General features: G+C 43.8%; 1 protein-coding gene across 1 annotated transcript; it reads left to right on the top strand.

Annotated features, from left to right (window-relative positions):
* The first annotated feature begins 14360 nt into the window (after positions 1-14360).
* Positions 14361-60157, top strand: MMP14 (matrix metallopeptidase 14). Its single transcript, XM_070767108.1, has 10 exons — positions 14361-14647; positions 36581-36729; positions 43902-44024; positions 45028-45335; positions 45812-45973; positions 48444-48607; positions 50188-50326; positions 52561-52711; positions 53383-53498; positions 57711-60157. Exons 1-10 carry the CDS (start codon positions 14558-14560, stop codon positions 58025-58027), a joined length of 1719 nt encoding a protein of 572 aa, XP_070623209.1. The 5' UTR covers positions 14361-14557; the 3' UTR covers positions 58028-60157.
* Positions 60158-60578: the final 421 nt, after the last annotated feature.

Raw genomic sequence — 60578 nt, 5'->3', positions numbered from 1 at the left:
AGCATTCTGGGCGTTGAAGTCCTGGCTTCTTCAAATGCCCGAAGCTGGCGGGGGGGAGGGGCGAGGGGAGAGGGAAACAAAACAAAACACTCGGCTTTCTTCCGTCACCTGCCTGACCTCTAGCGGTCTCCCGAGGCACTGCTGCCTCCAAAGTGTAACGTGGTCAATAACGTCTTTTGGGTTCTGAGTTTTTGGAATAGAATAGGATAGAATAGAATAATATTAATAATAAAGTATAATAAGAATAGAATAGAAAATAGAATAGAATAGAAAATATGGAATGGAATAGACTGGACTAAACTGGACTAGAGTAGACTAGACTAAAATATGAAATGGAATAGAAGATATAGAATAGAATAGACTGGACTAAACTAGACTAGAAAATATGAAATGGAATAGAATATATGGATTGGAATAGAATAGAAGATATGGAATAGAATAGACTTGACAAAACTGGACTAGACTAAACTAGAAAATATGAAATGGAATATATGGAATGGAATAGAAGGTATGGAATGGAATAGAATAAAATAGAATTTTATTGGCCAAGGTTTTTCTTTTTTTCTCTTTTACGTATAATACTTGAGTACTTTTTAAAGTTAGTAAAATATCAAAACAAAAAAATGAGATGAAGAATATAATGGAGAATATAAGGAAAATTAAGAATAAAAGGGTTAGAGAAATGAGAAGGAAAATACTACATAAGTGGCATCACACACCTGTTCAACTTGCATACTTTCAGCAGAATGTTAAGAATATTTGTTGACACGGATGTTTATGCATATGATATGCGAATGCCTGGTGGTGCAGAAATTTTGGTAAGAAGTGCAAGAGGATATTAATAGAATGTTAAATATACATGGTCAATTACAAAGTAAATGGCGGTTATTAGTAAAAAGGAATGAGATGGGAGAATTTAGAGAAATAAAAGAAACAGTTATAGAAAGTGCTCAAGCAGTAATATTCCTAGGCTGGAAGGATGCGACAAAATGGACAATATAAAATTAGCATCGGTACATGGTGGATCATATTCAGTTTGAGATTTTGGATAAAAGGATGAATTTGGCCAATGAAACTAATCTGCGGGAACTGATGGGATGATGGATCAAGGTAATTGGTGCAGTGGTTAGAGTGCTGCACTGCAGGCGACTTCAGCCAGCTGCAGTTCAGCAGTTCAAATCTCACCACCGGCTCAAGGTTGACTCAGCCTTCCCTCCTTCTGAAGTGGGTAAAATAAGGACCCAGATTGTTGGGAGCAAGAGGCTGATTCTGTAAACCGCTTAGAGAGGGCTGTAAAAGCACTATGAAGTGGTATATAAGTCTAGATCCCTGGTTCCCATTGAGGGGCCCACACCCCACAGGGGGCCAATTTGATTTTTAATAGGGGCAATTGGAACTTTGTTTAAACCAAGTTAATGGCCTTTTTAGGCTTCCTCCACATGAATAGGACATCACTTTTTGAATGGAAAAACTTATTTTAGAGATGCTTAGGTATGACATGGGCAAAAAAAGGTTGGGAACCACTGGTCTAGATGTTATTGCTATTTCTACAAGCAGGAAGAGGGAGATTGTGATCCCCTTATAGAGAGCGCTGGTGTGACCACATTTGGAATACTACTGTGTTCAGTTTTGGAGACCTCACCTACAAAAAGATATTGACAAAATTGAACGGGTCCAAAGACAGGCTACAAGAATGGTGGAAGGTCTTAAGCATAAAACGTATCAGGAAAGACTTCATGAGCTCAATCTGTATAGTCTGGAGGACAGAAGGAAAAGCGGGGACATGATCGAAAGATTTAAATATGTTAAAGGGTTAAATAAGGTTCAGGAGGGAAGTGTTTTTAATAGGAAAGGGAACACAAGAACAAGGGGACACAATCTGAGGTTAGTTGGGGGAAAGATCAGAAGCAACGTGAGAAAATATTATTTCACTGAAAGAGTAGTAGATGCTTGGAACAAACTTCCAGCAGACGTGGTTGGTAAATCCACAGTAACTGAATTTAAACATGCCTGGGATAAACATATATCCATCCTAAGATAAAATACAGGAAATAGTATAAGGGCAGACTAGATGGACCACGAGGTCTTTTTCTGCCGTCATCTTCTATGTTTCTATGTTTCTCATTCCTCTTCTTCCTCCTCTTCCAACTTCTTCTGCTTCTTTTTTCTCTTCTTCTTCTTCCTTCTTTTTTCCTCATTTTCCTCATACCTCCTCCTCCTCTTTTTCTCCTCCTTCTCCTCCTCTTCCTCCTCCTTCCTCCATCTTTTCTTATCCTCGTTATTCTTCTAAATCCAACTGGATAAATTGCAGGAGGAGAAAGAAAACGGGTCAACTTAGAAACATAGAAACATAGAAGACTGACGGCAGAAAAAGACCCCATGGTCCATCTAGTGTCTGCCCTTTTACTATTTCCTGTATTTTATCTTACAATGGATATATGTTTATCCCAGGCACGGTTACTGTGGATTTACCAACCACGTCTGCTGGAAGTTTGTTCCAAGGATCTACTACTCTTTCAGTAAAATAATACTTTCTCATGTTGCCTTTGATCTTTCCCCCAACTAACTTCAGATTGTGTCCCCTTGTTCTTGTGTTCACTTTCCTATTAAAAACACTTCCCTCCTGGACCTTATTTAACCCTTGAACATATTTAAATGTTTCGATCACGTCCCCCCTTTTCCTTCTGTCCTCCAGACTATACAGATTGAGTTCATGAAGTCTTTCCTGATACGTTTTATACTTCAGACCTTCCACCATTCTTGTAGCCCGTCTTTTAAAACTTCCCCTGTGCTGAGATCAAAATTCCTGGAAAATAAAGGTTATGAACGGCAGGAAACCACCAACTCTGCAGCCTTCTGTTGATCCGCAACCAGAAGTGTCTTTTGCCTTTCTTCCTCCCCTCACCCCTTCATTCCACAGATTGGGGTTTTTTTTTTTAATGTTTTATTTTTTGCTCTCCAGCTCTCCAGACGTGGTTTCTGGCATTTGCAATTTGCTGATTCCAGAATTTTTTTTTTAAAAGCTTTCCCACGTCCGCTTTTTCTCTGCCCCTTTCTCCTTTTCTGTTTTTTTGAGGGGGATGGCTGGATTCCAGGAAGAATGATCTAGAATGATCTAGACATCGCACTGATTTTTACTTACCTGAGTTTTTACTTACCTGAGGGGAGAAAAAATATATATTTAGGGAGAGATTATGGAAGAGCCTCGATTCCCTCCCCCCAAAAAGGGATCTAGGGATCTTGTGGCTTTCAGAAGAAGCAAAGTCCCTTTTAATGACGGTTTCCGGGAAGGCGGATAGGCAAGAACTAGGAGGTTTCGAACTCAGCAAAATCGGAGAGCTGAGTCAACTGGGCAACCCAGTATCCCCAGATGGCTGACGGTGGGTGGGTGAATGGGGAAGCAGGCGAGGATTATAAAGGCAAAAATGGGAGAGGATAACAGACGGCGGGGTAGGGATGGGGAAGAATCTGCTGAGAGACCAAAAAACCCACAACTTTTGGAGAGCAACAAAAGCATTTGGCTTTAATGGGGATTTTTTCCCCCTCACTCCTGGCAGGCTCCAGATTTACTTCTGACAGGATGCTTTTTTTAAGCTTCTTCAGCAGTGTTTCTGAATTTTAGTGGCTTTAAGGAGGGGTGGGCTTCAGCTCCCAGAATTCCCCAACCAGCAATGGGGGAATTCTGGGAGTTGAAGTCCACCCCTCTTAACCGAATCCGCCGAAAGTCAGAAACACCGAGATCTCCAAGGCAGCATGGATATTTATCAGGCAGGGGAGGTCAATTCAAAATGAACTCCGCCGCCAACCCTGAGCACTTCGTTCTGCCCGGGCTGCCTTGAAGAGCTGTCGGAGGAGATCTGGCCAGAGATCAATTATTGATTAACTGATGGATTTATATCCTGCCCTTATTATTGTTTTCATAAATAACAAGAAGATGAACATATTAACAGTCTTTCCTCCTCCTATTCTCCTCACAAGGACAACCCCTGTATGGGGGAGCTGATATGAGAAGGACAGGCCCAAAGTCACCCAGCTGGCCTTCAGGTCACAAAGCAGGCAGGAATATCTTTATGGGAAAAGATCTAGAAGGTGATATCTCTATGAAAGAAAGTCTAGACTAGTGATGGCGAACCTATGGCACAGGTGCCACAAGTGGCACGCGAAGCCATATTTTCTGGAACATGAGCCATTGCCCTCGCTCAGCTCCAACATGCATGTGTGTGCCGGCCAGCTGATTTTTGGCTCACACAGAGGCTCTGGGAGGGCATGTTTGGCTTCCAGAGAACCTCTGAGGGGATGGGGGAAGGCGTTTTTACCCTCCCCCGGCTCCAGGGAAGCATTTGGAGTCTGGGGAGAACGAAACACAAGCCTACTGGGCCTACCAGAAGTTGGGAAACAGGCCGTTTCTGGCCTCCAGAGGGCCTTCTTAGAGGGTAGGGGAAGCTGTTTTTGCCCTCCCCAGGCATTGAATTATGGGTGTGGGTAGTCATGCATGCATGATAGCATGTACACACGCTCTTTCGGCACCTGGGGGGGGGGGATGTTCGCCATCACTGATCTAGACAGTGTATATATCTAGGAAACAGTTGACCTCACCAGTATATGTGAGGATTTATTCAATTCAATTCAATTCAGTTTATTAGATTTGTATGCCGCCCCTCTCCGAAGACTTGGGGCGGCTCACAACAGTAATAAAAACAGTATAACAATGGAACAAATCTAATAATAAAATATATAAAAACATCAACAATTAAAAGCCATACAGCACATACACATCAAACATGAAATATAATAAGCCTGGGGGAGATGTCTTAGTTCCCCCATGCCTGGCGATATAGGTGGGTCTTAAGTAACTTGTGAAAGACAAGGAGGGTGGGGGCCGTTCTAATCTCAGGAGGAAGTTGATTCCAGAGGGCCAGGGCCACCACAGAGAAGGCTCTTCCACCAAACGACATTGTTTAGTCGACAGGACGCGGAGAAGGCCAACTCTGTGGGACCTTATTGGCCACTGAGATTCATGCGGTAGAAGGTGGTTCCAGTTCTGATTAATAATAATTTATGGGTAAAGAGGTTTGGAGTTTCAACGTTTATAATGGAGAAGGTTTTAGATCAGGGGTTCCAGAAACACCTTGCTGGCAAAATGCGGTTATCCCTTTAAATTCATCGTGTGGAGATGCAGCTTTTTGAGGAACATTTGAAGAGTGTGTGTGTTTAAAAACAAACATTAGATCATTGAAGAATGTCGAAATTGGCTTTGGCTCTCCGTTTGTTATCTATTAGGCAATTTGAACAGGAACGCTGCCAACATGGAATAAGAGACTGACCTTGTTTGTACAAATCATTTTTTTAAAAATACATGCATTTGATTTTAAATCTTTGTGAGTGAGTTCTCCTTTGTCCCGATCCGGTTAGTCCCAAAGCAGAACAGAAATAAAACTAGATCAATTCTTCTCTTTAATCAAACTTCAACTCCCGCCATTCCAGAATCAGCCATCCTGGCTCATGACTGGAAACATAGAAACATAGAATATTGATGGCAGAAAAAGACCTCATGGTCCATCTAGTCTGCCCTTATACTATTTCCTGTATTTTATCTTAGGATGGATCTATGTTTATCCCAGGCACGTTTAAATTCAGTACCTGTGGATTTACCAACCACGTCTGCTGGAAGTTTGTTCCAAGCATCTACTACTCTTTCAGCAAAATAATATTTTCTCATGTTGCTTTTGATCGTTCCCCCAACTATTCTGGGAGTTGTATTCACAAGTCATGAAGGGGTCGTAGTTTCCCATCTCTGCTTTACATTTCAGTTTTCTGATGCCCAAAGGGGAATTGTGGAAACGAAATACAAATAATCTTTGACTTACAGCCTTTCATTTAATGACTGATGGATGTTATGACAACACCTGAAAAAAGGCCCATTTTTCACACTTAAGGACACTTAAGGACAGTTATTATTATTAGAAACATAGAAACATAGAAGACTGACGGCAGAAAAAGACCTCATGGTCCATCTAGTCTGCCCTTATACTATTTCCTGTGTTTTATCTTAGGATGGATATATGTTTAACCCAGGCATGTTTAAATTCAGTTACTGTGGATTTACCAATCACGTCTGCTGGAAGTTTGTTCCAAGTACTGTATCTGCTATTCTTTCAGTGAAATAATATTTCCTCACGTTGCTTTTGATCTTTCCCCCATCTAACTTCAGATTGTGTCCCCTTGTTCTTGTGTTCATTTTCCTATTAAAAACACTTCCCTCCTAAACCTTATTTAACCCTTTAACATATTTAAATGTTTCGATCATGTCCCCCCTTTTCCTTCTGTCCTCCAGACTATAATAATAATAATAATAATAATAATAATAATAATAATAATAATAATAATTATTATTATTATTATTATTATTATTATTATTATTATTATTATTATGATATATTAGATTTGTATTCCTCCCCTCTCCGTAGACTCGTTGCTGCCTCTCTAGGATCATCCAATTAAAATTCAGATGCTTGGTTGGCAACCAATTCCTATTTATGATACTTGCAGTATCCCCGGGGGTCATGTGTTTCCCTTTTGTGCCCTTTCGACAAGCAATGTCATTGGGCGTGGGGGGAGTCAGATTCACTCAACAACCGGGTGACTAACTTTTAACAACCTCGGGGATTCGCTGAATGACGGTGGCGTTTATTGCAGCTGTAAAATTAAGGCCAAGCTCCCTCACTGAGCAATGGATGTTTTGGGCCTAGTTGTGGCCGTTAAAGTCAAGGACTACCTGTAGGAACAAAATGAGATCCATTCTTCTCTTTAATCGAAAAGTCGGTTTCGCCACTTCAGAAAGCTTTCGCCGTTCCATAAAACAGACATTTTGATTTTGGGCTACGATTCCTCCTTCTCCTCTTTCTTCTATCATGTTTCACACAGGGTGCGCGAATGCAAACTAATACCTCTGGAATGCGTTTCCTCCAGGTGGGGATTTCTTAACAGACAACTGTTGTTGTGATCACCTTTGCAGGTAGCTGGTTCATTAGATCCCGGCCTGGCTGTTTCAGCCGCACCCCTTTGGCAGAGATTAACTTTGGCCTCGCTCTTTGTCTAAGGAACAGCTAAAATCATAGGCGTGCATACCCACGTCGCATGCCTAGAATATAAATTACAGTGATACCTCGTCTTACAAACGCCTCTTCTTACAAACTATTTTCATCTTACAAACCCAACACCTTCCATTGCCAGCGAAGCACCCGTTTTTGCGTTGCTGGGATTCCCCTGAGGCTCCCCTCCATGGGGAACCCCATCTCTGGACTTCCGTGTTTTTGTGATGCTGCAGGAGAATCCCAGCAGCGCAAAAACAGGCACTTCACTGGCAACGGAAGTTCGGAGGTGGGGTTTCCCAGCAAGGGGAGCCTCTGTGAAATCGCAGCATCGCAAAAACACAGAGGTCCAGAGGTGGGGTTTCCCATGGAGGGGAGCCTCAGGGTAAACCCAGCAGTGCAAAAACGGGTGCTTCGGCTGGCAAAAGGGGTGAATTTTGGGCTTGCATGCATTAATCGCTTTTCCATTGATTCCTGTGGGAAACATTGTTTCGTCTTACAAACTTTTCACCTTAAGAACCGCGTCCCAGAACCAAATAAGTTTGTAAGACAAGGTATCACTGTATATTTATTTATTTAGATTAGATTAACAGGGTTGGAGGGGACTCGGGTTTTTTAAAAAAAAAAAATTAATTGATTTTTATAATAACAATATATCAGTAAAACATTCACACAACACATTATTATTATTATTATTATTATTATTATTATTATTATTATTATTAATTGGATTTGTATGCCGCCCCTCTCCGCAGACTCGGGGTGGCTAACAACAATGATAAAAAACAACATGTAACAATCCAATTTAATAAAACAACTAAAAACCCTTATTATAAAAACCAAACACACACAAACATGCCATAAGTTGTAATGGTCTAGGGGAAGGAATATCCTAACTCCCCCATGCCTGGCGACAAAGGTGGGTCTTGAGTAATTTGCGAAAGACAAGGAGGGTGGGGGCCGTTCTAATCTCTGGGGGGAGTTGATTCCAGAGGGCCGGGGCTGCCACAGAGAAGGCTCTTCCCCTGGGGCCCGCCAAACGACATTGTTTGGTCGACGGGACCCGGAGAAGGCCAACTCTGGGACCTTATCGGCCGCTGGGATTCGTGCGGTAGAAGGCGGTTCTGGATGTATTCTGGCCCAATGCCATGTAGGGCTTTAAAGGTCATTACCAGCACTTTGAATTGTGACCGGAAACTGATCGGCAGCCAGTAATAATAATAATAATGTGCTCGATGCTCAAAGTGCCCACCACCAAACAACATTCATACCCCTTCACCAAAAATGGGGGCATATTTTCTTTATACCATTTTAACCCAAGAGCAATATATCTATTTACATATTATAAAGTAATTCTAATTTATTTTTTCTACCTTGGTCTCAAATTCTACTAACCTTGTCCCGTCGTCCCATCAGTTGCCGCTGATTAGTTTCATGGGCCGAATTCATCCGCTTATCCATAATCTCAAACTGAATATGATCCATCATGTACTGATATCAATTTTGTATTGGGTTGGAGGGGAGCCTGTATTGGCTCGGGTGCCATAAGGGTGTGCGCACATGAGATAGCATGCGTGCATGTGCCTATACTCATAATGTAATGGCCTCCCCCGCGCATGCAACAACCCCCGCACTATCCTCATGTATGGGCACAACTGGGGCGGATTCCACTTAGGGCCGTTACCAGTGCGCTTCCTGCAGAGCTCCGCAACCCCAGATAGCATGCCCGCGTGCATCCGAGCGAGATTTTGCTTCTGCGCATGCGCAGGAAGCAAAATCTAGTGAGGGTACAAGTGCATGAGTGAGATTTCGGTGATATTTTTTTCATTTGTGCATGCTCCAAAGCAAAAAATCACCAAATGAGGTTGTGAGGTAGGGGTCTGATTCACTGAACGACGGAAGTTTCAATTCCAGTTCTGATTAATAATAATTAATTTATTAGATTTGTGTGCCGCCCCTCTCCGAAGACTCGGAGCGGCTACCCTTTGTTTCTTATTTTACATTTAAAAAATAATAATAATAATTACAAAAAATTAGGAGCAGTGGGAAGCCTGCTGTTGTCCGCAATTTCTTTCTTCTACTTCTCTTTATTTTTTTCCCTTGTCCCATTCCAAATCTTTATGTTTTTGGCCACGAGGAAAAAGGTTTTGCTTTCAGACTGAAGCTGCACCTTTAATGTTTTCCAGCCTGTTTGACTTTCAGTCTCTCTTTTTTCCTCCTTCTCGCTCTCTTCGTCTTTCTCTCTTCCTGTTCCTCTCTCTCACTCACTGTCTCTCCCTTCTTCTCTGTCTCTATCTTCCTCTTCCTCCTCACTCTCTTCCTCTTTCGCTCTTCCTCTTTTTCTCTATTCTCCTTTCCTCTGTTTCTTTCTCTCTTTCTCTCTTCCTGTCCCTCTCTCTCTCTCTTTCTTCTTTCTTCCTCTGTCTTCTTCTTTCTCTCTTCTCTCTTCCTCTCTCTCACTTTCTCTTCCTCTCTCGTCTTTGTCTCTTCTCTGTCTCCCTCTTTCTCTCTTCCTGTTTCATTCTTCCTCAGTCTTTCTCTTCCTCTCTCATTCTTTCATTCTCTTCCTCTCACTTTCTCTCTCTTCTTCTTTCCTTTGTCTCTTCCCCCCTCTTTCTTCCTGTTTCACTCTTCCTCTCTCACTCTTCCTCTCTGTTCCTCTGTCTCTTTCTTTCTCTTTTTTCTTTCTCTCTTCCTGTTCCTCTCTTTCTCTCTTCCTCTCCCCCATTCTTCTTTCTCTCTCCTTCTTTCTCTCTTTCTGTTCCTCCCTCTCTCTTTATCTCTTTCCCCCTCTCTCTTCTCTCTATCTCTGTTTCTCTTTTTTAAACTGTTGCAGCTGATACTTTGTAAGTCAAGTGTGAAAGATATGGTAAAATACTCAGTCCTGAAAATTGCAGTGAACATAATTTTCCTGCTGGGGATCTGTTCCTACTTGTTCCTGTTTTAATCACAGGCTAAAAGGCTGGTCTGTGAACTGAGCATTTTTCTTCTTACTGGAAATCCTCGATTTACGACCGTTCATTTAGTGACTGTTCAAGGTTGCAACGGCACTAGGGAAAAAAAGTAATGTCAATTTTTTTCTACTGGGACTCCTCCCCTTGCAACCACAATCGAGCCCAAGATTGAGGTCGCTAGGTGAGACATTGTTTAAGTGAGTTTTGCCTCACTTTACGACCTTCCTTGCCACATTTGTTAACTGCAGTTGTTAAATTAGCAGCATGGTTGTTAAGTGAATCTGGCTGCAAATGGGGTTCATGTGACCCCGGGACACAGTGCGACTGTCATAACTGTGAGTCAGTTTATTAAAAGGATATAAATTGATATAATTAATTATTTTAGTAAAATATATATATGCAGTTAAAAAAAAGATTGATCATAATTAAAATACAGTAATATCTTGTCTTACGAACTTAATTGGTTCCAGGAGGAGGTTCGTAAGGTGAAAAGTTCGTAAGATGAAACAACGTTTCCCATAGGAAACAATGTAAAATAAATTAATGCGTGCAAGCAAAGAACAAAATGTTTCGGCTGGCCAGGAAGGATGTCTTCGTGACGTCAAAGCTCCACCCATGGAATTCCCTATTGGGATTCCCCACCTCCGTTTGAGCCTCCCGACCAGCCGACAGCTCCGCGGCTTTTCTGGCAACGTGACAGCCGGGCGGTAGGGCTTCTCGGTGGCCTTACGAACCCGAACGCCGAACCCGAATTTTTGCCGAACTTCCGAGTTTGGCATTCAGGGGAACACCAAGAAGCCCCCCGGCTGTTTCAAAAGGTGACAGCTGGGCTTCTCAGCGGCCTCCCGAAACTGAACCCAGAAGTTTGGCAAAAGTTTGGCGTTTGGGTGGCGGGTTCATAAAGCGAAAAAAGTTCGTAAGAAGAGACAAAAATTTTGAAAAGTTCGTATGACGAAGGGTTCGTATCACGAGGTACTACTGTATAGGCAAATTAGAAACACAGAAACATAGAAGATTGAGGGCAGAAAAAGACCTCATTGTCCATCTAGTCTGCCCTTATACTATTTCCTATATTTTATCTTTGGATGGATATATGATTATCCCAGGCATGTTTAAATTCAGTTACTGTTGATTTACCAACCATGTCTGCTGGAAGTTTGTTCCAAGCATCTACTACTCTTTCAGTAAAATAATATTTTCTCATGTTGCTTTTGATCGTTCCCCCAACTAACCTCAGATTATGCCCCCTTGTTCTTGTGTTCATTTTCCTATTAAAAACACCCCTCCTGAACCTTATTTAACCCTTTAACATATTTAAATGTTTCAACCATGCCCTCCCCTTTCCCTTCTGTCCTCCAGACTATACAGATTGAGTTCATGAAGTCTTTCCTGCTACGTTTTAGGCTTAAGACCTTCCACCATTCTTGTAGCCTGTCTTTGGACCCGTTCAATTTTATCAATCTCTTTTTGTAGGTGAGGTCTCCAGAAATGAACACAGTATTCCAAGTGTGGTCTCACCAGCGCTCTATACAGCGGGATCACAATCTCCCTCTTCCTGCTTGTTACACCTCTAGCTATGCAGCCAAGCATTCTACTTGCTTTCCCTACTGCCTGAGCACACTGTTTGCCCATTTTGAGACTGTCAGAAATCAGTAATTGAACTGAGATTGGACTAAAATTTAAAATTTAGGAAATTTAGACTTAGTGAATATATATATGGGACTATCAAGAGGGAGAAGGAAAAAAATTCGAAGGGAATTTTTTTTAAAAAAACAAACAGATAAGTCTTATTAGGGTTTTTAGTTTTTTAGAAAAATGAAAAGAGATGAAGGAGGCACTATCACCTACTATTAAGAAGTTAGAGATACTGCTTTAAATACATGAAGGAATATCAATGGTGAATTTAATTGGAAGATAATTGGGTTATCTGGATGACAAAATTAGAAAAAAAGGAGGCAGCGGTAGTTAAGGCATATATACCTAGGATTAAGAGATAATCGAATTGATATGTGATTTTTTTTTCTTTTTTAACATTGTACTTAAGATGTCTAAATTTTATCAAAGGTGTTGTAAGCACATTTTACGGTGCAGAAAAATAAAACACCTTTTTTTTTTTAAAAAAAAAGGATAAATTGTGTCAGTTTCCAAACTTCTGAATATAAATTACGGGGACGCTGCAACGGTCATAAGCGTGAAACATGGTCAGAAGTCACTTTTTTCAATGTAGTCCTAACTTCGGTCAGTACATGAACTTTTTGTAAGTCGAAGACTACCCGTGCTTATGACCAGGCAGTATCATGGTCATGTGACCAATATTCAAATGACTCGTATTTATGACGGTCGCAGCATCTCCGGAGGTCCTACGGTCCCCTTTGGCCACCTCCTGCCAAGCCAAGTCCAGGAGGGAACCAAATTCACTTAACAACCAGGTGATGAATTTAACATCTGCAGCGACTCACATAATGACTGTGGCAAGAAAGGTCATAAAATGGGGCAAAACTCACAAATGCCCTTGCTTAGCATTGGAAATATTGGTTGTAAGTCGGGGACTCCCCAGATTCATCATTTTTCACTTTTTTAAAAAGTTGATTTTTTGTGTGTATGTGCACGCACAGAAATGTGGGCGAAATGGGTTATTTAAAAATGGTTAGTATTCCCCCCCCCCAAAAAAATCACCTAGCCCTGCGTCTTACTTTACAGGTAGTCCTTGACTTAGGACCATTTGTTTAAGGACCGTTTGAAATAACGACCACCCAGAAATGAGGGAGCTGTCCCTTAGTTTCCCCCCTGGCTTTCTATGAGCAAAATCACAAATTTGGATTCGCTTAACGACTACATGATCTGCTGAAAGCCGGCGCGGTTCACTTCACGGTGGCAGCAAAAGAGGAGCAGCACCAGCTTCCTCCTTATCTCTTATCCTCTTTTTCTTCCAGTCTTTCTCTTCCTCCTCCTCCTCTTCTTCTTCTCCTCCTCCTCCTCCTCCTCCTCCTCCACCACCCACCCCTCCTCCTCCTCCTCCTTTTCCTTCTCCTCTTCCTCCTCCCCCTTCCTTCCCCCTCCCGTCTGCTTCCTCTTTCTTTCTTTCTCCCTCTTTCCTTCTGCCTTTCCTTCTCTCTCTTTTCTTCCTCCCTGTTAGGACTCTCTGTCCATTAACTCTTAGGTTGGCAATATATTGACTGCAGATGTTGCAGACTGCCACGAGAGGGAGCTAGAGTTTATAGCTTATTTCTCTGAGTCACCCTCTCTGTTTCTCTTTGTCTGGCTACTCACTGCTAATGGCTCCTCGCTGTTAGATTTGCTCTGCAATTCTCTGCAAACTCTGCATTATAGTTATGTATATAATCTGAAATGTGTTTAGGCTTAATATCCTTGTTTGCTGATTATAACAAAGACAACTGGAAACAAAGACTACGTACTGTACTTGGTAATATTTGGATTGTTATTCTTACTTATTATGTGTATGGCTTTAGACTGTTTGTCTGATTATGTTACTTCTCAAAGTAAACTTTAATTCAAGTTAGTATATCTGTGTGTGGTGAGTAGTTATTCACAACTAATCTCAATCTAAACATTTCTGTGTGTGCACAACCTTGGTATACAAGGATTACTCTGCCCATACAATAACACTCCCTCCCTCTGTTCTTTTTTTCTTTCTCCCCTTCTTTTTCTTTTTCTCCCTTCCCTCCCTCTGTCCTCCCTTTACTTCTGCTTTGTCTTCTTTCTTCCCCTCTTGACCCGCCTGGCTTTGTCCTCCCTCATTCTTTTCCTTCCTTCCCCCTCTCTCCTTCCCCTCTTTTTCTCCATTCCCTCCCTTCTACTTCCCCTTTCTCTCCTTCCTCCTCTCCAGACCCCCTCCTCCTCCTTTTTTTCTCTTCCTCCCTCCCTTTCTTTTTCTCCTTTCCTCCTTCTCTCTTCCTCTCCTTCCTTCCCTCCCTCCTTCTTCTCCTTCCTGCCCCTCTATTTCTTTTCCTCCCTTCCCCTTTCTCTCATCCCTCCCCCTCTTTCCTTCCCTCTTTTTCTTCCTTTCCCTTTTTCTCCCTCTCTCTTTCCTCTCCTTTTCCCTTTTCTCCCTCCCTTCTTTCTTTCCTTGCTCCCCTCCCTTCCTCTCCCTTCCTATCCCTCTCTCCTTCCCTCTTTTTCTCCCTCTTGCCCCTCCCTCCTTCTTTCTTTCCTTCCTCCCCTCCCTTCCCCTCCCTCTCTCCTTCCCCTCCTTCCCTCTCCCCACCCTTCTCCCTCCCCCTGGCCTCGCCCTCCTTCCCTCCTTCTTTCCCTCCTCCTCCTCCTCCCACCCCCTAACTGGAACCAGATCCCAAGGCGAATCCGGCTCCAGAAGGGCCGGCTCAGCGATCCGAGCGAGGCGGGAGCAGCGGGGCCAAGAGGCGGTGCGGGCCAGAGAGAGAGACGCACACACAGAAAGAACCCCTTTCAACAGCAGCAGCAGCAACTCCTCCGCTCTCCTTTTCTTCCTTCCCTCCTTCCTTTCCTTCCTTCGGGACCGAAAGCAAGCGCGCGATGTGGCCGGCGCTCCTCCGGTTGCTGCTGCCTTTCGTCTGGGCGTCCTGCGCCTTGCCCGACGCCGCCGCCCAGCAGTTCAGCCCCGAGGTGAGTCCCGGGCCCCGCTTTGGGCTCCTGGCCAGACGGTGCCCGGCCGATGGGGCGCCGGAGGGAGGGAGAGGGAAGGGTTGCTCTTTCTCCGGGCTCCCGGGTTGGTTTTAGGGTTGTTGTTTTTTTGCATCCCCTCCCCCGACTTCATTCTTTCTTTCCTTTCTTCTTCTTTTGTCTTTTCCATTCTTCCTTCCCTTTCTCCTCCCCTCGTCCTCTTCCCTTCCTCCCTTATCTGCCTTTCCTTTCTTCTTTTCCGTCCACACATCCCTACTCTTCTCTTCCTTTCCTCTGTTTATTTTTCCTTTCTTCTTTTCTGTCTTCCCTTCCCACCTTCCTTTCTTTTCCCTTCTTCCTTTCTTCTATTTACTTTTCCTTTCTTCTTATCTATCTTTCTTCCCCCTCTATCTTCTGTTCTTTTCCATTCTTCTTCCTTTTCTTTTACTTTTTCTTAGCTTCCTTTCCTTTCTTCTATTTACTTTTGCTTTCTTCTTTTCTATTTTTCCTTCCTTCTTTCTTTTCTTCCATTCTCCTTCGCTTCCCCGTCTGCTTTTCCTTTCTTTTCTTCTTTTCTATCTTCCTTCCCATTCTCTTCCTTTCTCTCCCTCCCCTCTTTTCCTTCTATTTTCTTTTCCTTTCTTCTTTTCTATATTCTTTCCCCTTCTTTCTTATCTTACTTTCCTTACTTTTTCTTCTTCCTCTGTTGTCTTCTTTTCTATCCCCTTCTCTTCCCCTCTCTGCTTTTCTTTTCTTTTTCTTTCTTTTTTCGACCTTCCCTTCCATCCTTTTCTTTCCACTTCCTTCCCCTTTTTTCTCCTCCCCTTTCTTCTGTTTTCTTTTCCTTTCTTCTTTTCTACCTTCCCTTCCATCCTCTTCTTTTCCCTTCCTTTTCCTTCCTTCTCCTTTCCTCTCTTCTATTTTTCTTCTTTTCTTTTCTGTCTTCTCTCTTCCTGATTTGCCTGCCCCCTTTCTTTAAGCAGTGGGGTGCACAGTTGGCATTCCTCTCCCCATCTTCTTCCTGCCTGGCTTCTCTGCCAAGCTTCCCCTCACCTTTGCGCCCCTGCTTTCTCTTTACAGCTGGTTTGCTCGTTTCCTTCCTCCCTTCATCTTTTTTTTTTTTTTTTTTACTATCCTTTGTTCCTCCCTCTTCTTGGATGAGTTCTGCAGCTGGACGGAGCAGGGCCGTTTCCAGGCCAAAGCATGCGCCTGTCTCTTGCACTCCTTCTGCGGCCAACCTCATTTGCACGGACCAGCTCCAAGATTGGATTCGCACCGCCTGGATTTCTTTCTCTTTTCAAGGGTTTTCCCCCTTTCCAGCCCCCCTTCCCCTCCCCATCTCTGTCTAAACATGATGTCAATTGATTTTTCCTTTTTTCCTTTCCTCTCTCTATCTCCCTTTCCTTTCCTTTTTCTATATTCCTTCTATCTTCCTTTTCTTCTTTCCTTTCCTTTTCCTATCTTTGTTTTCTTTTCTTCCTTTTCCTTTTCCTTTCCTTCCCCTTCCTTTCTCTGTCTTCCTGTCCTGTTCTATCCTGCCCTGTTCCATCCCACGTTTATGGGTGTAACCTATTCTCCTGGATTGTAGGACATTAGGGGATGTTGAGTGACTTACTTACTTACTTTTTTTCTTTCTCTCTCTCTCTTTCTCTTACTTTCTTCCCTCCTCTTTCCTCTTTCTTTTCTCTCTCTTTCTCTCTCTCTTTTACTTCCTTCTCTTCTCTTTCCTTTCTTTCTCTCTCTCTGTCTCTCTTTCTTTTACTTTCTTCCCTTCTCTTGTAGGACATTAGGGGATGTTGAGTGACTTTCTTTCTTTCTCTCTCTTTCTTTTACTTTCTTCCCTCCTCTTTCCTCTTTCTTTCTTTCTTTCTTTTCTCTCTCTCTCTTTTACTTCCTTCTCTTCTCTTTCCTCTTTCTTTCTCTCTCTCTCTCTCTTTCTTTTACTTTCTTCCCTTCTCTTGTAGGACATTAGGGGATGTTGAGTGACTCTTTCTTTCTTTCTCTTCTTCTTTCCTTTGCTTCTTCCTTCTTCTCTCCCTCTCTTCCTTCCTTCCTTCCTTTTCTCTTCTTCCTTCCTTCCCTCCCTCACTCCCCATTCATAAGATGGCAATATAGAGTCTCTTTCCGTCTAATCCGAGGAACAAATATCCATTGGGGGGATGGATGGAAATGAGTAATAGCGAGGAAACTCTTTAGTTTTCTGGTGTGAGAACTACAATTGAGGACAAAGAGAGAATAGGAAACCATTTAGCCAATTTAAATCAAGTCCAGGCCTCCTCCTCTATCCACCTATCCACATGCCACATTTCTGTCCCCCAACCTTTTTCTAGCCTACTCCTAAGGCACAGGTGGGTTCCAATTTACCTTGCTACCGGTTTGCTTCCTCCCACGCTGTGTGGCCACACTCGTGGGCACGCGCATGCATGCACAGTGCCATTTTTTTTTTAAAAAAATCCCCAAGCAAGATGGCAATGCATGCGCAGGGGGGGAGACTCGGCTTCTACGCAAGCACGGAAAAAAACAGTGAAAAAGTCCCCCTTCCAAAAAATTCTAAAAAATCCCTCCCAAAAAAGATGGCGGCATCCAAAAATCCCTCCCAAAAAAGATGGCGGCATCCAAAAATCCCTCCCAAAAAAGATGGCGGCATCCAAAAATCCCTCCCCAAAAAGATGGCGGCATCCAAAAATCCCTCCAAAAAAAAGATGGCAGCATCCAAAAATCCCTCCGAAAAAAAGATGGCGGCATCCAAAAATCCCTCCAAAAAAAAGATGGCGGCATCCAAAAATCCCTCCGAAAAAAGATGGCAGCACTGACAGAATCGGTTCCGTGACATCATTATGATGTCATCAACAGTTGACTACCGGTTCGGGCAAACTGGGCTTGAACTGGGAGTAACCCACAGACTGAGGTATCAATCATTTCCTGTGAATTGCATTTAGTGGCTTTTGTGAACCAGTCATTGTGGTTTGTCAGTTTCAGTTTATGATGGAGGTGAGGGGCAACCAATCAGGGTTTCTTTTTTTAACATGGTGGGAAGAAGTTGGGATGGCTTATGTACGATACAATCTTGTATTGGGGAGCGGCCCGGGGTGTGTTTCCATTTAACCATTTTAAACTTGGGTGAGAACTTTGCAATCCGCGCCTCACAACTGCCAGCAAGCCAGAGTCAAAAGGAATTCTCATAAACAACACATCTCTAAATCACAATCCACCAAATGGGCCTAGGATGACGGCTTGTCATTATTGTCTGGATGGTTTGTTCAATAAACCAAGTTAATTAAGGGGCAAAAGCAGCGTGTGAAATTATATTTTGAGGTAACAACTGTATCAGTGATGAAATCTATCTATCTATCATCTATCTATCTATCTATCTATCTATCTATCTATCTATCTATCTATCTATCTATCTATCTATCTATCTATCTATCTATCTATCTATCTATCTATCCTATCCAATCCATCCATCCATCCATCCATCCATCCATCCATCTATTGGATTTGATTTGTTTGTATTTCTATCCCACTCTTCTCTTTAGACTCAGGGTGGCTCACAACAAAGATTAGCACAAAACATGTAAGAAATCTAAATTAAAATATGCTCTAAAAACCATTCGTCATGCACCATACATTCAGTCATGACCGGGGCTAGATATTAAGTCTCAATGACCCCAAGCCTATCAGCAGAGGTGGAGTTTTTAAGTCCTACGTGAAAAAGGAGAGTGTGGGGACAATGCGAATCTCTGGAGGGAATTTGTTCCAAAGGGCCGGGGCCGCTACAGAGAAGGCTCTTCCCCTAAGCCCCATCAATGGAATGCTACCGCTTCAGCCAGGTTAAGGATACAGAAACTGGTGGCTGTCAGTAGTTTGGAAAACTGGTAGCGGCAGCATTGTGAGGCTCCACCCACCCACCCGTCGCCATTTTCTTTTCTTAAACCCACTGCGCATGTGCGAAGCGTTCTGCGCATGCGCAGGGGGTGAAAAAGCGCATCTAACAGTGACATGCAGAAAACGCATGCTTCCAAACTGGAAGTTAAGTAGATTTCAGCACTGAACTGTAGGTTTTTACCCTTTTCTGGCTTAAATCATTTCTCTGCATTGTTTTTTAACGGGGTAGAAGATGTCTTCTGGGTCTCATTAGCGCGAGAGGCAGCTACATAGATCTCCAGAGACCTTGTAGGTCATCTAGTCCACCCCACTGCCTTTATCTTGTTATTCTATCCCGGACAAACGCTTGTCAAATCTTTTCTTTTGAAAACCTTCGGTTGGATCTAGCAAATAAATCACTGAGTAAATAATACCTCATTCCCCTCACTTAGTCATAAATATCCTTGTTTCCCTCTGTCCTTGTCTCAAATCAACATTTCTCTTGATTACACAACAGTTCCTTGAAAGACTTAAAGCTGTTTGGGTGATTTCCCTGAGGATTGTTTGTTATTTTACTTTAAAAAAAAAAGAATTAAAAAAAATCGGGGGGGGGCAGTGGGAAACTTGCAGTTGTCTGCAGTTTCTCTCTTCCACTTCTCTTTATTTTTTTTCCCCTTTGTCCCGTTCCAAATTTTTCATGTTTTTGGCTACTGGAGAAAAGTTTTGCTGTCCAGTTGAAGCTGCAGCTTGAAAGAATTAAAAGTGAGCCCAGTTGGTCAGTCTTCCTGCCTGTCTATCTATCTGTGTCTCTTTCTCCTTCTTTCTCTTTCTCTCTCCCCCTCTCTTTCTTTCTCTCTCTTCCTCTCTTCCTGTTATTCTCTCTCTTTCTCTCTCTCCCATCTCCCTCTTTCTCCCCATTCTTTTCTCTCTCTTCCTCTATCTCTCTTCCTCCCTCTTCCTCTCCTCTCTCTCTTCTTCTCTCTTCCTCTCCTCTCTCTCTTCTTCTCTTCCTCTCCCTCTCTTTTTCCCTGTTCTTTTCTCTCTCTTCCTCTCTCTCTTCCTCTCTCTCTCTTTTCCTCTTTCTGTTCTTCTCTTTCTCTCCCTCTCTCTTTCTTCCAGTTCTTTTCTCTCTCTTCCTCTCTTTTCCTCTCTTCCTCTCTTTCTGTTCCTCTCTCCCTCCCTCTTACTCTCCCTCTCTCCCTCTCTCTTCCTCTTTCTTCCTGTTCTCCTCTCTCTGTGTTCATCTCTCTTTTCCTCTCTCTCTCCATCTCTCTTTTCCTCTTTCTGTTCTTCTCTTTATCTCCCTCTTTCTCTTTCTTCCCGTTCTTTTCTCTCTCTTCCTCTCTCTCTTTTCCTCTTTCCCTTTCTTCCTGTTCCTCTCTTCCTCCCTCTTACTCTCCCTCTCTCTTCCTCTTTTTTCCTGTTCTCCTCTCTCTGTGTTCATCTCTCTTTTCCTCTCTCTCTCCATCTCTTTCTCTTTCTGCTCTTCTCCCTTTCTCCCTCTCGCCCTTTCTTTCGCTTCCTGTTCTTATCTCTCATCCTCTCTCTTTCCCTATTCCTCTCTGCCATCCTGTTTTTCTTATCCTGTACCTCTCTCTTTCTCTCCCTCTCCATCCCTCTCTTTCTTTCTCTCTTTTTTCCTCTCTCTGTCTGGCTCTCTTCTTTGGTCTCCCTCTCCTTCTCTTCCTGTCCCTTTCTCTCTTTCTTTCTCCCTCTCTCTCCCCCTCCCTCTCTCTCTCTCTTTTTAAGGGAGGAGATTGGAGAAAAGCCAGACAGTCCCCCCCCCTTCTTCTTTTTGCCTGCCCTTGGAGAAACAAAGACATGGGAAGAGAGCTGAGTGGGTGGTTTTGGCCGAAAGATCAAAGGCATCGAGGGGGGGGGGAAAGGAAAGAAACGTAGTCACCCCCTTATAAGAGCTGAGATGACTTCGGGAAGAAGTAATAACTCGATGCAACTTTTGGAAACCAGCGGTGGGTGCAACGGAAAGAGAAAAACCAAGCGAGCAAAAAAGGAATTAGGATTAAGATTACATTTTTGGGTGGTGGTGGGGTTAGGGGTGTTGCCAGCGAATTTTCACAACCGATCTGGGGGAGGAGGAGAAAAAGAGAGGCCGGAAGTGGTTCCCAAGGAGGCCTGGAGCCAAGCAAGAAAGGAAAGGGGCCACATCCCACAGCAGAGGAAAAAAGGGGGCTTGGGGTGGTGACCTCCGCCAAAGCCCAGCGCGGATGAAAAGGAAAGGCCCTCATGAGTCAACCATCAGAAGTTAGGCCAGGAAGGAGGCTATTTGGGAGAGGGGAGAGAAAGAGAGAGAGAGAGACAAAGCAGGGCCTTGTGGAGAAGGGATCCCGGAAGGAGGGGTCAGCAGGAAAAGAACGAGAGAGCCGGAAGACTGGGAACTTTGGAGGTCATCTAGTCTAGTCCAAATACACGGGTTAACAGACTAATCACAAAAAACCATCAGCCAAAGTAATATGCCTGTTTTATAGTGTTTGAGGCGCTGATTCCAAAAATATGCTTAGTTTTGCTCTACCCCATAAGGTTTCTAATATAGAAGCACTTTTGGGATTACGTTATTTCTGATAGGTAGATTACTGTTTTCTTCCTGTCGCCGGTATATTTCCCACACCTTATAATAACGATGCTGCTCCGTGGAAACTATAGCTGATACAGAAAAAAACACCTATATAAATTTAAAAAATCAGAACAAAGAAATGATTCAGAAAAGTAGAAGGTTAACAGCGACTATTACACACACACAAACCCCAGGCCTAGTGTGGGCGAAAGTCCTTGTTTGCATTCTCTTTTCTTTCCCAGAGGATATTTTTGGGGATTCCTCTCTCTGTGTGTATGTTGTGTGTGTGTGTGTGTGTGTGTGTGTGATGACACACAGGGCGATCTTATTTTAGGGTTTCCGCCAGGGACCCAGGTGGGTGGCCGGCTGGCTGGCTGGAGGGGGGCAAGAGCTTTTTTTAAGACCCGACGTTGGCGAGATGGCCGGAGCACATAAAAACGGAAGAATGATGTCATTGTGTGACCAACACACACACACACACACAGAGGATGCTGAAACCCTGCAGGCAGCAGTGAAATCTACTTATCTCCCGTATGCTTTTCCTGCCTGTGCAGAGCTGTAGCAGTGGGTATCGTACCGGTAGCAAAAATGGAGTTGTGCACACAACTCTGCGTCTCCAATGTGCCCATGTGTGCGCCCGAGTGAGATTTTGCTTCTGTGCATGCGCAGGAAATGTGAAATCTTGCTAGGGGACACATGCACATGGAAGATTTCGGCGATTTTTGGGGAGGTTTCCCGCATACATGGAAGCAAAAAATATAATGGCCGAAATCTCACACACATACACCTCTCCCAATGAGATTTTCCTTCCTACGCATGCGCAGAAGCAAAATCTTGCTCGGATACACACACACACACACACACATGCTGGAGAGGTGGAGCTGTATGCGCAGCGTTTTTGTAGTGGCAATAGTGGAAACTCCTGCCTGGTGCAGAGTTTTAAAAAAAGAAAAGAAAATGGCGATCTGCGGGATGGGTAGGTGGAGCCTCGCTCTGCCGCCACTACTGGTTCTTCCGAACCCCTGGCAGCCAACGCTGCTGGTATGCCGAAACCGGGCCGAACCAATAGCATTTCACCCCCTGCCTGAAGACCTCTTGAGGTTGTTTGAATCCTTTGTTTCTTCTGCATTGATGCCATACAATGCAGGCAGTCCTTGACTTATGGCCACAGACAAACCCGACGTTCCTTGTGGCCGAGCGAGGCAGTTGCTGAGCGAGCTTGCCTCCCCCTCCCGCGTTACGGCCTTCTCCTGCCGCCATTCTTAAGTGAATCGCGGCAGTTGTCGAGTCGGGAACCCAATTGTTTAGTGAATCCAGTTTTTCCCGTTGACATAGCTCGACAAAAGGTCGTGAAAGGGGACATGGTAACCGTCATAAGTACAAGGCCAAGTTGCCAAGCGTCCGGATTGTCATCATGTGACTGTGGGGATGTGGCAACGGTTGCTAAGTGTGAAAAACCGGTCGTAAGTCACTTTTTTCCAGTGCTCTGAACGGTCACTAAATGAACTGTCGTAAGTCAAGGACTCCATGTAGATGCCATCCGATACAGGGAATCCTCAAATTATGGATGCAACTGAGCTCAAAGATTTTTGTTGCTAAGCAAGACAGTCGTTAAGGGAATTCCGCCCCATTTTATGACTTTTCTTGTCACCGTTCTTAAGTGAGTTGCATGAGTTACTAGGATAGGAACGCGGTCATGATGGCCACCAAAGTGGATCCCACGACCCGCTGGACACTGTCACCATCAAAAATATGAGTCACTTGCTTAGCAATCGAAATTACAATCAACGGTCATCAGTGTGAAAAACAGACACACGTCCCTTTTACCAGGGTCATTGTAAATTGGGACAGTCGCTAAAATGAATCGGTTGTAAGTTGAGGACTACTGTACTACAAGGTGCCTTTGGAAGCCACACAACGTCAATTTATTCCGTGTAAAAAAAGTGAAGATGTTTGCTGCAGATTTTGGAAAATCTGCCTTGTGTTTTGGTGCCGTAGCTGGGAACAGGAAACAGATACAGAAAAAGAACCACGGACTTTTGAAAGGGACCTTGGAGGCCTTCTAGTCCAACCCTCTTCCCAAGCAGGAGATCCTATATACCAGTGATGACAAACCTTTCGGACACCAGATGCCCAAACCGCCCGTGTGCGCATAACCCAAATTAAAATGTGTGGATGCGCGAACATGTACTTGCGGGTCTGCGGACATGCATGAATGTTGCCACAGAGACCCAAAAAACAGCTGGCTGACTCTCACAAAAGAAACGCCGCACAGATCTTACCTGGGGCGATGGTGTGCGTGCCAGTAGAGAGGGCTCCGCATACCACCATGCGTGCCATAGATTCACCATCATTGCCCTAGACCATTTCAGACATTTGTATGTCCAATTTCTTCTTTAAAACCTCCAGTGATAGAGCATTCAGAGGTTCTGGTGGCAGATTGTTCCACTGGTTAATTGTTCTCACCTCAAGAAGGATATAATAGAACTGGAACAGGTGCAAAAAAGAGCAAGTATGATGAAGGAAATGGAGCACCTCCCTTAGGATACCAGGTTGCAACGGCTTGGTCTCTTCAGCCTTGAAAGACGGCGTTGAAGGGGTGACTTGATCGAAGGGTATAAAATCATACACGGGATAGAAAAGGTGGATAGAGAAAAATTCTTTTCTCTATCGCACAACAATAGGACGAGGGGGCCCTCCCTAAAGCTCATATGTAAGAAAGCGAGGACAAATAAAGGGAAATATTTCTTCACCCAGAGGGTCCTTGGTTTATGGAATTCACTTCCAGAAGAGGTCGTGACAGCTGTCAGCCTTGATAGCTTCAAGGCAGGATTAGACAGATTCATGGATGCCAAGTAATATCGGTGGTTATTGAAACAGATGTCCATGTGCCGCCTCTATGTTGGTTGAGGCAGGCAGGATTCCCTTGGGTCCCATTTGTTGAGAGTCAGGGGAAAGGGAGGGTTTTGCCTTCTCTTTCTACTCAAGATCCCCATATACAATTGGTGGGCCACTGTGTGACACAGAATGCTGGACTCGATGGGCTTTGGCCTGATTCAGCAGGGCTCTTCTTAGGTTCTTATGTTCTTACGTTCTCATTGTCAGGGAATTTCTCCTTAGTTCTAGTTTGCTTCTCTCCTTGTTTAGATTCCATCCATTGCTTCTTGTTCCACCCTCAAGTGCTTTGGAGAATAGCTTGACTCCCTCTTCTTTGTGGCAGCCCCTGAGATACTGGAACATTGCTATGATGTCTCCTCTGGTCCTTCTTTTCATTAAACTAGATATACCCAGTTCCTGCAACCGTTCTTCGTACGTTTTAGCTTCCAGTCCCCTAGTCATGTTTGTTGCTCTTCTCTGCACACATTCCAGAACACCACAAAGGGGAGTTTTTCCTTTAAAAGAACTCCCCGACCCCCACAAATATATCTTGGCTTTTAATAAACCCACAGAATTACAGCTTGTTGCTGACCTAAAAATATTGATTGATCAGAAATAGAGCTGGAAGGTTGAGATTTAGAGCCACAATTGAACTCAAAGTTTCTATTGCTAAATGCGACAATTGTTACGGGAGTTTGCCCCATTTTGCGACTTCCTCTCTCTTTCTCATCTCTCTCATCTCTCTTGCTCTCCCTTTCTTTCTCCTCTTTTTATCTCTTCCTCTTTCTCTCCCTCTCTTTCTTTCTCATCTATCTCTTGCTCTTTCTTTCTTTCCTCTCCCTCTCCTCCCTCTCCCTCTCTTTTCTTTCTCTCTCTTTCTCATCTTTTTCATCTCTCTTGCTCTCCCTTTCTTTCTCCTCTTTTTATCTCTTCCTCTTTCTCTCCCTCTCTTTCTTTCTCATCTATCTCTTGCTCTTTCTTTCTTTCCTCTCCCTCTCCTCCCTCTCCCTCTCTTTTCTTTCTCTCTCTTTCTCATCTTTCTCATCTCTCTTGCTCTCCCGTTCTTTCTTCTCTTTTTATCTCTTCCTCTTTCTCTCCCTCTCTTTTCTTCCTCTCTTTTTCTCATCTTTCTCATCTCTCTTGCTCTCCCTTTCTTTCTCCTCTTTTTATCTCTTCCTCTTTCTCTCCCTCTCTTTCTCATCTATCTCTTGCTCTTTCTTTCTTTCGTCTTCCTCTCCTTCTCCCTCTCTCTTTTCTTTCTCTCTTTTTCTCATCTTTCTCATCTCTCTTGCTCTCCCTTTCTCCTTTTTATCTCTTCCTCTTTCTCTCCCTCTCTTTCTCTTTCTCATTTATCTCTTTCTCTTTCTTTCTCTTTCCTCTTTCACTCCTTCTCCCTCTCTCTTTTCTTTCTCTCTTTCTCATCTTTCTCTCTTCTCTCCCTCTTTCTCATCATTCTCTCTCTTCCTCCATTTCTCTTTCTCTCTCTTTCTCTCCCTCTCTCTCTTTCTCATCTTCCTCTCTATCAGAGACGTCCAATCCAGCCGCTTGCTGAAGCAAGAGACCTTTCACCATTTCAGACTGATGAGTGTCCAGTCTCTTCTTAAAAGCCTCCAGTGATAGAGCCCCCACGGTTTCTGGTGGCAGGCTGTCCCACCGGTTAATCCAGTGGACCTATTGATAAATTGATTTTTGGTCCATGAAAGACAACAGAGTCCATTTATCTGCTGGGATGTAACACTCCCCCCCCTTCCCCGTCATCTAGACGAGGCCAAGATTAACCCTACTTAAAAATCTGGATAATTGTAAATGCATCGCTCCTCCCCTCCCTTCTAGGCGAGGCCAAGATTAAGCTTGCTTAAAAATTCGGATAATTGCCCATACATCCTGCCGACAGAAAGCCATGTCGGCAAAGCCAGAAAGCCGAGAAGGGTACGGAAGAAGAACTGGCCAGGATTAAAACCCGAAAGATGAATCCCAGTTAGCGTCTGTCCGGCTCCCTTTCAAAGCCCAGGAAGAAATGGGGGAGGGGGAGGGGCTGTGGGCTGGCTCGGCTTTGAAATTCAGAAGCTTACAGGTTTTGGAAGCTGGGCCTCTATTTAACTTTGGTTATTTGGCAGCGCCCACGCAACTGAGAAAATGCCGCTGGCCAGGAATTCTTGGCGCTTCCCGTTACGTTCCCTCCCCCCCCCTGCCAGGTGGAGAAACCAAAGCGCGGCTGAATAATCTGGGATGGGACCCTGCTGTTTGGACTTATGACCCTCTTTTTACCGATAGTCCTCAGCTTGCGACCGTGACCGTTTGTGACGTTAGGATGGAGTTCAGAAAAAGTGACTTGCAATTGGCGGCCCATCCTTGAAGTTATAGCTCTCACTGACTCTTTTTCTTCCTCATTCTCTTCCACCCCTCTCTCTCCCTTCCTCTTCCTCTCTCTCACACTTTTTCTCATCTTTTTCTTTCTCTCATTTTTCTGTTTTTCCCTCTCTTTCCCATCTCTCTTCCTTTCTCTCTCTCATCTTCTTCTCTCTCTTTCCCATCATTCTCTCTCTTCTTCCTCTTTATCTCTTCCTCTTCCTCTCTCTTCCTCTCTCTTTCATTCTCTCTTTCATCTTTCTCTTCTTGTTTCTCTTTCCCATCTTTCTCTCTTTTCCTCTTTCTTTCTATATTTTCCTCTTTCTCTCTGCTCTCTTTCTCTCTCATTTTCTTCTCTCTCTTTCCCATCTTTCTCTTTTTTCTTCCTCTTTATCTCTTCCTCTTCCTCCCTCTTTCTCTCTTTCATTCTCTCTTTCATCTTTCTCTTCTTGTTTCTCTTTTCCATCTTTCTCCCTTTTCCTCTTTCTTTCTATATTTTCCTCTTTCTCTCTGCTCTCTTTCTCTCTCATCTTTCTTCTTTCTCTTTCCCATCTTTCTCCCTTTTCCTCTTTCTATCTCTTCCTCTTTCTCTCCTCTCTTTTTCTCTCTCTCATCTTTCTTCTTTCTCTTTCCCATCTTTCTCCTCCTTCCTCTTTCTTTCTCCCCCCTCTCTCTCATCTTTCTCTTCTCTTTCCCATTTTCTCCCTCTTCCTCTCTATCTCTTCCTCTTTCTCCCATTCTTTCTCTTGCTCCTTGCTGTTTCTCTCTCTCTCTCTCTCATCCTTTTCTCTCTCTGTCTCTGTCTGTCTGTCTGTCTGTCTCTCTCTCACACACATACCCTGCGGGCACATAATCACATTTCAGGGCTTGGCATCTGACTCAGATTTGGGACTGGTTGCAGAAACCTGCAGCCATCTGACTGAAATTTGCAGTGGGTTTTTTGCTGAATTTTTGGCAGAAAAGGGCAAAAAAAAAAAAAGTCAGTTGAATAGGCCGGTTTCACTTAAAGATTACATGATTCACTTAAAGACCAGAGTGACTCGCTTCATGGTCTTAAAATTGAGTCTGGTCACGTGATGCCTTGACTTATGACCATAACAATTTAGGACTGAAATTCCAGGCAATATTAGTAATTTGAAGATTACAGGTTAAGTCCTCAACTTATGACTTTAATTGAATCTAAAACTTCTGTTGCTGAAAGAGATGGTTGTTAATCAGATTATTCCCCATTTCATCACTCTTCTTGCCACCGTTGTTAAATGAATCACTGCAGTTGCTAAGTTAGGAACACAGTCATTAAGTGAATCAAACTTCCCCATTGACTTTGCTTGTCAGAAGGTCGCGAAATGAAATCATATGACCCCAAGACACTACAACAGCATGGATGAGGGGTCAAGCGCTCTAATTTTGATCACATGACTATGGGGGTGGCCGCAGTAGTCATAAGTATGAAACACAGTTACAAGTCACTATTTTTTTTTTAGTGCCATTGTAACTTTGAATGGTCACTAAAGAAATCGAGGATTTCCTATACGTATACAGTACTGTATTAGGATAAGCAGATCTCAGGTTTAATTTTCGAAATGACCACAAGTTGGCAGCAAAGTGAGAGAGAAAGAGAGAGAAAGAAGAGGGTAGCTCTGTGCTGCCATCTAGCCCCCATTTGGAACACTGCATCCTGGATATGAGAAACCTTTATTTTTTAAGGACTTTCACCCCTTTACCACAGCTGCATGGTAGCATGAAGCAGGGGTGGGTTCCCCTTACCTTCGCCACCAGTTCTCATTGCAACATTTTGTCCCCTGAGCATCCGCTCATGACAATTCATTGCCGTGCATGCTCCCTAGTGGGATTCAGCCCGAAACACAGCTGAGGAGCCAATCAACTGTGCTGCAGGCAAAGAAATAAAGAGGAGAACGAGATCAGAGGCAGGTGGGCAGGCTCTTTTTGAAGCAGAGACCGAAGATAAACCATCCTAAAATGTAAAATTCTGCCAAAAAGTTTTTTAAAAAGAGAGAGAGTGAGATTATTATTATTTATTAGATTTGTATGCCGCCCCTTTCCGTAGACTTGGGGCGGCTCACAACACAATAAAAACAGTTCATAACAAATCTAATAATATACAATTTAAAATATTTTTAAAAACCCATTATTAAACAGACATACATACATACAAGCATACCATACATAAATTGTATAGGACCAGGGGAGATATCTCAATTCCCCCATGCCTGACGACAAAGGTGCGTTTTAAGGAGTTTACGAAAGGCAAGGAGGGTAGGGGCAGTTCTAATCTCCGGGGGAGCTGGTTCCAGAGAGTCAGGGCCGCCACATAGAAGGCTCTTCCCCTGGGGCCCGCCAACCGACATTGTTTAGTTGACGGGACCCGGAGATGGTGGTATCCAAGGACTGGCACCACTTAAACCGGATCCGTGACACCAGTAGTGGGTTGAAGCCAGTATGGGGCACTATGGCATCCTGGTAGCAAAAATGGAGCAAAAATTTCATGTGAGGAGGCTTGTGTGAGCGAGATTTCTCTTTTGGCGCAAGATTCGCCTTCTGCGCATGCGCTGGAAGCTAAATTTCATGCGCAAGTGAGATCTCAGTGATTTTTGCAGATTTTTCTTCTGTGCATGGGCAGAAGAAAAAAAAATATTGGCAAAAATTGCCAACATCTCACTCTCGCGTGCATTTTCACATGAGATTTTGTTTCCGGTGCATGTGCAGAAGCTGAATCTCACACCGATGTGTACCCGCCCGCCCGCCACACATGTGTGTTTCCACGCCAGTTATCGGGAGTGTTCTGGGAGCCCTACACTTCCACGTCACCAGCATCTTGCTAACGGTTCGGGTGATCTGGTCGGATAAAATGGGAGGAACCCACGCCTGGTGTCAAGTCCGTTCTCCTTACTCCCTTTTTTCTAATCTACCGCCAGCTGGGATGGTAAGGGAGCCCTTGAATTAAAAAAACCCCTGGAAACCAGAGCTGCTGCATCCTGCACGAAGCAGAGGCTCCATCAGCAGTGGCAGTCTACCTTTGTTTCATGGAAGGAGACCCAAACCAAAAAAATAACATAACAAAACAAAACATAAAAGCAGCATCTCCATGCCCTAGATTGGGCTCGGGGGGGGGGGTGTCTGTGGAAGGCCATTTGATAGGGAAATATCGCAACTCCTTGAATCGGGAGAGATTAATGTTAATCCCCTGCAGTTCCCTCTCCTCGTCTGTTAATCCATCCATGTTGACTTCCTGGATTCCAGCTTCTCTCCATCGGTCCCTTTGCGTCACCTACATTGCGCAAGGAGAGCTGAGAGGGAGCCAGAAATGCAAAAGATTTCGACCCAAACCTACCGTAATGTAGTCTTCGACCTACAATGATTTCATTTAGTGACCTATCGTCAAAGTCACCACAGCACGGAAACGTGCGACTTAGGATCGTTGTTCATGGTTACGGGATCAAAATTCAGCTGCTTGGTATCTGGTTCATAATGGAATGGGAATAGAATAGGATAGGATAGAATAGAATAGAGGAATGGAATGGAATGGAATAGAGGAATAGAAGAGAAGAGAAGAGAGGAATGGAATGGAATAGAGGAATAGAAGAGAAGAGAAGAGAGGAATGGAATGGAATAGAGGAAGAGAAGAGAAGAGAAGAGAAGAGAGGAATGGAATAGAGAAATAGAAGAGAAGAGAAGAGAAGAGAGGAATGGAATGGAATAGAGGAGTAGAATAGAATAGAATAGAATAAAATAGAATAACATAATAGAATAAATGCAATGGAATGGAATGGAATGGAATGGGAATAGAAATGGAATAGGAATTAGAATAGAATAAGAAAAATAACAGAACAGAATAGGAATAGGAATTAGAATAGAATAGCATAGAATAGATTAGAATAGAATAGAATAGAATAGAATACAGTAACAGAAAAGAAGAGAATAACAAAATAGAATAGAAAGAACAGAATGGAACCGAACCGAATAGAATATAGACCCAAGGTTTCGCCTTGGGTTTTCCTGCCCCAGAATCAGGCAGTCCGGAAAATGTTGCCAAGGACGTTGGTCTGAATCACCATCAAGCTTAAGGAAAGGTGGGAGGTGGGGGGGGAGAGAAAAAGTGACTTGGCAGTGTGTCTGTGTGTGTTTGTGCGCAATGATGCATCAGCAGGGGTAGATAATCACGGGTGTGGATGGGAGGCAGAGCCAGGTGGAGGTGGAAGCACCAAGAGATGGGCTGGCTCAGACAGCGGATTAGCTGTAATGCCAGACTTGAGTATCCAGAAAGAAGTTATAATTTTTTTTTTCTTAAAAGGTTTTTCAACAAGACGATTAAAAACTAGGACAACCTTAAAATCTAAATAAAGAAATAAAGTAAGGAAGGAAAAAAGGGTGGGGGGAAACAGCGAAGGTCAGGAAAGAAAGTTGGGGAAGGGGAGAGAAAATAAGTTACTTAGAAGCGATTTCCAGGATGTTTCAAAGCACATTATAAATATACAGTGATACCTCGTCTTACAAACGCCTCGTCATACAAACTTTTCGAGATACAAACCCGGGGTTTAAGATTTTTTTGCCTCTTCTTACAAACTATTTTCACCTTACAAACCCACCGCTGCTGCTGGGATGCCCCGCCTCCGGACTTCCGTTGCCAGCGAAGCACCCGTTTTTGCTCCTGGGACTCCCCTGAGGCTCCCCTCCATGGGAAACCCCACCTCCGGACTTCCATGTTTTTATGATGCTGCAGGGGAATCCCAGCAGCGTAAAAATGGGCGCTTCACTGGCAACAGAAGTCCGGAGGTGGGGTTTCCAAGCGAGGGGAGCTTCAGTGAAATTGCAGCATCACAAAAACACTGAGGTCCGGAGGTGGGGTTTTGAGGACTTCAGTGTTTTTGCGATGCTGCTATTTCACTGATGTTCCCTTCGCTGGGAAACCCCACCTCCGGATTTCCGTTGCCAGCAAAGCACTCATTTTTGCGATGCTTGGATTCCCCTGCTGGGATTCCCTTGCAGCATCACAAAAACATGGAAGTCCGGAGGTGGGGTTTCCCATGGAGGGGAGCCTCAGAGGAATCCCAGCAGCACAAAAACAGGTGCTTCGGATGGCAAAAGGGGTGAATTTTGGGCTTGCACGCATTAATCGCTTTTCCATTGATTCCTATGAGAAACATTGTTTCGTCTTACAAACTTTTCACCTTAAGAACCTCGTCCCAGAACCAATTAAGTTTGTAAGACAAGGTATCACTGTATTTTAACCTCTCTCGGTCTAAGAGTCAACTTCACCATCCCTCCCTCCACAATGTTGGTGTTGAATCATTTTAGCTCTGTCCATGTAATAATCTCACCCGGTAATCATATATTAAAACAATTTTCTGTGGCTTATTTTTCTCCCTTAATCCTAAAAAAAGAAAAATTCTGGCTTTGTCTGAATATTGATCTCTGTATCAAAGTAGGCATTTCAATCCAATTTTTAAAAATAGTCTTTCACATTTCCGCTGAGTATATCTGTCTATCTTCAAGTGGTAGCAACTAGCTGGCCTTGCTTGAGCTTTCAAGTAAACATAGCCAGGATTGCTATTTAGATGGAAGACCACTAGGAGATCCATGGATGGAAAGAAGACTGAGAAATGAAAAAAGATTTTCTAGAAAATGGCTTTTGGGTGATTGCACATAAACGAGACCGATGATGCCACAAAATTAGCAGGAGTTGAGCCGCAATTGAAGGACACTTTATCTGCATTTAGGGTGGCACTGCGTGGATACGAGGTTGTGTGGTCAGTTGCTTCCTCCGTGGGAGCCTGCAAAAGCACCCAGGGGAAGAAAACTCTAAACTTTTGCGTAAGAGGGCAGGAAACAGGGTTTGAGCCATCATGCTTGGTCCCTGCCACACGCACGTCACATTCTCCACACAATTCTGGAATTCACCAAGGGTTTGTCAATCTCTTCAGTTTTTAAGTTTTCCGACTCTCAAAATTCCCCCAGCCGGCATGCAAATTTTAGTTCATCTGTGAGTGTCGGGAGGTTGTGGCATGATTTTTTGGACCTTAGTTTGGGAAGGCAGAAAATAAGAGAGACGTTTTGCAAGGTCCAAGCTTCGCTGAACATTTTTTTTGGAACCCTATAATTCTGTGGCTTGCATCTGATTAAACTGTTTGAACCCGATTCCAATCCGCAGAGTTGGCATCGGCGGGCAGAAGCTCTGGACAGCTGCTATGGTCATCCAGCATTAAGAAGGGCCACTAACTTAGTTTCTACTAAAAAAGGAACTAAGGTACTAAACAGGAGTGAGTGCCGGTTCGCTTCCTCCTGCACCACAGAGCTGAAAAAATACTATTTTTTTAAAAAAGTGAAAAACAAGATGGCGACGCATGTGCAGCGCCGGAAAATAAAAAATAATCAGAAAAAAAGCCATGCATATGCTATGCTGAAAACTTGGCTTCTGTGCATGAAAAGAAAAAAAAAAAAATCCCTGAATTTTTTTTTTTAAATCCATGTTTTTTAAAAAAAAAAGATGGCGGAGTCCACAGACTGTCACAGACCGAACCGGTTTTATGATGTCATCATGACATCATCATTGGTTTGCTACTGGTGTGGGTGAGCCAGTCCGAACCGGAAGGAACCCACCTCTGGTACTAGGTAGAAACTAGCAAAATAGTATTAGTTGAGCAAATGAGCCGGGGTGGCGCAGCAGGTAGAGTGCTGTACTGCAGCCACTGAAGCTGACTTGTAGATCTGAAGGTCAGTGGTTCAAATCTCATCACCGGCTCAAGGTTGACTCAGCCTTCCATCCTTCCGAGGTGGGTAAAATGAGGACCCTGATTTGTGGGAGCAATAGCCTTGCTCTGTTAAAAAAAAGTGCTATTGCTAACATGCTGTAAGCCGCCCTGAGTCTAAGGAGAAGGGTGACATAAAAATCGAATGAATGAATGAATGAATGAATGAATGAATGAATGAATGAATCAATCAATCAATCAATCAATCAGTCAATCAATCAACCCAGACAACACACTGTAAAGACACTTTAATAATAATAATAATTAATAATAATTTATTAGATTTGTATGCCGCCCCTCTCCGTGGACTCGGAGCGGCTCACAACAAAATAACACAGTACAGTGGAACCCCGACATAAGAGCTGCTCTACTTAAGAGCAACTCGAGATAAGAGCTGGGAGGGGAGAGATATTTTTGTTCTACTTACAAGCCCAAATTCGAGATACAAGCGCCAAGGAGCTGTCTCCTGAAGCCAAACGCTAACTTCCGCGTTCGGCTTCAGGAGACAGCTGCGAAGCGGCGCGCGTGTTTTAAAAGGTTGCAGCCGGCCTGGGGGGCTCGGGGGGGGTGCTTGCAGCTTTCTTTCTTGCTCTTTTTCTTTCTCTCTTTTACCTTCCCTTCCTCTATTTCTTCTTTTCTTTCTCCTTCCCACCTTCTTCCCTACCTCCCTCCCTTCACTCATTCCTCTCTTACTCTCCCCTTTCATAAGTTTCCTTGCTTCCTTCCTCTGTTCCTGTCCCTTCCCCCTTTCTTTCTTTCTTTCTTTCTTTCTTTCTTTCTTTCTTTCTTTCTTGCTTTCTTTCTTGCTCTTTTTCTTTCTCTCTTTTACCTTCCCTTCCTCTATTTCTTCTTTTCTTTCTCCTTCCCACCTTCTTCCCTCCCTCCCTTCACTCATTCCTCTCTTACTCTCCCCTTTCATAAGTTTCCTTGCTTCCTTCCTCTGTTCCTGTCCCTTCCCTCTTTCCTTCCTTCCTTCCCACCCTCCGTCCATTCATTCACCCATTCCTCTCTTGATCGCTTAAAGCCGGTCCCTGGTGCAAAAAGGGTTGGGGACCTCTGTCCTACAGGATTGGGTGGCAGAGAAGTTGAACATATGTAAATTTAAAAGTTTAAGAAAGTTTACAAGTTAAGTGAAAGAAACTTCATTATTCATTTATATGTACATGTACATTTCTTCATTAAAACATGTCTTTCTGCATAATTTAGACTAACTTTGTGAGTTTTTTGAGGGCTGGAACCAATTAAAATTATTTACATTAATTCCTATGGGGAAAAGTCGTTCGAGATAAGAGCTGCTTGACTTAAGAGCCCAGGTCCGGAACGAATTAAACTCGTATCTCGAGGTACCACTGTATAACAAATCTAATATTAAAAAACATTTAAAACCCCAACATTAAAACCACGCAACACAATCATTCCATGCATAAACTATACATGCCTGGGGGTATCTTAATTTCCCCATGCCTGGCGACATAGGTGGATCTTTAGCAATTTACGAAAGGCAAGGAGGGTGGGGGTGGTTCTAATCTCTGGGGGGGAGTTGATTCCAAAGGGCCGGGGCCGCCACAGAGAAGGCTCTCCCCCTGGGGCCCGCCAACCAACATTGTTTAGTTGACGGGACCTGGAGAAGGCCAACTCTGTGGGACCTAATTGGTCGCTGGGATTCGTGCAGCAGAAGATGGTTCCAGAGGTATTTATCCTCTGCGCATATGCAGAACACTTTGTGAATGGGCAAGGTGTTGGTCATCACCTATAAAGCCCTACATGCAATCGTGGGCTGCACCCAGCACAGGCCACACTATATATGGTAGCGAAAATCGTGATGCACACGCAGCTGTGCATCTCTGATGCATGCTTAGACATGTGTGAGATTCGGCTTCTGTGCATATGCTGAAGTGAAATCTCACACAAGGACATTTGCACATGCTAGATTTCACCCTTCCATTTTTTATTCCATTCCATTCCATTCTTCTGTTCTGTTCTGTTTTGTTCCTCTAGTCTAGTCTGTTTAGTCCAGGGATAGACAAAGTTGGCTCTTCTATGATATTCATTCATTCATTCATTCATTCATTCATTCATTCATTCATTCATTCATTCATCAATAGCACTTTTTAACAGAGCCAGCCTATTGCCCCCACAATCCGGGCCCTCATTTTACGCACCTCGGAAGGATGTAAGACTGAGTCAACCTTGAGCCGGTGATGAGATTTGAACCGTTGACCTACAGATCTACAGTCAGCTTCAATGGCCTGCAGTACAGCACTCTACCTGCTGCGCCACCCCGGCTAGCATGATTGGCTCAGAAATTCTGGGAGTTGATGTCCACAAGTAATAGAAGAGCCAACTTTGCCTAGTCTAGTATCCTCTGGTCGGTTTGAGAGCTACTGTGCCACTAAACAAAGTGACTTATGACCATTGGCGAAAATGAACCAGAGTTGGAGTTGGAGGGAAAGATTTGAATAATTTCAGTTCTTTGTAGAAGTTCCTCATCATATTAAACTAATTTGGGTTTGATCCTTGATTAGATTAAACAGGAATTAAGTGGTCATACCATTCATAGCTCAATAAAGTCCTGCTTTTTAAGAATAGAATTAAAATAAAATAGAATTCTTTATTGATTGGACACATAAGAAATTTGTCCTTGGTGCAGATGCTCTCAGTGTACATAACAGAAATGATACCTTTGTCAAGAATCATGTGGTACAACACTTAATGATTGTCATAGAAGTCCAGACCTTTAGCTACTAAACCAAAAATAGTTTTCATTTATCAGCAAGCAGTCCTCGACTTACGACTGTAACAGCCTGCAATTTGGGTCGTAAGCCGTGAAAGCTTGAGACAGTAACCCACTTTTTGACCCTTTATTTGTGACAGTCATTAAACCAACTGATTGTTTTTTGGAGTGGGTTCAGGACATTTGCTGAGCCCTTAAAATACGATTACATGATTGCTGGAAGGAGGGTACAGAACTCGATTCGTAAGTAGCTTTTTCGGGGCTTGTCATGGTCGCTCAGCCACCGGTCCTAAATGGTTTTTCTGAGACTCACAGAGTGTCCAGAAAACCTTTGAAAACAGGGAAATCAGGGAAGTATCAGGGAAATCGGCGGTTCAGGAAATATTAGGGAATTTGTGAAAAGAAAACCCAAATAAATCAGAGGGAAAAAACAAACTGTATTAAAATATTTAAAAGTCAGGGGAAAATCATGAAAAAAAACAAACCAGATTGCGTTGCCTGGCAGAGTCAAGCAAAAATGAGCATAACTGTGGCAACAACTTGCTTCCGCAGCTACCGATATTTCTCCAGGGCTCAGCCGTTTGGTATGACGTCATCTACGACTGCGCCTTAACTAGATCACAGGGAAATGTCAGGGAAATATCAGGGAATTTCAAAAAACCCTGGACACCCTGGACTCAGTTTTGATATCATTGAGCCTACTATGCTTTGATTGGCTTTGAATTTCAAATTTTTTTTTCATGCTCCTGTTTTGATTTTTTCTCCCTCACTAGGCCTGGCTGCAACAATATGGGTATTTGCCCCCGGGCAACCTTCGCACCCATACCCAGCGTTCTCCCCAGTCGGTGTCAGCCGCTATCGCCTCCATGCAACGATTCTACGGACTCCGAGTGACAGGCACAGCCGATGTGGAGACTATGAAGTGAGTGCTCTTGTTTTTTTTGTTCCTCCTGCGCTCGGAGTCATTCACCTTTCACCGGCTTCTCTTCTTACAAAATTTACTTTTTGAACTCGCGGGGCGGGGTGTGTGTGGCGGTGGAACAAACCATGATGAATTGGGAGATTGTTAATGGGTTGCTTGCTACGGGGGTGCTGGAGGAGGGCGGGACCAAAACAGTGCATGATTTTGTAGACGCAGCTCTAGGCCTTGACCGAAATTGGGATAATTTATGTTTCTCTTACTGAATATCTATCTATCTATCTATCTATCTATCTATCTATCTATCTATCTATCTATCTATCTATCTATCTATCTATCATCTATCTATCTATCTATCTATCTATCTATCTATCTATCTTCTATCTATCTATCTATCTATCTATCTATCTATCTATCATCTATCTATCTATCTATCTATCATCTATCTATCTATCTATCTATCTCTATCTATCTATCTATCATCTATCTATCTATCTATCTATCTATCATCTATCTATCTATCTATCTATCTATCTATCTATCTATCTTCTATCTATCTATCTATCTATCTATCATCTATCTATCTCTCTCTCTCTCTCTCTCTCTCTCTCTCTCTCTCTCTCTCTATTTATTTATTTATTGGATTTATATGCCGCCCCTCTCCGAAAACTCGGGGCGGCTAACAACAATCATAAAACAGGGTACAATAATAATCCAATACTAAAAACAATTAAAAACCCATTAATATAAAAAACCAAACATACATACAGACATACCATGCATAAAATTGTAAAGGCCAAGGGCGAAAGGGAATCTCAATTCCCCCATGCCTGGCGGCAGAGGTGGGTTTTAAGTAGCTTACGAAAGGCAAGGAGGGTGGGGCCAATTCTAATCTCTGGGGGGAGTTGGTTCCAGAGGGCCGGGGCCGCCACAGAGAAGGCTCTTCCCCTGGATCCCGTCAAGCGGCATTGTTTAGTTGACAGGACCCGGAGAAGACCCACTCTGTGGGACCTAACTGGTCGCTGGGATTCGTGCAGCAGAAGGCGGTCCCTGAGATATTCTGGTCCGATGCCATGAAGGGCTTTACAGGTCATAACCAACACTTTGAATTGTGACCGGAAACTGATAGGCAACCAATGCAGACTGCGGAGTGTTGGTGTAACATGGGCATATTTGGGGAAGTCCATGATTGCTCTCGCAGCTGCATTCTGCACGATCTGAAGTTTCCGAACATTTTTCAAAGGTAGCCCCTTTGAATAGCGATAATGCTTAGACTTATGTCCTGTTTTATAGCGCTTTACAGCTTTCTCTAAGCCATTTACAGACTCAGCATCTTGCCTCCAACAATCCAGGTCCTCTCATTTTACCCACCTCGAAAGGATGGAAGGTTGAGTCAACCTTGAACCAGTCAGGATCGAACTGCTGGCAGTGGGCAGAGTTAGCCTGCAATAACAATAGCGCTTAGACTTGCAAACTGCTTCACACTGCTTTCCAAGCCTTTATTGAGTGGTTTACAGAGTCAGCCTATTGTCCCCAACCATCTGGGTCCTCCTTTTACCTACCTTGGAAAGATGGAAGGCTAAGTCAATCTTGAGCAGGTCAGAATCCAACTACTGGCAGCCGGCAGTCAGCGGAAGTAGCTTGCAATACTGCATTCTAACCACTGCACCACCACAGTTCCCGAATGCAAATTATTGATGATGTTGGGTAATCATTTGTTTGAAGTGGAGTAGTGTTTCCTGCCTAAGCAAGGGGTTGCACTAGAAGACCTCCAAGGTCCCTTCCAACTCTGTTATTCTACTCTGTTCTATTTTTCCTCTGTGTGTTGAATACAGAGGGGAAAGCTTCTTTTGGGGTTGTAGGATGGGTGCCCCCAACTTTGGAACTGGCAACTAAAACCGAATTTAAGTCGTGTGACCCAGAGTGAGTTGCCAATAAAGGAGAATTATTTTTAGCTCGGGGTTGAAGTGAGCTTGGAAGTTTGGTAGGGGTTTTTTTTGCAGACATTTTGTCATCCAACTAGAGAATATTATCAGTGCTAGAAGGGAGTTTGGAGAGAGGGGAAGGAAGGAGAAGAGGAGAATGAGGAGGAGGAGGAAGAAGAGGGAGGAGGAAGGGGAGGGAAGGAGGAGGACTCTGGTGTCTTTGATGCTCTTTGAGCTTGGAGATTTCCTTGTAAACATTTCATGAACCAACTTGGTAACATCATCAGTGTTAGAAGGCAGTGGGCATTATGGAGTGAAGCAGGAGGGACAGGAGGAAAAAGGAGGAAGGGGAAAGAGATGGAGATTGGAAGCGACGGATATAGAAGATTTTGGGGTTCTTGCAGCTTTATGAGCTTGCTTGTTTTTTTGAAGACGTTTCGTGAGCCAAACTAGGTAACATCATCAGTTCTCCTGACGATGTTACTTTACTTTGTTACCTAGCATTGATGGGGTTTATACAGTTGGGTTGTGAAACGTCTGTGAGAAAACCACAAAGCTCAGAGGACACCCAGGATCAATCAGTCCTTCTCCTTCTCTTCTTCCCCTCTCCATTCCGCAAACCCCTCTCCCTTCTAACATTGATGCTATTCCCTAGTTGGGTCATGAGTAGTGATGGGCGAACCCAATGGTGTTTGGGTTCGGCAAGTTCGGATGGGCGGAGCTTTGATGTCACGTATACCGGCAGGTTGCTGAGGACGCCAAGGTGATCACTTCCTGGATTCCATGGAATCCAGGAAGTGATCACCTTGGCGTCCTTAGCAACCTGCCGATGACGTCAAGGCTCCGCCCCCAGAATCTCTTTGTGGGAGGGATTCCCCAGCTCCTTCAAAGGGAGGTCTTCACGTAAAAATAAACATGTTTATAATAATAATAATTATTATTATTTTATTATTAATTATTAATTAGATTTGTATGCCGCCCTTCTCCGAAGACTCGGAGCGGCATACAAATAAAATAAAGTATGTGAATCCCACTTCTGGTTCTTGCTTGAAAAATGGGGCACGAAACTCAGAATTCGTCCCCCCCCCCACACACACAAGACGTTCTCCAAGGCTTCCCACAAGGCTGGCAGTCAGCAGAAGATCTTACGAAACCGCCTCGGATGATGTCACTTGAGGGGGAGAACAGGGCTGTGGTTGTGTGTGTGTGTCGAGGGAGGGAAACCAGATGCGAAGTCCCAGCCTTGGCGAGTGGGCAGCGTGGCTGCAGGGCATCCTGTCTCGGGGTGGCCCTTGGCGAGCCTACAAAGCAACTAGTGTCTGGTGAGGTTAGAGTTGACCAGTGGGACGCCCCACCACAAGAACCTAGCAAAGAAGCAAAGGGAAATTGGAAATGAATCTGGGAGCAGCAGCTTCAGACAGGAGATGATGCCTTGGGATGAAGTCAACGGCATTGGGCGGTGGGGCGGGTGGGAAGAACGGGTGACCGTTGCTGGGATTTTTTGGGGGACCTCGGTTAAAAATTATTCAGTCCCTTTTGGCCAGAGGGAAAAAGCTTCATTGCTGTGTAGGCTGCCGGAGCGGTTGCCATTTTGTTAATCGGATGGCAAAAAGAAATATCCATGTTGAAGATGAAAGTGGTTTAATTTTTTTTTTAAAGAAAAACCCTGTTTGCTGCAAAGTTTTGGATTGCACAGAATTCTTCTTTAACATTAAGTGATGTTTTTGAGCATTAGCAATTTAAAGATGCCTGGGATTTAATTCCCAGACAAGAAATAATGGGTTAATTACTCCCCAGCCTGGCTGTTTGTCTGTCTGTCTTCTGTCTCTCCATTTCGTGCTCTCTCTCTCTCATTCTCATCTCCCCATTTTGCTGTCTTTCTCTCTACCTCCTCTCTAACTTTCCTGTCTACTTATCTATATCTCTCTATTTTGCTATTTGTATCTTCCTTCCTTCCCTCCTTCCTTCCTTCCCTCCCTTTCTCCTCCATCCCTCCCTCCTCCCTTCCTTCCCTCCCTCCCTTTCTTCTATTCACCCTTCCTACTTTTTATTTCTCCTCTCTCCTATTCTCCATCTAGCCATATCCATCCATCCATCCATCCATCCATCCATCCATCCATCCATCCACCTACCACATATCTCTCAACCCATTTATCCATCTATCTTCCTCCATTTTGCTATCTCTCTCTCTCTCTCTCTGGCTATCTTCATTTTGCTATTTGTCTATTTCCATTTTGCTATCCACCCCCCCTCTCTCTCTGTTTGTTCACCCACCCACCCATCCATCCATCCATCCATCCATCCATCTATCCATCCATCCTTGATCTATCTCCATTTTGCTATTTGTCTATGTCTCTCATTAGCTAACTTCATTTTGCTCCCACTCAGTCAGACAGGACAAGCAATTGCTGATAACGTATATCATTTCCCTTTAGAAATAGCACTAGCTCTTTAATTTTTATACTGCTTCACAGGGCTTTACAGCCCTCTCTAAGCGGTTTAAAGACTCAGCCGCTTGCCCCCAACAATCTGGGTCCTCATTTTATTGACCTCGGGAGCAACGGATAGAAGGCTGAGTCAACCTTGAGCTGGTGAGGATCAAACTGCAGGTTGTTGTATGCAGGTTTTATACCTAGTAGTTTGGAAAAACTTCATTCAGGACTTTACTCTATGGTTATGTGTCTGTTTAGAAATCGGTTAGGTCATTATTTATTTGTGGTTCTATTTGCGTCCATGGTACTTTAGGAGGAATGAGGGAGTAGTGTTGGTCCCCTGCAGCTTTACCATTTAGAAATAGACGCAGAGCCAGACAAAAGAGTTCAGAGAAGAATAGAAGACAGAAATTGCTACGTTTACAGTTTCTGGCATTTCAGGCTGTAAAATATTCCAGCGTTGGAGAGAGGCAAAACCTGAAAATGGAATTAGGAGAGGCAGAACCAAAAACCAAGAAATTTTGAGAGGGTGGTATTCGATCGATGGAATTTATCCAGTATAAATTATGCATTTTTTCCATTGCTCTTGAGTTCTTGAAGAAAATCTATGCAATTTTCTTTGGGAACAATATGGGAGTGCTTATATTGTTTCTAGTCTTTCTTTCTTCTTTCCTTCCTTCTTTCTTTCTTCCTTCCTTCTTTCCTTCCTTCATCTCTTTCTTTTCTTTTCTTTATTTTCTCTCTCTCTCTTTCCCTTTCTTCTTTCCCTTCCTTCCTATGCAATTTTCTTTGGGAACAACATGGGAGTGCTTATATTGTTTCTAGTCTTCCTTCCTTCTTTCCTTCTTCCTTCCTTCCTTCATCTCTTTCTTTTCTTTTCTTTCTTTTCTCTCTCTCTCTTTCCCTTTCTTCTTTCTTTTCCTTCCTATGCAATTTTCTTTGGGAACAATATGGGAGTGCTTATATTGTTTCTAGTCTTTCTTTCTTCTTTCCTTCTTTCCTTCTTCCTTCCTTCCTTCCTTCCTTCATCTCTTTCTTTTCTTTTCTTTCTTTTCTCTCTCTCTCTTTCCCTTTCTTTCTTCTTTCCCTTCCTTCCTATGCAATTTTCTTTGGGAACAACATGGGAGTGCTTATATTGTTTCTAGTCTCCCTTCCTTCTTTCCTTCTTCCTTCCTTCCTTCCTTCATCTCTTTCTTTTCTTTTCTTTCTTTTCTCTCTCTCTCTCTCTTTCCCTTTCTTCTTTCTTTTCCTTCCTATGCAATTTTCTTTGTGAACAATATGGGAGTGCTTATATTATTTCTAGCCTTCCTTCCTTCCTTCCTTCCTTCCTTCATCTCTTTCTTTTCTTTTCTTTCTTTTCTCTCTCTCTCTCTTTCCCTTTCTTTCTTCTTTCCTTTCCTTCCTATGCAATTTTCTTTGGGAACATGGGAGTGCTTATATTATTTCTAGCCTTCCTTCCTTCCTCTCTTTCTTTTCTTTCTATTCTCTCCCTCTCTCTATTTAGCAGTCTAAATTACAGTTTTAAGTTAAAATATCCAAAAGAAACCCCAATATATAAAAAAACAAGCACACAGTCGAACCATACAAAGAAACTACATGGGCAAGGGGGAGATGTTTCAATTCCCCCATGCCTGACGGCAGAGGTGGGTTTTAAGGAGTTTCCGAAAGGCAAGGAGGGTGGGGGCAATCCTAATCTCTGGGGGGAGCTGGTTCCAGAGGGTCGGAGCCATCACAGAGAAGGATCTTCCCCTGGATCCCTCCAGACGACATTGTTTAGTCGATGGGACGCGGAGAAGACCAACTCTGTGGGGCCTAACCGGTCGCTGGGATTCGTGCAGCAGAAGGCGGTCCCTGAGTTGTTATTATTATTATTATTATTATTATTATTATTATTATTATTATTATTATTATTTATTTAGATTTGTATGCCGCCCCTCTCCGCAGACTCGGGGCGGCTCACAACAAAGTGAAAAAACAATTTATAACAAATCTAAATTTCTACTAAAAACATTTTTAAAAACCCCATTTTCTAAACACACATACATACACACATACCATTCATAAATTGTATATGCCCGGGGGAGATGTCTTAGTTCCCCCATGCCTGATGACACAGGTGGGTCTTAAGGAGCTTACGAAAGGCAAGGAGAGTAGGGGCAGTTCTAATCTCCGGGGGGAGTTGGTTCCAGAGGGTCGGGGCCGCCACAGAGAAGGCTCTTTCCCTGGGGCCCGCCAACCGACATTGTTTAGTTGACGGGACCCAGAGAAGGCCCACTCTGTGGGACCTAATCGGTCGCTGGGATTCGTGCGGCAGCAGGCGGTCTCGGAGATATCTGGTTAATCTGGTCTGATGCCATGTAGGGCTTTATAGGTCATAGCCAACACTTTGAATTGTGACCGGAAACTGATTGGCAACCAGGGCAGACTGCGGAGTGTTGGAGTAACATGGGCATACTAATTTTAAATTGTAATTAGATTGGTGGGCATTGGATTTGTTGTTATGTACTGTTTTTTATTATTGTTGTGAGCCGCCCCGAGTTTGCGGAGAGGGGCGGCATATAAATCCAATAAATCTAATCTAATGTAATCGTACCTGGGGAAGCCCATGATTGCTCTCACAGCTGCATTCTGCACGATCTGAAGTTTCCGAACATTCTTCAAAGGTAGCCCCATGTAGAGAGCGTTACAGTAGTCGAGCCTCGAGGTGATGAGGGCATGAGTGACTGTGAGCACCGAGGGGTGCCAAAGAACTTTTCGGTAACCAAGAGGCCACTCCCCGCAAACTTTTAATTTTCTGGGTCTCTCTTTCTCCTTCTAGAGCCATGAAGAGGCCCCGTTGTGGAGTCCCAGACAAATTTGGAGCGGAAATTAAAGCCAACGTGAGGCGCAGGCGCTACGCCATCCAGGGTTTCAAGTGGCAGCAGATGGATCTTACTTTCTGGTACGACGCAAGCTGTTGTTATTTTTGTTAAATTCTGCAGAAAGGGACAAAAGGAAGCTACAAAACAGGGTGGAGAACTAGAATTCTGAAAACTGTCGCTCTGAAAACTTCAGTTCCCTCCTACCCCAAACACCAGGGTGATTTTTAAGATAGTTTGGCGCAAACACGAGGACTAGAAGCCTTAAAAAGAAAATAAAACAGTGTCTCTCAACCCTGGGTGACTTTAAGGTGGATGGACTTTAACTCCCAGAATTCCCCCATCTTAAAGTTAGAAGGTCGGATTTCCTGGCTGTGGAATTCTGGGAGTTGGAGTCCACCCATGTTAAAGTTGCCTAAGTTGGACTTCCTGGCTGGGGATTTCTGGGAGTTGAAGTCCACCTGCCTTAAAGTTGCGAAAGTTGAATTTCTGGGCTAAGGATTTCTGGGAGTTGAGTAAAACAATGCACTCGATCTTACTGTTATTTGTCCAGATTTCTCATTAACTTCCGATGATATTAAAAAATGACCCTCCAAATAATATGGAGTATTAATTAATAAAGCTGAGAATAGAGGGAGGCCTTGATTTAACACTGAGAAAAGTAAAAAATTGAGGTTGGGAGAGACAAGTGAGTTGATTAATCTATACAATTCACCATAGTAACTTTGCTAACCTGAGGTTCTCCACCTATGATGGAACCACAACCTCAAAAACATGGGTTTTTGGTTTGAGCAGGGGGTTAGACTAGAGAATCTCTAAAGCCCCTTCCTTTCAATGAATTTATGGAGCGCTAGTTGGCACTTCTGGAAGCCAAAATCTCGAGACATCTAGTTAACATTAGGCTGTAGGACAAAATGTTGTGGACTGTGAAGGGTCTTGGCAGTAGAAAAGTTATCTTTCCATTAGGGAAACAAAACCATGTTGTGTGAAGCAAACCCAGTTTGTGGATCTTGGTTAGAGATGTAAAACTGTGGTGTGAACTCAACCATGACTCTAGGACTTCATTTTTTTTTGCCCCTATTGTAGCATCCAGAACTACACACCCAAGGTTGGCGAACAGGGCACCTTTGCCGCGATCCGAAGGGCCTTCCGCGTCTGGCAATCGGTGACGCCACTACGCTTCCGCGAGGTGCCTTACTCTGCCGTGCGGGAGGGCCGTGAGTTGCAGGCGGACATCATGATCTTCTTCGCCGACGGTTTCCATGGGGATAGCACCCCGTTTGATGGCGAAGGCGGCTTCCTAGCCCACGCCTACTTCCCAGGGCCTCACATCGGTGGCGACACTCACTTCGACGCGGCCGAGCCCTGGACCTCTCGCAACGATGACCTCAGTGGTGAGGGTGGGATTATGGGGCAACCTTAATGCAGGATATTCTGAGCTGGGGATGGAGAACGTGACCTGTGGAGGAACCCAGAAGCCGGAGAGATTGTGCAAGTGACTCACAAATGGTGATCCATCTGTGGTTAATCCCATTTGCGCCACTCACACACTCGGGATACGACAGAACGTTTACTTCTCTTTTCCCCTTGTCTAGATTTCCTTGATTGCATTCTCAGTTCCCCTTCGCCTTATACTTTGGGGTCAGAATACTTTGACCCTTGTGGTGAGAACAGTTTGGGATCAGAGCCGGGGATGCACGTAGAAGAGGCTCCACCTTCCACATCTGCCAAAATTCTGTGGAACTGCGTAGTTCTGATTTTGTGCTGTGAGGCAATCTCTCTCTTCTGCGGTTCCTCCAGGTTGAGGGAAGTTGAAACAGCTGAAGGATGTTTTTGACCCCGAGTTCATTTCCTGACCTCTGCCTTTCAGGAAATGACATCTTCCTGGTCGCCGTCCATGAGCTGGGTCATGCACTGGGGTTAGAGCACTCTAATGACCCTTCCGCCATCATGGCCCCTTTCTACCAGTGGATGGACACGGAGAACTTCGAGCTGCCAGAAGATGACCGGCGGGGAATACAACAGCTCTACGGTATTACATAATAACTGAGTAGGAAAGAACCTTGGAAATCTTCTACTCCAACCCCTTGCTCAGGCAGGAAATCCCACACACGTGATGGTGAATCTATAGCACGCGTGCCACAGGTGGCATGTGGATATATCTCAGAGGGCACACTGGGCGTTGCCCTATGTCAGCTCCAGGCATGCAGTAGCCAGCTGATTTTCAGTCTTGGGGACGGCCGGAGGCTTCAGGGAAGTAAAAAAAACTACACAACGGGCAAACCGGAAGTTCTGAAAATCAGACTTCCGGTTTGCCCATTGTGCTGTTTTTTGCACTCTGGGGCTTCAGGAAAACAGCAAACCGGAAGTCCGTTATTCAGAACTTCCGGTTTGGCCATTTTTTTTGCACCGTCCCAGGCTTCAGTGAGGCCTGCGCGCCTATGCGGGGAGGGGGGAGGGGGAATTTGTGTGCATGGGCAGGGGGCAATGCGGGGGGGGTGCACATGCATGGGGGGAGAGAATGGGTGTGCAAACGCACACACACCTTTTTGGCACACGAACCCGTAAAAGGTTCACCATCACCATTTCAGACAAAAGCTTGTCCAACCTCTTCTTAAAAGCTTCCAGTGTTGTAGCATTTACGACTTCTGGAGACAAGCTGTTCCACTGATGAATTGTTTTGTCAGGAAATTTCTCCTCGGTTCTAGGTTGCTTCTATCCTCAATTGGTTTCCATCTGTTGCTTCTTGTTCTGCCTTCAAGTGCTTTGGAGAATAATTTGATACCCTCTTAATGAAAGACTTAATGAACTCAATCTGTATCATCTGGAGGACAGAAGGAAAAGGGGGGACATGATCGAAACATTTAAATATGTTAAAGGGTTAAATAGGGTTCAGGAGGGAAGTGTTTTTAATAGGAAAGTGAACACAAGAACAAGGGGACACAATCTGAAGTTAGTTGGGGGAAAGATCAAAGGCAATGTGAGAAAATATTATTTTACTGAAAGAGTAGTAGATCCTTGGAACAAACTTCCAGCAGATGTGGTTGGTAAATCCACAGTAACTGAATTTAAACATGCCTGGGATAAACATACAGTATATCCATCCTAAGATAAAATACAGAAAATAGTATAAGGGCAGACTAGGTGGACCATGAGGTCTTTTTCTGCCGTCAGTCTTCTATGTTTCTATGTTTCTCTTTTTTTGTGGCAGCCCCTCAAATGTTGGAAGACTGCTGTCATGCCCCCCCCCCCCAGTCCTTCATTTCATTAAATTAAACTAGGAGTGTCAAACTCGACTTCATTACCTCAGGATAGTGTTTCCCCTTGGGGATCAGGGTGGGTGTGGCTAGGGTGGTGTGTCCAGCTTGACGTCACTCGTGTCTGGGAGTGTCTGAGGTGAACTGAGCACTCTGTCAGGGAAAACGATCTCCCGAGCTCTGTTTTCAGCTGTGACGGCTTCCTGCTGCTCTCTGCCTGGCCCAGGCACCGCAGGCCGGTTCTTTGCTGTTGCTAAGCACCCCATGGGCTGCATCCAGTTCCTGGGCCTTGAGTTTGACAGCCCTGAACTAGACATACCCAATTCCAGGTACACAATCCTACTGTGGCCTCCTGATTCCTCCATCAGCTTCATATTTTTGTTCTTTGCTTTCTTTAACGTCTCCAACCCTAGCAAATAGATTAGATTAGATTAGATTTATTGGATTTATATGCCGCCCCTCTCCGCAAACTCGGGGTGGCTCACAACAATGGTAAAAACAATACATAATAACAAATCCAATACCCACCAATCCAATTACAATTTTAAGCTAAAAAATTCATAAAAAACAACCCCAGAATATTAAAAAACAAGCACACAATCAATCTAACACCAAAACAATATGGGCAAGGGGGAGATGTTTCAGTTCCCCCATGCCTGAGGGCAGAGGTGGGTTTTAAGGAGTTTGCGAAAGGCAAGGAGGGTGGGGGCAATCCTAATCTCAGGGGGGAGCTGGTTCCAGAGGGTCGGAGCCGCCACAGAGAAGGCTCTTCCCCTGGGTCCCGCCAGACGACATTGTTTAGTCGACGGGACCCGGAGAAGGCCAACTCTGTGGGACCTAACCGGTAACTGGGATTTGTGCGGCAGAAGGCGGTCCCGAAGGTATTCTGGTCTGGTGCCATGAAGGGCTTTATAGATCATAACCAACACTTTGAATTGTGACCGGAAACTGATCGGCAACCAATGCAGACTGCGGAGTGTTGGAGTAATATGTGCATACTTAGAGAAGCCCATAATTGCTCTCGCAGCTGCATTCTGCACGATCTGAAGTTTCCGAACACTTTTCAAAGATAGCCCCTTTGAAATAGGGAGAGCGCTACCTTTAGTCCAGGTTGGAGGCAGCTGTTTTTGTCAGCTCTACCGATGAAAACAGGGGGTGTGGGGTCCACTTACTTCTGCCACCAGTTCGCATCGCAATGTTTTATGCACGTGTGCACGCTCCGCTCTTTTCCTTCCTTCTCTTCAGGATCTGAAGGTGACCATCCCACCAAACCTCCCCCGATCCCTCGGACTACTCCGAAACCCCGAAATCCTCATAGGCCCCCTAAGAACCCAACCTATGGCCCCAATATCTGCGACGGACGGTTTGACACCATTGCGGTACTCCGGGGCGAGATGTTCGTTTTCAAGGTGAGACTTTTGGAAAGGTTTAGCAACGCTGACCAGAGAGGGAAGGTTACCATATTTTGGATTTTGGACCAATGCCATAATTGTTATTGCTGATAATGAAAAGGAAGGGAGACTACTATAGATCTATTTCGGGCTTATTTTCCTTCATCAGGTTGCCACACCCTTACTGGGATTTGAACCTGGGGCTCTGCCTTGTAAGACAGTGGCCTTAGCCTCTAGGCTACAGGCTCATCTCTTGTATCAGCTTGTACCAGGAAAGGGTTATATATACATACATAATGGTACCACCCTCCTCCCTTACATCAAGGGCACCACCGACAAAATTAGTAAAATTCTACACAAACATAATATCAAAACTTCATTTGTCACTAACCAAAAAATATCAAACATCCTAAGAAACCCAAAAGATAGAATCCAACTAGAACACACAAGGAATCTATGAAATCCCTTGCAAAACATGTGCAGCCACATACATTGGACAAACCAATCGAAGAGTGAGCGCACGCATTGCAGAACATAAGAATGCAGTTAAAAAGAAGAAAAGACTTCCTCCCTTGTCCAGCACATTAAAAAAACAGGGCACGAAATTGACTTTGAAAAAACTAAATTACTTTCCAAAACAGAAAATTTATACAGAAGAATTACTATGGAAGCAATAGAGATAGAAAAACACCCCCTCTGCATGAATAAAAGAGATGACACGTCCCGCCTACCAGAGATTTGGAAACCAGCCTTAAACAAAAAAACATATAATCATCACCATGTCAATCCTTCAAGTAATTGTGATTCCACCAACCAATCAAATCACTAAAACATAGTCACCCAATCTATTTGCTACATTCAAACCAAATCTCCACCCCCAACACTATATGTAAGGAACAAATGGCAGTTGCAAACATTCCATATTTACAGCAGCATGAAGCTTAAAACTTCAGCCTGATGATGGTGAATGTGATTTCACCGAAACGTCGCTGAAGGGATTGGATACTGTAGCCTAGAGGATAATTCTCTGCCTTACAAGGCAAAGGATGCAGGTTCATGTCCCAGTGGGTATGGCTAGCTGATGAGGCCAAAATAAGGCCGAAATAGATCTATCCTAGTCTCCCTTAATTTTCAAATTCAGCAAAAAAACATGTGACATATATATATATAAATATGACTCAACATATCATACATATATATTCCTTCCTTTTTATTATCAGCAAAAATATGTCACACACACACACAACACACACACATATCTATGTGTGTGTCTGCCAGAAACCCAGCATACATTCCCATGAAATTAACCACTGCTGGGTTGCTTAGTACCCCATGTTTCTCCAATTAGAAAATATCACGTTCAACTAGATCTGGATTACAGATGGACCTTGATTTATGACCCCAATTGAGCCTGGAATTATGGTCTCATGTTGTATGTTACCACCAAGCACCTAAGCCCTGATTTATATTATCTGCATTTAATGAATCTTAGACATGAAGATGCCTAGATTTGAATTTCTTGAGGAAATGAACCCTGCTGATGTTTCTTTCCATTTGCATAACATAACATGATGAAATGACAATTTCATGTTTTTCAGGATAAATGGTTTTGGAGAGTACGTAATAACCGCGTGATAGATGGGTATCCCCTCCCGATCGGTCAGTTCTGGGTCGGTCTTCCTGCCTCTATCAACACGGCCTACGAGAGGAAAGATGGGAAATTTGTCTTTTTCAAAGGTTCGTAGACTATGCTTTGGATCTGCATGGCCCGACATTCATTCATTCATTCATTCATTCATTCATTCATTCGTTCGTTCATTCATTCATTCATTCATTCATTCATACATACATACATACATTCATTTATTCATTCATTCATCCATACATTCATTCATTCATACATTCATTCATTAGATTTCTATGCCGCTATTTTCCTGAGTCTCAGGGCAGTTCACAACATATAAATACAAAACATCTGAGAAATCTAATATTAAAACATATTGAAAACTACAATGCTAAAACATAAATTTAAATTCTAAACCCCCAATATATTTAAAACCATTCATCCACCTTCACCCTATTATTCAATCATAGGCCGGGGGAGATGTTAAAATTCCAATGGCCCCATGCCTGCTGGAAGAGATGTGTTTTTAAAGCCTTACAAAAGACTGGGAGACTGGGGGGCAGTACGATGGGCTGGGGCCGCCACCGAGAAGGCTCTTCCCCTCGGCCCCACCAAACGGCATTGCTTCCTTTTGATCATAAGTGGGACGAGATGGGTGATAAGAATGATGAGAAGACTAATAGTAACAATATTGCAGCCTTAGTGAATCGTTTGACAGTGGTGAGGGAATTATTTATTTAGCAGAGTGATGGCGTTTGGGGAAAAAAACTGTTCTTGTGTTTTGTTGTCTTGGTGTGCAGTGCTCCATGGCGTCGTTTTTGCAAAATGTTTGCAACCCAAATGCCAAGCCAAACTACCCACCCAAGCTGCTAATACTTAAACACATTTTTAACTGCAGTAAAGTGATTTGATGCAAGAAGCTAACAAGCCATTTCCAATTTTATTCGCACGAACAAAGGAATGGTCTGTCCATTCATGATTCTGTTTGCATCAGAACTACCCAAAGCCACCCTTGTTATACACAACCCGGACATGGGGCTTCAGACACTCATTTTTCAATTTGACATTGAATGAATCAGAGGGGCCAAGCGAACAAAGCAGAACAGTATAGTGGTGTCGGAAGGGATCTTGGAGGTCTTCTAGTCTAACCCCTATTCAAGTAGGAGACCCTATACCAGGAGTGTGAAACTCAATATACCCTATACAATGTCGGACAACTGGTTACCCAATCTCTTCCAGTGTTGGAGCACCCACAACTTCCAGTGGCAAGCTGTTCCACTGGTTAATTGTCCTCCCTGTTAAGACGTTTCCTCTTAATTCCAGGTTCCTTCTCTCTTTGATTAGTTTCCATCAGTAGTGGGTTGCTACCAGTACAGTAAAGGACAGTGCACTGGTAGTGATCGCTGTGTTCGATTATCTTGCACGCACGCACATGCATCCCAATCTGCTTTAGCTTCTGCGCATGCACAGGAAGCAAAATGTCACGAGGGAACACACATGCGTGTGAGATTTTGGTGATTCTTTGCTTCTGCACATGCGCAAATTGCCGAAATATCATGTGCGCACTGGTCCCCTTGTGAGATTTTGCTTTCTGCGCATGTTTTTTTGCTTCTGCGCATGCGCAGGAAGCAAAGTGTCACGAGGAAATGTGCATGTGTGCGAGATTTTGGCATTTTTTTTGCCCCTGTGCATATGCAGAAGCAAAAAAATTGCCGAACTCTCATGTGCGCACCTGTCCCGTCACAAGATTTTGCTTCCTGTACATGCGCAGAAGGAAAAAACATGCTGGGGCGCATGTGCATGCAAACAATCAGCGGTAATAGGAATCTGCCCCCGTTTCCATTCATTGTTTCTTGCCTACCTTCATGTGCTTTGGAGAATAAGTTGATCCCAATCTTCTTAGGAAAGTGAACACAAGAACAAGGACACAATCTGAAGTTAGTTGGGGGAAAGATCAAAAGCAACGTGAGAAAATATTATTTCACTGAAAGAGTAGTAGATGCTTGGAACAAACTTCCAGCAGACGTGGTTGGTAAATCCACAGTAACTGAATTTAAACATACCTGGGATAAACATAGATCCATTGTAAGATAAAATACAGGAAATAGTATAAGGGCAGACTAGATGGACCATGAGGTCTTTTTCTGCTGTCAATCTTTTATGTTTCTATGTTTCCATGTTTCTTTGTGGCAGCCCTTAGATACCGGAATGCTGCTATCATATCTACCCTAGTCCTTCTTTGGACTAGAGAAACCTGACAGCTTTGAATATTCCTCTACCCCACCCCCACCCCCCAAAAAGGACCAGAGATATTTACCATGGATGGTTGACTGTTTTTGTCTTGCAGGAGACAAACATTGGGTTTTCAACGAGGCGAACTTGGAGCCCGGATACCCGAAACATATCAAGGAGTTAGGAAGGAGGCTTCCCACGGATCGGATCGACGCTGCCCTTTTCTGGATGCCGAGTGGAAAAACGTACTTTTTCCGGGGAAACAAGTGAGTTGGCCAAACGTTTTATCATCTTCGCTTCTGTTTTAGCTGTATCGGGGAATTATCCCAGAGTGTTCATGCGTGTCGTCCTTGATCTACGACCGCAATTGAGCTTAGAACTTCCGTTGGTAAGCGAGACAGTTGTTAAGCAAGGCAGTTCGCTCTGTTTTACAACCTTTCTTGACACAGTTGTTAAAGCGAATCGTTGCAGTTTTTAAATTGAACCTAAAATTGAGAAAAAGCATCTTTGGGATAAACGAATTTAGCTTCCCCGTTTGGTTTTGCTTGGCTGCAAAAGATTTAATAACTGACAGCCTTCTTGAAGGTTTTTTATGAATTTCACACCCAGTTCCCATCATAAGAGTCTGAAGCAACATGAGAAAATATTATTTTACTGAAAGAGTAGTAGATCCTTGGAACAAACTTCCAGCAGACGTGGTTGGTAATTCCACAGTAACTGAATTTAAACATGCCTGGGATAAACATAGATCCATCCTAAGATAAAATACAAAAAATAATATAAGGGCAGACTAGATGGATCATGAGGTCTTTTTCTGCCGTCAGTCTTCTATGTTTCTATGTTTCTAAGGGACCTTCAAGGTCTTCTAGTCCAACCCTCCCTTAAATAAACCTCTTTTTCATTCAATGGATTTCAGTTATCTCTTTTTGTGATGTAGGTATTATCGCTTCAATGAGGAGACCCGATCCGTCGATGCGGATTACCCTAAAAACATTGATGTTTGGGGAGGAATTCCCGACTCACCCCGAGGAGCATTTATGGGCAGTGACGAAGGTAAGATACAGAAAAAAAGAATATGGAGAAAATTAAGATTCCATCCAAAAATGAGCAGAACCTGGAGGAAAACCAAAATTAATTTAAAATATAATTTAGTTTAGTTTAGTTTAGTTTTATTGGATTTGTATGCCCCCCCTCTCCGGAGACTCGGGGCGGCTAACAGCAATAATAAAACAGTGTACAGTAATAATCCAATACTAAAAATGATTAAAAACCCATTAATATAAAAAACCAAACATACATATAGACATACCATGCATAAAATTGTAAAGGCTTAGGGGGAAAGATCATCTCAATTCCCCCATGCCTGGCGGCAGAGGTGGGTTTTAAGTAGCTTACGAAAGGCAAGGAGGGTGGGGGCAATTCTAATCTCTGGGGGGAGTTGGTTCCAGAGGGCCAGGGCTGCCACAGAGAAGGCTCTTCCCCTGGGTCCCAAGCCAAGCAGCATTGTTTAGTTGACGGGACCCGGAGAAGACCCACTCTGTGGGACCTAACTGGTCGCTGGGATTCGTGCATCAGAAGGCGGTGCCTGAGATAATTCAATTGGATTCATTTTCGCCTTTCAATGGTCTCTTAAATCAAAGCAATGGAATAAATTCCCATAAATTCACTTTTTTCCCCTGAGATTGAACAAACGTCCCGTGAAGATGCTTTTAAAAGAACCTCAAACTCATATTTAATTCCTCTCTAGTTTTACATTTACCGATAAAGAAGTTAAGTGAGCGGCTAAAGAGTCATTTCCACCATGACAAATAATTTCTGGTGTTTCTCTTTATGAGCCTGCATAAAAACAATTCACCGATGTCTTATTAGTAATACTTATTCATACACAGATTGGCGACACGTTTATCTTAATCATTTTCCTTATTTGGAAAAAAGCCCAAATTTGGAAGTCTTGCTTAAAGTAGGGTCAGAATTGCTTAAAATATACATTTAAACAATCCATTTTTCCTTTTTTGTCCTGGCAAAATATACTGCTCAAAAAAAAATAAAGGGAACACTCAAATAACACATCCTAGATCTGAATGAATGAAATATCCTCAGTGAATGCTTTGTTCTGTATAAAGTTGAATGTGCACAACAGCATGTGAAATTGATTGTCAATCAGTGTTGCTTCCTAAGTGGACAGTTTGATTCCACAGAAGTTTGATTTCCTTGTAGTTATATTGTGCTGTTTCCCTTTTTTTTGAGCAGTGTATGTTCCTCCAGATTTCATTCATGAGATGCTCTGGTTTAATTTCAAAGGGGGGAAAAATCAGCACACAAAAAGTCAAAGTCAGTAAAGCAGGCACGAAACACAACGATCAGATAATCCTCCACAATGGCCAAACCCACAGGCTGCTCTTTTTTGCAGCCTCACTAATGACCACAGCCCCACCCAACCACAGGTGGCCTCATTTTCTTTGATAATAATCTCTCAGTTGTTGTTGCCTATGCATCGCTCTCCGCATGCGTGGCTGTATCATTAACTCTTGTTCTGAATCCAAGGAGGAGCTAGATAATTGATCTCCTTCTGAGCTGTCTGCCACACTCTCCTCCTCCCTGTCACTCATGTCTTCTTGGTCAGTGGAGCCTTCATCAGCAGATTCCACCGGGGGCAAAACAGGCCTGCAGCATGTGGATGTCTCCCCCACATCCACAGTCCTTGGGGCAGGAGCTGGGCCAGAGCTAACCACAACACTAGGGTTTTTTTATAATTGATTTTTAATATTTACATCTGATCTGAGTACATTCTAATACTTTCCGGTGGGTTTACATCCATATATTTACATTTACATTGATATATTGTTCATTTTTACATTTGCACACATATTTTTTTTATAATGTTCTATCTCTTATTGTTGATTTGCATTTCTTTTTTGTGTCCAATTGTACCAATTTTGTCCAGGTAGCATAGTAATCTGAGTCCTTTTGATCATTCAATTCCATAGTTAACCGGTTCATTTCTGCACATTGGTATATTTTCCCAATTATCTCCTTTTTGCTAGAAATCTGTAGGGTTTTTTTTATTTTTTTGCGCAAGCTATTCTTGCGGCTGTTATAATGTGCAATATCAAATATTTAACATTTTTAACATATGAATTTTTAATAATGCCTAGCAGTAGCTTTTTTCTAGTGCTATTTTTTTCTCATCATTCCTATCACCCACTTCCTCCCATTTATGACTGCGTAACTGTAACTTGTTGCTTGTATCCTTAAGATTTTTATTAATATTGATTGTTTATTTCACCCCTATGACAATCATGAAGTGTTGCACCTCATGATTCTTGACAAATGTATGGTTTCTTTTATGTACACGAGGGCATATGCACCAAGACAAATTCCAATCGTACCTGGCCAATAAATAATTCTTTTCTATTCTATAAAAGGGCCATAGTTCCCCACATATGATAAAAAGGAAAAGCACACACTATCCCATAATTAAAATGGCCTTTAGCATTTCTGTTGTGACCTGTCACCACCGGCCCCTCCAATAGCCAAATCAGATGAGGAGGCAGTGTGGGAGTGTTCTGTCGGGCTCTCTGGTAGACTCCTCCCAAAAATTCACAGGTACAAATTTCAGACACACATACGTTTGACAATTCAAAACAATGTTCTTTATAATGAAAATTCATTTAACCTAAGCCCTCTTTTGGTATAGCAAAGAGAACTCGTCTCCAAACAAACTGGTAATTTGTACAAGTCCATTATCAGTTCTGTGATACTTAGCTTGCAGCTGTGAGGCAATTCACAGTCCTTCTTTCACAAAGTGAAACACACTTTGCTCTGGTTTAGTTTCAAAGCGGCGAAAAATCAGCACACAAAAGGTCAAAGTCAGTAAAGCAGTCACGAAACAAAACGATCAGATAATCCTCCACAATGGCCAAACCCACAGGCTGCTCTTTATAGCAGCCTCACTAATTACCACAGCCCCACCCAACCACAGGTGGCCTCATTTTCTTTGATAATAATCTCTCAGTTGTTGCTGCCTATGCACTGCTCTCCGCATGCGTGGCTGTATCATTAACTCTTGTTCCGAATCCAAGGAGGAGCTAAATAATTGATCTCCTTCTGAGCTGTCTGCCACACTCTCCTCCTCCCTGTCACTCATGTCTTCTTGGTCAGAGGAGCCTTCATCATCAGATTCCACCGGGGGCAAAACAGGCCTGCAGCATGTGGATGTCTCCCCCACATCCACAGTCCTTGGGGCAGGAGCTGGGCCAGAGCTAACCACAACAGGGAGTCAGTCAGGGTCAATATCAAGGCCATCTGAGGCCTTCAACAGGAAGAGGGAATGGAGTTGGCAAAAAGAGAGAGAGAAAGAGTGAACAAGAGAGAGAGAGAGAGACTGAGGCGGAGCCTGGGCCGCCCATCAGCCCTCAGATGGAGAGTCAACAGCCCCTAGGTCTGGAGGTGGCTGAAGACGAAGAGGAGGAACAGCTGGGTCCTGTGCCTGATGTGTGGATGCAGAGAAGGCAGAGGAGATGAGAGCAGTGGAAATCTATGGGCTGATCCTTGGGGAGGAAAAGCCACCATTGCTAGCAAAGCTCCATCCTAGCTCTGGGGATAAAAGGTAAGAGGCGGAGAGGAATAGATGTGGCAGACAACTTATTTATTTATTTATTTATTTATTGGATTTGTATGCCGCCCCTCTCCATAGACTCGGGGCGGCTAACAACAGTAACAAAAAACAACATGTAAATCCAATACTAAAACAACTAAAAAACCCTTATTGTAAAACCAAACATACAAACATACCATACATGAATTGTAAAGGCCTAGGGGGAAAGAATATCTCAGTTCCCCCATGCCTGATGGAAGAGGTGGGTTTTAAGGAGCTTACGAAAGGCAAGGAGGGTGGGGGCAATTCTAATCTCTGGGGGGAGTTGGTTCCAGAGGGCTGGGGCTGCCACAGAGACGGCTTTTCCCCTGGGTCCCGCCAAACGACATTGTTTTGTTGACGGGACCTGGAGGAGACCCACTCTGTGGGACCTAACCGGTCACTGGGATTCGTGCGGCAGAAGGCGGCCTCGTAGATACCCTGGTCTGGTGCCATTCATCTCCCTGCTGGTTTGTTTGTTAGCTTCCGGCACTCCTAATCAAGGAATCTTAGAGCGAACTTCAGAAGGTTTGTCATGTTTGAGGAGCTGGGCCAGAACAATTTCTCATTTAATGTACTACCATGTTCTTACACTCCCGTGTCTGTTCTTCCTTGTTTCCCCTTGATAGCCTTCACCTACTTTTACAAGGGAGACCGTTACTGGAAGTTTAACAACGAGAAACTCAAGGTCGAACCGGGCTACCCCAAGTCGGTGCTGCGAGACTGGATGGGATGCACCACCGATGACCGCCGCGAGGGAGAAGAAGTCATCATCATTGAGGTGGAGAATGCGGAGGAAAGCGGGTTGAACGCTGCCGCGGTGGCGATCCCCGTCCTGCTGCTTCTCACCATCTGCGCCGTGGGAGTCGCCATTCTGATTTTCAAGCGTTACGGCACGCCCAAACGGTTGCTCTATTGCCAGCGGTCTCTGCTGGACAAGGTTTGACCGGCCTTTGGAGTGTTTCAGGAGGACAGGTCTCAGCTGCTTTCCACCCTTTCTACCTGCCTGTCACAATTCAGGTCCAGTCTCTTTGTCGCCACCTTTTTGAGTCACCTTTCTCCTGGCACCCCGTTTCTCCCTGCTTCTTCGTCCCGTTTTCTGTCAGACATCTTGTCCAGCTACATTCTCCAAGAGCTTTTCTTGACCATGGTGGTCCTCCTCCTCCTCCTTCCCTTCCTGTCTTTTCCCCCAGCCTCTCTTTCCTTCCCACGGCATATCCGTTATCCGTTCTCACCCCAGTGGGCAAACGGGTGCGCTGAGCACACCCCTTAATTAGTCTGATGAGGCAGAAAGTTGAGGAGCCCACTCTACGGGAGTCATGGACAGGCCAACCTGTTGACCTCGTAGAGAAAGGACACAACTTATATACTTTTTCCACTCACAAAACCGGTGGGCCGAAGTCCACGCTGCGAACGCTTTTAGTTCTCCCGACCACCCCGTGGAATTTCAAATTGAAAAATTGGTATCTAGGTCTCTCTTGCCTTCCTTCCGGCGGAAAAACGGTGGAGATCCTGTGTTGCCAAACCACAACGGGTTGGGAAGCTGCAGGTGGGCGAAACGTCATTAGTGCTCAGATCTAGAGATGCATGGATGTGGAATGGAATTACGGTGTTCTGGAGGGGATTTTCTCCTGCCATTGGGTGAGAGGGAAGGAGGAACTGTGGTTGACCAGCGATGGTCAGAAACAGCAGGGAGGAAAATGGGTGGGATGCTAGGGATGGAAAGTCTGTCCCAAATGCCAACTTTTCTTGGGGAGGGGGCAGCGAAGAATCATAAAGGGCCTAACCGTCAGGTGGGAAAGGGGGTAAGCCGAGCTTTCCTCATGTCATTATGAAGTGGACCATTGGTACCTTGAACATATTGGAAAATGGGGCATGTTTGAGAGAGAAAGAGAGGGAGGGAGGAAGGGACCAAGATTATGTGGGCTAAAGGAGATGTTTTCTGAAACCAGTTGTTCCATCTGGGTGCCTTCCAGATCTTGAAATCCAGGGTCATCTAAAAAGTCAAGATGGCAGCCATCATTGGCCGCCATCTTGATGATTTATTTTTTTTAACTGGACCCACGGGCACTCCAGGTTAGGACTCAATTTTCAAGGCTTGTTGGACATTTTGGCTGAGAATTTTGGGATGGAGTCCTCCATTTCCCTGGAAGGCACCTGACTGGTGATGAGGGTTGATCCACCAAATCCAGATGTTGGCAGGGCCGCTTCTGGAAATGTAAACTTCTCCATCTGACAAAATTAGCCTGGTGTTTACAGTTGTCCCTTAAAACAGGAGTTCCCCCCACCTTGGCTTATGAACTTCAACTCCCTGAATTCCCCAGCCAACATAGTCATGAGCCTGAGGAATTCTGGGAGTTGAAATCCACTGGCATTGTCATTTAAAATGGTCCCAACTTTAGCCATTTTAAGACTTGCGGACTTCAACTCCCAGAATTCCTTCGCCAGCTTGTCTGCCTGAGGAATTCTGGGAGTTGAAGTCCACCCATCTTAAAGTGGCGACTGTTGGGGAGCCCTGATTTAAAATCCATTCCAGATTCTGCAAAAATGAACCGAAAACAGTGGTGTGTGTGTGTTTGGGGGGGTATATTTTGCAAAACGGTGGGTGGGAGGGAGGGATGAATTGCACCAGAGAACTGCCTCAAACTGCCTTATGATCCTGTGTCTTGATTTTTTTTTTTAAGTATGTAATTTTAATTATTATATAGAAATGTCTTTTTTAAAAAAGATAAAAATGCAAGGGATTAAAAAATAGCACATTAATGGGATGTGGGGATATAGAATAGGCATAGGAGAATGTCACAATCCTGCAGGCCGGGAACTGGGTGCCTTACACCCCCCCCCCCCCGAAAAATTCCTGCTCAGAGCATTTTTAATAAGGGCAGGGTTGGGTGGGTGATTTATATTAATATTTTCAAAGGGGTCTCCAAACGGAATTAAACTGTGTTTAACGATCGAATTGTTTCAGGGTGGGGTGGGGGATTTAATATTGTTTATTGTTCTACTTTTTATTATTATTATTGTTATTATTTTGTTATTAATAATAAACACCCATTCTTTCAAAGGGGTATACACATATGTGTGTGTGTGTGTCAAATTGCAACTGCTGGTAATGTAGGCTATTTCTATTCTGTGATTCCTTTTTAACATTAGCAATAATAAACAAACAAACAAACAAACCCACCCGCACACACCCCATTTTTGTGTACAAATGGGACTTGAAACGCTGGAAGTTTTAAAAAGATTTATTTTGCTTTGTCCACTGCCTACTTTGTCTGAAACTGTTTTGTTACTTTAAAAAAATTTGTTATGAAAGAAAGCAACACCAAAGGTAATTTTTTCTCCTTTTACGTTTTTTTTAAAAAAAAAAGATAAATAATAAATGCTGGATTTTCCCCTCTTTAAAAAAAAAAAAGTAGTATAAAGTGTGATTTCTTTTTTTTTTCCCTTTGGAGGGAAAATTAATAAGAGTGAATGTCCTCGACTTATGAGAGTTC

This window comes from Erythrolamprus reginae, chromosome Z (assembly GCF_031021105.1).
Source record: "Erythrolamprus reginae isolate rEryReg1 chromosome Z, rEryReg1.hap1, whole genome shotgun sequence".
In the NCBI taxonomy this organism is placed as follows: Eukaryota; Metazoa; Chordata; class Lepidosauria; order Squamata; family Dipsadidae; genus Erythrolamprus; species Erythrolamprus reginae.
Note: the sequence above shows the minus strand (reverse complement) of the source record. Positions and strands in the feature narration are given on the sequence as shown.

Coding starts and splice junctions, on each gene's coding strand:
- MMP14 (XM_070767108.1), top strand. CDS start 14,558: ATGTGGCCGGCGCTCCTCCGGTTGCTGCTGCCTTTCGTCTGGGCGTCC. Junction 45,974..48,443: donor GGGAATACAACAGCTCTACG/GTATTACATAAT, acceptor CCTTCTCTTCAG/GATCTGAAGGTGACCATCCC. Junction 52,712..53,382: donor TACTTTTTCCGGGGAAACAA/GTGAGTTGGCCA, acceptor TTTGTGATGTAG/GTATTATCGCTTCAATGAGG.